Source organism: Pseudorca crassidens, chromosome 6, assembly GCF_039906515.1.
Source record: "Pseudorca crassidens isolate mPseCra1 chromosome 6, mPseCra1.hap1, whole genome shotgun sequence".
NCBI lineage: Eukaryota > Metazoa > Chordata > Mammalia > Artiodactyla > Delphinidae > Pseudorca > Pseudorca crassidens.
Genome location: NC_090301.1, coordinates 91040905 through 91112993, shown reverse-complemented (window position 1 = coordinate 91112993; position 72089 = coordinate 91040905). Strand labels below are relative to the sequence as shown.

General features: G+C 39.0%; 1 long non-coding RNA gene across 1 annotated transcript; it reads right to left on the bottom strand.

Annotated features, from left to right (window-relative positions):
- Nucleotides 1-26235: 26235 nt before the first annotated feature.
- LOC137225890 (uncharacterized) lies at nt 26236-46335 on the bottom strand. The gene is made up of 3 exons (XR_010944075.1): nt 46229-46335; nt 45668-45759; nt 26236-26349 (listed from the first exon to the last, which is right to left on the bottom strand). It is a non-coding gene; the product is annotated as an uncharacterized lncRNA (long non-coding RNA).
- Between the last annotated feature and the right edge of the window lie 25754 nt (nt 46336-72089).

The following is a 72089-nucleotide window of genomic DNA, read 5'->3' as shown; positions in this document are numbered from 1 at the left end:
TTTATTAAAAGCTGTTTAGAGCTCATAACCATTCTGACTTTCTCAAAACACATTTTCCTTATAGGCCAGTGCTAAACCGTGCATATGAAATGAGCTCAGCTTAATGTTGTTAAAAGAATTTGGTCTCCAGAGCTGCCTCTCCTCTTAATAATATGTAATCATACTCCATCTATTTACTTTTCATTTAACTTGCCCCATGCAGGCAATGAATCCAGTTTAATTAAATGTGCCTTTAAATAGTCAAATGGCACTCATCTGCACCTAGCAAGCCTCCCTTTCATCCTATCAGGACCCCCTCAAGATATAAAAACCCAATAAAGATGCCATGTAATATGTGTCTGATAACGCAAAGGAAGTCTGACACTTGCTCCGTAATTTAGTGAAACCTGCAGTAGCTTTTGCACACACTGTCATAGCTGAATGGAGCCAGCATGGGGCCTCTTGGGTTCTGGAGGGCAGTATCTGGATCAATCCTCATAAACAGCACATTTGGAGATGAGCTGGTGATCCTCTGGACTGGAGCCATGCCCAAAGAGAGGCCCACTGAGATGCCAGACAGCTGCCTGTGGAGGGTCTCAGAGGGCCTCTGAAGAGGGCATGGCCCAGGCCTCTGGTCATATTCCTGGCAACACTGGGTGGCTGGGCTGCAGTTTCTCCTACTGTGAGATTTGGTAAAAGAGCAAAAAAAAGCCAGTCTTGGAAATTGAGAGCGGAGAAGCAGGTGGTATTTTCCAGTCAAGAAAGGATAATATTAGAGCATTGTTAAAATGATGATCCTAAAAGAGTCGTGTACCAAAATGTTCACTGCAGCTCTATTTACAATAGCCCGGAGATGGAAACAACCTAAGTGTCCATCATCGGATGAATGGATAAAGAAGATGTGGCACATATATACAATGGAATATTACTCAGCCATAAAAAGAAATGAAATTGAGCTATTTGTAATGAGGTGGATAGACCTAGAGTCTGTCATATGGAGTGAAGTAAGTCAGAAAGAGAAAGACAAATACCGTATGCTAACACATATATATGGAATTTAAGAAAAAAAATGTCATGAAGAACCTAGGGGTAAGACAGTAATAAAGACACAGACCTACTAAAGAATGGACTTGAGGATATGGGGAGGGGGAAGGGTAAGCTGTGACAAAGCGAGAGAGAGGCATGGACATATATACACTACCAAATGTAAGGTAGATAGCTAGTGGGAAGCAGCCTCGTAGCACAGGGAGATCAGCTCGGTGCTTTGTGACCACCTAGAGCGGTGGGATAGGGAGGGTGGGAGGGAGGGAGATGCAAGAGGGAAGAGATATGGGAACATATGTATATGTATTACTGATTCACTTTGTTATAAAGCAGAAACTAACACACCACTGTAAAGCAATTATACTCCAATAAAGATGTAAAAAAAAAAAAAAATGATGATCCCAATCCCTGAGTCCCTTAGTTAAAGAATGGACTCTATTCAACCTAGTGCCTCAATTTTCATGCATTTAACACGTTATTTATTCAGTGACGGCCAATTGTGAGCCCCGTTACTGACCAGGGACACAACAGCAAACGAAACACAAGTCTCTGCTTTCTTCAAGCTTACTTTTTTTTTTTTTTTTGCTGTACGTGGGCCTCTCATTGTTGTGGCCTCTCCTGTTGCGGAGCACAGGCTCCGGACGCGCAGGCTCAGTAGCCATGGCTCACGGGCCCAGCCGCTCCGCGGCATGTGGGATTTTCCCGGACCGGGGCACGAACCCGTGTCCCCTGCATCGGCAGGCAGACTCTCAACCACTGCACCACCAGGGAGGCCTCAAGCTTACATTTTAGTTGGGGGAGACAGAATAAACAAAAAGAAGCAGACAACAAGCAAATAAACATATGGTGTCGGGTGGTGAGAAGAAAGGAAACAGATCATGTTAAAGGGAAGCCAGGTTAAAGGGGTGGGGAGTTGCAGGGTTGGGTGGACATGGTGTCAGAGAGAACCTCTTTTGTTAGATACTATTTTGCAGGATCAGAGGTAACACATTCTTGTGGCTTATGTATGCTGGGCTAAGTCCAGTGCTGGGGACTTTCACATAGGACACTGGAGATCTGGCTATAATTGATGACACTCCTTTGGTTCACTCAGTAGATTAGGTTGACTGGGCGGGGTCCCTTTATTTGTATCCTTCCTCAACAGAATGCAGAAGAGGACTTGCCCCAATTATTCTCCCCAGCATTTATTAGTGTCATATTATACTGTTCTCTATGAGTTCTACTATATATAAGTCTTGCCTGCCTAGTGAGGAGATAAGCTCCTTAAAGGTGGGGACTCAGCCTTTTAGTTATTTATTTTCCACTCAGCAGGGAATGCCTGTGTAACACAGGGTAACCCAAACTTCCAAAATGTGCCACGATTTTTTTAAATTTACATTTTAGTACTTTATGCTTTTCAAAAAATTAACACGTATATCATTCCAACAACCCTGCGTGGTAGAGAAGCTATGCAATGTTTAGAAATGTGGTCTTGGGCAAATTCATTCACTCATTCATTCCATAAACATGATTTCAGGGCCAGGATCAATTTCCCTGGAATTCAACTAAAAATTCCTTTCTCATCTAAAGATTAATGACATTAATGTTCATTTGCATGAAAGCTGTGATAGGATATAATATAGGTTACATTACTACCATAATACACATAATAGGTGCCCTAAGAAAGGCCATTCGTGAGCACTGCTGTGTGTAGGCAGAGACTGAGGATGGAGGAGAGATGTAAGATATCATGCAAAAGAAACAGCTACAGACCAGATCGTGATGGACTTTATAACCTAACTGTGCTGAAGACTGCTTGAAGTGTTCTAAGCCAGAAGGGGCACGATCATACTAGAGAGTGTGTAGTGGACAGATGGAAAGGAGACCAGAGCAGAGGTAGAAGGACCATTTAGATGACTGTCGCAGTGCTGCAGGTGGGAAGTGATGGTGGTTTAGGTATGACAAAGGATGAAGAGAAGGCAGCAGACACAAGGTATGGTGTGACAGCAGCATGGACAGGACTTGGTGGGGAACAGAACATAGGAAATAAGGGAAAGGGAAGAGACAGTTTTCTGAGTTAGGCAATGACACCATTTTCTGAGGGAAGTAACTCTCAAGGATAATAAGTTTGGCCTTTAGTTTTTCATACATCATATTGAGATTCTTAATGATTCTTAGTGAAGCTCAGAAGATAATGCTGGGCAGGAAAATAAGTTTGAGACCAGTAATAATAGATGGTATTTATAAAGCCATGGGAGGAAATGAGATCACCGGGAAAGCAAGTGCAGCATGAGAAGAGAGGTCTCTGAAGAATTCCACAGCTTAAGGGCTGCCTAAGAGTCAGCTGGGATGCGACCGAGGACCAGGGACCCAGAAGGAAAATCACAAAAGCCATGAGGAATGATCCAAGAGGAAGGGAGTTACCTATTCTATCAAAACCTGCTGTGAGGTAACGTTAGATGAGGATTTAGCAAAGGAGGTCGCTGAAGACCTTAATAAGAACAAGTGTAGAAGTCAAAGAAGCAGACCAGTTTGGAAGGACCATGAGAATAAAGTGGAAATAATAAGATGGGACATTTTCAGGAAATAATCATTGAGACCTACTACATGCCAGGTTCTGTTCTAGATGCTGGAGCTAGAGTAGTAAATGTAAATCAAAAACAAAATAACATGCCTGAAGGCACTTTTGTTATAGAGGAGAGACAGACAAGAAGCATACAAATAATTAAATATGCAATATGTCAGGTGGAAAGAATAAAGTGTTATTAAGGGGGAGAGGAACTACTGAGTGGAGGCGGCCGTGGTTTTATCTAGGGAAGTTCTCTCTCCAGGGTAATACTGCAGCCCAGACCTACAGGAAGTAAGAGAGAGAGCATGTGTCATGAGAATTTCTATGCGAGCACATTCCAGGCAGAAGGAGCATCACATACAAAACACCTGAGGCAGCTGCACACAGGGCATTATTTTTTACCAGGTTGGCAAAGGTCAACTTTACTTCTCATATACATTCTCTTTCGAAGAATATCTTCCTGCTTTATAATCTTAATACACAGTGTTAAATATTCCAAGGTCTCTTCAAAATAAAGGAGGGTCATTACGTGGTTTGGTGGGTAGGAGAGAGAAGCCTGCTCTAAGTGCCCTTTTTCATTATTATTACAAAGAAAAAAAAATCCCCTTTATTGAGGACCTTGGGATAAATGCCTTTATGTTCTTAAAAGCAGAAACATTTATTTTTTTCAGTTATACATGCCTCTATTCTTTTTCAAATTCTTTTCCCCATTAGGATGTTACAGAATACTGAGCACAGCACAGGGCATTTTTGAGAAATAACAGCAAAGCCGGGTTGGCTGAAGGAAGTACATAAAGCGAAAAAGGGTTGGAGGTGAGGTCAGTGTGGGGACGGGGCGGGGGCTGGAGCAGATCGTGTCAGGCCTTGAAAGTCTGTTTTCAAGACTCAGGCTTTTCCTCTGAGATGGGAAGCCCCTGGGGGTTTCTCAGCAGAGGCCACTGCAGGAGGCAAGGTAGAGGAAGCAGGGGGAGCACACAGCTGGCCACTGGAGTGGACAGGTGAGGGATGAGAGCAGCTTGGGCCAGGTGCTAGTGGTCGACATGATGAGAAAAGGCAGATTTATGGAAATATTCTGAAGCTACAACGGATTTAATTTGCTATTAAATTGGATGCTACAGATGAGTGAAAGAGAGACGTTAAGGATGCCCAGGAAGATGATTTAAGAAGTTAACGGTGAAGACCAGTGGAAAATATTGGGCAGTGCCTGCATGGGGTTGGGGATCAAGCTGGTGGTTCAAGAATATGTCTGAATGCTAAGGAGAAGAATCCGCTAAGGAAGAATACTTCAAATTTAAGAGAAAAAAGATATAACTGATATGGAGAGGTCTCTGGGAAGGCGAGAGAAGACCTGGATATCTGGAGCCTTAATATCTGTAAAGGATATTTTTTCCTTAAAGTAAGACGGAAAAGAGGAGGATGGGTTTTATGTAGGAAAATTAATCTGGATGAAATGGAGGTCCCATCTCATCGTTTCTGTTTTGTGGTATGAGGCAGTCTTCGATAGTTAGTGAAACTGAGTAGAGGGGAACTTTAGGTGTTATGAAGAAGTTCAGTGAAGAATATACAAATGATTTTTTTTTTTTTTTTTTTTTGCGTTACCCGGGCCTTTCACTGCTGTGACCTCTCCCATTGTGGAGCACAGGCTCCAGACGTGCAGGCTCAGCGGCCATGGCTCACGGGCCCAGCCGCTCCGTGGCATGTGGGATCCTCTCAGACCGGGGCACGAACCCACGTCCCCTGCATCGGCAGGCGGACTCTCAACCACTGCGCCACCAGGGAAGCCCTACAAACGATATTTTAAAGCATGGAGTAAACTCTGCGTAATAGTAGCATAGTCAAGTTAGAACGTTAAGCACTTTTGAAAGCTCAGTTGAAATTTACAGATCATAGATTTATAATCACACTTTCACACAGGCATGTGGAAATGGGTGGCTGAAGTTAAATGGAGGCGAAGGCCATTTGAAAGGAAGAGTTAATTCAAGGAAATGAGAGACCCGTGGGCTGAACAAATTGTAGACATTGTCTTTGAAGTTTCTGGAAGAGGGGTCAAAGTTGAGGTGGATGTTAAGAGAGTGAACAAGGGATACAATATTCAGCGAGTGAGAGGCGATGTCTCAGTGTTGGTAAAGGATCAGTAGGATGATATAGAAGGAGTCTGTCCTTCTCAAAGGCGTATGGAATGGCTTGGAATTAGCCCCAAGGAGAAAGGGAGACAACCCCACCTACTATTCCTATTACTAGATAAACCCTCCTTTTCAGTGGGCTACAGGAAATGGGGTTTGGATAAAACAAAGGGATAGAGGGACCTCTGTAAGATAGGCTGAGGATTAGGGGAATTTGCCCATGCGGTCATGTTTCCAGAGGACCGGTGGAAGGGTTTGGGGAAAGGGGGTGTGCAAAGGAAGCCTCCGTGTTGGGGAGTGAAGTGGGTGTGACAGCTGAGTGTGATTGGTGACCGGCGATGCTTATACTTCAGCATATGATGGCATGAGTCTCCTGCTGACAGAGGACAGTGTTCATTAGGCCTGAAAGGATCTGTCTGTGGCCGGGAGGTAAGGCCCAGACAGCTCCTCCCTTACTTCCCAGCTTGCTGATTTTGGAAGCTTCGGTGAGTGTAATTATGTCTGGCAGCAATGGGAGAGCTCAAAACAGGTGGTTCTTTACTGGGGGCGCATTTTGTGGTTTTTTTGTGGTATGCGGGCCTCTCACTGTTGTGGCCTCTCCCGCTGAGGAGCACAGGCTCCGGACGCGCAGGATCAGCGGCCATGGCTCACGGGGCCAGCCGCTCCGTGGCATGTGGGATCTTCCCGGACCGGGGCAGGAACCCGTGTCCCCTGCATCGACAGGCGGACTCTCAACCCCTGAGCCACGAGGGAAGCCCTGGGGGCGCGTTTGTCTCTTGGTCACAGCTAGAGCTGCAGCTTCTTCTTCCCAGTCCAGTTGGGAATGATCACGGAAAATGAGGCCCTCAGATAAAAACTATCACGAAATCACTCTAACTTCAAGAAATATTGTCAGGCTAACAGCACAGAGGCTGCTATAAGCAGTAAAGTGGCAAAAAGGAGCTTCTTCTCTTTGGAACTGCTTTCTGCCACAGAGGTCACAGCCTAGGCCCTCTTGATGATGACGGATGTTCCGGTAACTTGTAATGTACCCTTCTCTGCAGTCTCCTGCTGCTGCCACATTCCCTCCCCTTGCTCGTCAAGAGCATCTTAGGAAAACTCACGAGGAACAGAACATAGCTCCGTAGGAAAATCTGTTCTCCTGAAAACAGCTGCATTTCGTACTTCCCGGATCAAAGATCATAAGAAAGACGAAACTGTTCATCCCCGGGAGAGGCAGACTGATGTATGCATCTTAACCAGGGTTGCCCGCTCCAGTGACGGCAAGAGGGAAAGCGCCTCCCCGACCCTCTCCACCCTGGACAGTCCAGTGCCAGCAATACAGCAGCCTCTAGGCAGGACAGGGAACGCTCAGCATAAGATCGACATATTCTCTACCTCAGCTGCCAGCTCCCCACAGGCCCATTTAACGGGAGCCCTACAGAATGTGCAACATTTAGATTCAGACTTAACAGCAGCGGGGAAAGATGAGAAACGAAACGAAAAGGAAACTTTTCATCCCCTTGCATTCACAGACTGAAATATCGTCTAAGTTTTGAATTTGGAATGACTGGTGTAGTAGTCAAGGGAGAGAGGGTGAATGCCTGGAAGCGGGGCCTTTGGGTTGTTCCCGGAGTTAAAGGGTGAACGGGACAGAAAAGAACAGCTTTCAGATGCATTTGCAAGATCGGTATGGAGACCACGTATGCTTTCTTGGAATCAGGTTCTAGAAATCCAGTTCTACAGATTTTGAACTTACTCTCTATACTGCACACACTTTTCTAAACTGAGTCTCAGAGACAGAAGGAGTGACCAGGAAATAGAGGATGAAGTGAATTAAGGTGCAATATTGACCGGAGGACCTTAAGCCGAACAACAGTTCACTCAAATATTCCTCACTTTCAATAAAGAAAATGAAGTGAGAGAAGGCAGGTGATTACTGGTCTACTATCACCTCATTAATGCCTCATTAAGACAGATTTTAGTGGGCCATAAACTTACTATAATGTAGGGCTATATTTTTTAAAAGGCAACATAAATCAATGAAGGGTTAAAAGTCCAACAAGTCCCATCATATTCTTGGACTGAGCATTTTAAAGACATTTCTCACTTATGCTTATGAATGCAGCGCACTGGCTCCGGCTTTAGTCTGCCAGAGTTCAAATGCTGACCTCAACACTTACCATGTGACTTTAGGCAAGTTTCTGAAGCTACATTTCAATTGCCTCCTCTGTAAAATGGGACTACTGAGAACAGTGGTCCCAGAGAGGTACCATGGTGATTACATGGAGAATGTGAGTTAAGTGAATGGCACACAGTAAGTGCTTAAAAAATCGTTTAAGTCATTGTTAGGAAGAACGAGATAAAGTGAACCTTAGTCACTGAGGTGATGTAGGTGTGTGGGTACAATGTAAGCCAGGACAGAAGGTGATAGGGCCCTGTGGAAATATAAGTGGCCAAGGTGAAGTGTGGGCTCTGGGATATATGCCACTCTCACTCAGAACAGAAATGAAAATGAGATTCCTTGCTCAAAAATCGGAAAAAAAGTACCATCAAAAGTACCGAAATGAAAGGTAGTTACCTTTCTTCTGCGTATGTCCTTTGCTCAAGTATATGCTCCACTGTCCCATGAGGCTTCATTTACCAAACACACATTCAAAGATTAAATGATTAAGTTTCAAGACAGCAACAGTAGAGCATTAGACTACAGTAGAGCATTAAACTATAGTAGAGCATTAAACTAAGTGTGGGGTTCTTCTGAGGGCCTGCTCTCACTGTTCCGTAATAAGCAGTGAATGGCTGGAAATGGAGACCATTAATTAGAATGAATTAACTGGGACTTTTCAGATTTATCTGAATGAGAGTCTCAGATGTCTTTCCATTGGTCAAACCACGGGCGTGCTTTCCATTTAGGTGACTACAGCTAGGTTATCAACCAGTCTCACTTTGTTATGGTGTGCAAAACGTAAGCACACACAGAGGTTGCCAGAGAAAACGATATATCAGGTTGGTTAGTAAACTTCCCCCAAATGAAGCTACCAAATACAGCCTTAAAACTAGATATAACTTCTCAAGAAGCACCCTGGGTCTAAACTGTGCCCCAAATGGGATTAATAGGATTAACTCCTAGGATTTGTCTGCCTAAGCCACATGGACTCCTGACTGGTAATTTGGGAACTTTATTAACTAATGGATTTCAAAAGGAAGGCTTTAGGGGGATGGCTAGTGATAATTTGGTCAAAAGAGACAATTAATCTTGGACAACGTTATCTACTGGGTGGGGTTGTTTCAGTTATTTCAGTTATCCCACGGCCCACCTCATAATCAGTAGGGCAGAGAAAACAAGTCCACGGCAGACTAAATGGCCAAGAACAGATGAAGAGTGAGCTAATAGCATAGTAATTAGGAACAGAGCCAAAACAGGACGCACAGATGCCCAGTGTTAAAAGAGAGGCAAAGAGAAGTGTTCATATTCTGAAAAATGGACTAGCTGCAATAGATTTTTCATCAGCAAATATTTTTACACTGGGATTGGGGAGGAAGGTCAGAAAGAAAAGATCAGGCTCATAGCTGGGTTTGCTGATGGGTGGGGTAAAATATTTGCAAAGTCCCCCTCCCCTTTCAAATAACAATTAACATTGGAATTCTGTTGTTTTCCAACATGCTTGTTAAAATTTACAAAGTAATCATTTTGAAAATGAGAGCTAGAAACAAAGTCTGCCTGATGCCTAGGGGAAAAGTAAAGGATGCAGTCTTTGAGTATTTCTTAGATAGTTTTTCATCAGGGCCAGGTGGTACCAAAAGAGATCTGATTCCAGTCCCACTTCTGCTGTTTACTCTGTGTGACCTTTATTAGGTCTCACTTCCTCAAGGGCCTTCGGGGTACTTTTTTTTTTTTTTTGCGGTACGCAGGCACCTCACTGCTGTGACCTCTCCCGTTGCGGAGCACAGGCTCCGGATGCACAGGCTCAGTGGCCATGGCTCACGGGCCCAGCCGCTCCGCGGCATGTGGGATCTTCCCGGACCGGGGCACGAACCTGTGTCCCCTGCATCGGCAGGCGGACTCTCAACCACTGCGCCACCAGGGAAGCCCTGGGGTACTTCTTTGTCAGATGAAATGACTAGACAATTTCCAAGTTTCTTCTACAAACCTTCTGTAATCCTTCCCTCAAAAGGTCTTAGCAAGGCAGCAGAAGAATAAATAGCAAATAGAACTTACTCTGAAGAAAAGCTGTTATCTGTGATCACGTTAAATCATTTATACTTGTATTTTATACTGTCATACATTTTCCATCCAGCTTCCCAGTCTTCCCCATGTCTTTTCCAACTATAGCAGTAAAAACATAATTTTGGTTTCAAGTACTGTAATTCAGCCTATAAGTTTGATGACAATTTATTTCTCCAAATTAAAATAAAACCAGATCAAACTCCCAGAGAAACTTTAGAAAAGAGTTGCCCACCCTCTTCTTTGACTTCCATGTCCAAAGAAGGAGAGGCTGGTTTTTTAATCAGTCTGCTGCAGCTTCTGACCCCATGGTTTTTTACTACCAGAAAGTGTCACTGAAGAATCTGGCTGATAATGTCCAGCACTGCAGGTTTTCACTCGACTAGCTTCCAGCAATGATTTTTCAAGGGAAGAAGAGATTGAAAGTGACTCTATTTTTTTCTTTTTTTGCGGTACGTGGGCCTCTCACTGTCGTGGCCTCTCCCATTGCGAAGCACAGGCTCCGGACGCGCAGGCTCAGCGGCCGTGGCTCACGGGCCCAGCCGCTCCGCGGCATGTGGGATCTTCCCGGACCGGGGCATGAACCCGTATCCCCTGCGTCGGCAGGCGGACTCTCAACCACTGCACCACCAGGGAAGCCCGAAAGTGACTATTTTTTGGTGCTGAATTCAACCCACACATACCCTATTTGGTTCCTGAAGTCAGCTGTCTCAGTTTACTGTCACTCTTTCTCTGAAGGATCAGGAAAGTTTCCTTTTTTCCCTGTGAAATACAGGGGGTTATTCTGGATATACCTCTCCTCTGTATCATGAGGTTTTACTTTACCTTTCCCAAGGGTGGTTACCTGTATTGTTTTTAGGGAACCCCTACACCTAAGAAGTTTTCAAAGTGGTTCCAGAAGGCCCTTATAAAAATAAATGAGTCACTTAAAAACAAAAAACTAAAAATAGAGCTACCATGTGATCCAGCAATCCCACTCCTGGGCATATGTCCGGAAAAGACAAAAACTCTAATTCAAAAAGATACATGCACCCCAATGTTCACTATTTACAATAGCCAAGATGTGGAAGCAGCCTAAGTGTCCATCGACAGATGAATGGATAAAGATGTGGTACATGTATACACAATGGAATACCACCCAGCTATAAAAAAAACAATGAAATATTGCAATCTGCAGTAACATGGATGGACCTAGAGCATATCATAGTAAGTTAAGTCAGAGAAAGACAAATATTATGTCATATAATACAGATGATCTAGTTACAAAACAGAAACAGACGCATAGACATTGCAAACAAACTTATGGTTACCAAAGGGGAAAGGGAGTGGGGAGGGATAAGTTAGGGGAGGGATAAGTTAGGAGTATGGCATTAACAGATACACACTACCATATATAAAATACATAAGCAACAAGGATTGACTGTATAACACAGGGAACAATATCCAATATCTTGTAATAGCCTATAGTGGAAAGTAATATGAAAATAATAATATATATATAACAATCACTTTGCTGTACACGTGCAACTAACATAATATTGTAAATCAACTCTACATCAATAAAAATAAATGAATTAAAATTTTAAAAAATTTAAAATGAGTTATATGAAGGGATAACTCAGTGTCCTATTAAAATACTTTATCCTCTATGCCTAATTAACAAAAGGCAGGGGTATGAGACAAAATAAGAATTAATATTCAGCTCGATCCAACAAATATTTGCTGAAATTCTGCTTTATATAAGCAACTTACCTATGTATGGGAGAACCCAAGATGAAGCCAATTCCGGCTTCTAGAAAGGTCACAAAGGAGGTGATGGCAGTGGCAAAAGACAATATATGACTCAAATAAAAGTCTTTGAAACTGTGATGAGTTATAAAAGAAGAGCAAAGCACGGTTGTGTTTGAGGGGAGAGAGGTGTTGGGATGGGGTTCTTTAGGAATGTCTGGATTTCACTTTGACTTGGAGGCTGGGTAGAACCTCAACAGCGAGAGAAGTAAAGGAAAAATGAATAATCATAATAATAGCTAATATTGAAAAGAAAAATAAAACCTTTCCATTCCTTTAAAAAAGAAAGAAAAAAAAAACCTTATAAGATACTTACTGGTATCAATCATTATTCAATCAAGTCTTTAAAGGGTCTCATTCCTCCTCCAAGGCTCTTGGTAGTATACTAGACATTTGTCATGTTTTCTGGCTGTCTGATACTTTCCCAACACCACCCCAAGGGAGAAGCCAGAAAACTGGCTTTGCCAGCTGCCTTGCCACTGGAATTCAGGCATATGACCTGGACTCTACCAACTGGATGCACCTTTGCAAAACTGGTAGAAAGTAAGCAGTGGCAAAAACAAGAACTGCACAGAATTCAGTCCTGTTGTTGTCGCCACTGTTGTTGTTCTGCAAGATTTAAGAAGGTGTCCATCATTTGGGATCTGTGGTGGCTGCAGGAGATGTGAAATTGCTTTGTACAGAAGAGGCATCATGCAGGCAGCAACAGTGGCTGCAGGAGCAGAGGTCCTGATGCACTAGTGACTGGTACCCATTTTGTCATCTAGTGTACAGTTTCCTCCCCGGACCAGTGTTACAATGTGGCTTTAAAGCACTGCCGTGAACATAATAGTCTCCAGCCTGCTTTCAATGGTTCTGTGATCCGCTAAATATCTTTTAAATAAATTCCTTGTCTGCTCAATCTTCCTGAGCTAGCTTCTGTTGCTTAGAACTATAATCCTCATCTGGTACCCAATTTCCTTTCCTTTCTGATAAGCTCAGTTTTCTCCGTCTTGTTACATATCCAGTGATGTTTTCAACCCTCAACTGATGGTGTGGCAGCTGACACGGATGGGTGCCTCAGGCAGCTGTTGTCCCAACGTGCGACCGAGTCTGCAACTGAATATTAGAGGGAGCAACTCCAGGAGGGCAGCCAGGGGGTGGTGAGAGAGGATAGATCATGGCGTGGCAGAAAAATGGGGACAGAAGGCACTAAAATGAAGGTGTGACTCTGCGGCTGAAAAATATGGGGCTCCAATTCACAATCTGCCTTGGACTAGTGTTGAGTACAGCCGCAGTAACATTTAAATTGTCAGCTGGTCCCATCTCCAAATTCCCATGGCACAGAGCACAGGTCTTTATTATAACATGTCACATGCTATGCTACAATTATTATTGATTCACTTGTCTGTTTCTACCCCAAGACTGAAGCCAGGACCATGACACTGTTTTTTGTGTACCTAGTACATGTTGTTGGACTGCATGGGAAACCCAATAAAATGCGTCTCTCATTCTCATTCCTCAAATTCTGTACAGAGTGGTAGATGAGGTAACATAGTAATAGCAAACACTGCTATAGCATTTCCCTAAGCACCTGCCAGTAACTCGTTCCATCTCTAACAATCCTGCAAAAGTAGGTAGAGGTGTTATCTCATTTTACACATGGGGAAACTGAGAAATAGATTAACTAGTTAGAGAAAGATCATCTAGCTTATACAATAGAAGTCTTTCCAGTGTCTACAACAAGGCAATGAGAGTTAAAACATTAACTTGCCATTATACAGCTGAAAGAGATCGTAGTTTAAGTGAAAAGCAACGGTGTACTTCATAATACATAATCTCAAATAGCATAAGAAAACTATAGGTCTCCCCAAAGGAAGCCTCAAGCACAAAGTTAGCACAAGGCCAAGAGCAGGCAAGAGTACACGTTCTCTGAAGGCAGAGAGAGCGCAAAAAAAGACAGCAAGGGACTGAGAATCCCCGGTCCCTCTCCCTGTCACACCAATCTGATAATTCATTCTATCTGCCTTAGCGAGGAAAAAATAAGATAGGAGGAGAGAAGCCAAGAGGTTACTGATTGATGTCTCTTCCCTTGGAAACAGGAAACAGGAACCAAGGTAAAGGATGCTTTCCAATCAACATTCCCAAGACTGTGGTTCTCTTAACTCCTTTGGCTTAACCCTAAATATATGGTCAACACCAGAATGATTATCTCATTGGAGGAGGAGAGTGGCAGCCCATTAGGGTGGTTTGATTCTATCTTCATAAAGCTCTCCCCCATACCCATCACTCCTTCATTAAGGACCCTCCTGAGGTTGCAGATGACAGTGTAGATTGTTCCCCACTGAAATGGGTCATTAATTAAACTAATTCTAAAACCACGGCAGCCAGGTGAAATTTGTCTGCCTATTTTCGCCCAGTTCTAGATTATGTTCAAGTACACTGCCTAATATAACTCACTGGGAAACTTAAAGTTAATTCAATAGTAAAATTCCCAATACCTGAATATAAACTCCCTTTCAGGATCAAATTCCTTGAGAGAAAATAAACCCATAGATTAGAGTCCCTTGAAAGTTCAAGTTCAAATACATCGAAGTTGAAAGTAATTAAAGTCCAAAATCAGATATTGTTCTTGGGTATGAAAAGCCCAAAGAAAGTGAAGTTTTTTTGTATTCTGTATTAGTTGAAGGTGCTCTCTCAGTGATCAAATGGAGCTGGGTTCCTTTAGAAGCCACAGCCTGTGTTGTCCATCACTAGAATACAGGCAGTTCCTTTGGACCTCAAGAGTTGAATTAGTTCCACATAAAATCTTGAATGTACCTCACTCTTTAAAGAGTTCAAAGGTATAGTAGAATACAAGATATTATTTCAGAACTGCTGCAAACCTAGCAAACATAGAAACAAAGGTAATTTTCAGTCCTCAAGTCCTCATCTCAGGCAAAGAAACCCAGAATTTAGGGCTGCCAAAGGATATAGCAAAGATTTGATGGTGTTTGAAAGAAGTGCGGAAATTTTTTATTTTCGCTCCAGAGAATGTCAATTAGGCCGTGCCTGTTTAAGAAGACCAAGATCTTTAAATTTAAACTCAGTTGGGAGATCTTTTTAAAGAAAGCTTCTTTGGGCATGGTGCCTTCATCGTATCTGAGAGGATTCTGCCTGGGGTTCTGTCACCCAGAAAGTGTCATGTGAGATAGTGTACCTTCGGGGGTTTCGAAATTTGCAACGTAGCAGTCCAATCAACAAGTCTTTTTTGAGGTATCAATCTTCCCCATTCAGTGTATTTAAATTTTACTAATTTCCATTTCTCCCTTAATCCCTGAGTCCCTGGCACCCCAGTTTTCTACTGAGTAGAGCTTGTTCTAGAAGCACATTTTTACGGTAAGAATTCTGGTAGGCATTCTTACTCCTATGCCTCAGTGTCTATTAACAAAGTCCCTTGTTATGGAATTGATTAGGCCTAGGAAATTGCCTCCTAGAGAGCCTCTCACTTTCTTTACCTGGGTTTTAGCGGGAGCGGTACTCTGGAGCTGAAGCCTTTATCGCTTCTGAAACTTGTACGTAGGGGTCCTGTGAGGACCCAAATCTCTGACACGTGCTCTTCCAATACAGAAACACGCAGGAAGAGCTTAGTTATTAACTAGTCCTGAATCACTCTGAAGCCAGTTTGTATGTTTGGGAGGGGGTGAGGGTAGTGATACTCCAGGCTTTCGAAAAGCCTCAGGAATACAGAATCCCTTCCGTAGTCCTGAATATGGAATGTAATTTGGGGGTAGCAAATGCAGATCAACCTAACGTTTTACTGCTAGAGTCTTCCCAGTGCTCTGTACGCAGATCCCAGCCACCTTAAGGTTTAGACGTGGCAAATGTTCTATCCACGAATGACTAAAATGATCTTGCAACACCAGGCCAAGGTCATGTTGAGTAGCTTAAGATTCAGCCAACACAGCCCATGGTCTACGTCCCCACTGTTGAACTAAGAACCCTGGCAGGACTGGCTACAGAATTTGTAAGGCCAAGTAAAAAACTAGAAATGTGGGCCCCTCATTCAAAACTTCAGAATTTCAAGACAGTGACAGCAAAGCATTAAGCCCAGCGTGGGCCCTTCAAGTAGAGGACCCTGTATGACTGCACTGGTCGTACACCCATGACCCCAGCCCTGCACTGTAGTGGCCCAAATGCTGCTGTAGACCTAGCACCCCTTTGCCTGACTTCAGCCAACTTTATTACTAATAAAGCTGATGGAATACTTCATGTAAGTGTGAGGCAAATTTGGTTTCATAAAACTAGGGCTTTGTATTAGATAGATTGACAGCTCCTGTCATAAACATGGAGGGGAAACCACGGATTCATCCCATTAGAACAGAACAGTTACTGTTACGCTGAACACACGACCAAGAGCTGACCAGACAGATTCCCAAGAGAAAGAGGATAAAAGGGGGCTGAGTCACTCCAGGTTCCTCTTTGAAACTCTTCCATAAGGTAGGTCACTGCCCACCTCTACTACATAACTGGGGAGGATGTGTGTGGTGGTGCAGGGTGGGGGGGAGTTAGAGACATCAAGTGATGTCTCTTCTCATAGACCCGTGAAGCTGGGGAAGGGAGATGCCTACCTCAGCCCCCGAGACCCCTAGCCAACAATTACCACAATGTCTGGTGTGCAGAGGTATTTCATAAATATTTGTTTAAAGAACAAACGTCCATGACTCCTGCACATATAACTTGGCCTATGTTAGAATTCCAGGGAGACCTCTTTATTCCCCACAGAACCAACTTCGCCTCCTAGCAGCATAGTAACAGACAGCAACACAATTCACCATATATGTTACCAAGTCCTTCCTCTCACTCTTGCATGAATTTTCCTCTCTTGGCTTGCTGGACAGCAGCTGCTTCTAAACCCTGTTCTCAGTCAATGTGCAGGATAAAGTGCTGGACAGAGAATGAAGGAAACTCAGCGTGAGTCTAGGTTTGCGTCTGATTTGCCCTTGAATTTGGACTATCGGCTAACCTCTTAGCTTTCTGCTTCAAAGTGAGGGGGTTGAATCAGATACATAGCTTTCGACATTTCACCCTTCCCCAGCAGTCCCTCTATCTAAAGCCCAGGATCTCCAATGAAAAAGAAAAGCAGCTCTCTTTATCTGCAAAAGATATATGTTTACAGCATTCTGTATTAGGTTGAATATTTAAAATAGATCCTCAGAGACCTATTAAAAATGTTTGCTATTAGATAAAGGAGAAAGAGGATTTACTGTGATAATACATGACAAGATAATTCCTCATGCCGCAAAAGGTCATGGATAAGTTACCCCTGGTAAGTAATATTTTTAATATATAGCACATCATGCTTAATGGAGGTTGAATGAAGATTAGTTTTTGGTAATTGTTATAAAATCCCACCAATCCCCATAGACAACCTCTGCATCCCAACAGCAGCATTCGTACCACTGATGGAGACTAAGTACATAGAGGGATGATGCTCTACTGTCCCAGAGTCCTGAGTGGTGGGATTATGATGGAGAGAGGCCACTCCCATATTGCTGTTAGGACTCTTCCCTGAACTCAGGGCTCGCTCAGGGTAAAATTATGAGCTAGGTGAGGTTTTATCTTTGGAACTGTATCACATGTCCCATGAATAATTCTTCTTGACCACTTTTCATGTGACAGTACTTTCTTCATCTATGAGTATAAGGAACTGATAATACTGTCCCTAGAACAGCATGGTGCACTCCAGTGCACGATTTACAACAAGGGAATGGGAAGTGAATGTAGCATGTTCTTTGAGCTTTGCATCTTATATATCACAAGAATTCTGCCTGCTTGTTACTTTGTAAAAGCCTGGTAGCAGAAAAGAGCCTACCTCTTACATTCAAATGAGAAAGGGAAGGATGTAACAAGTAATTGTGTCTGTTATTGGTCTTGGTGTAACAGAGGATAGGTCCCCAAAGAGGGGAGAAGCATTGTCCACAAGCTTGACGGCAGAAGAATCTCTTTTTGTTTCCTCTCCCTGAAACAGAAGAGACCTTGAATCTGTACTCTGGCATTTGAAAAATTAAAGGCAAAAGAACTCATTCACACCAAGCTGAGAAACCAATGTGGGTAATATTTAATTATTAATGTCATTTTGAGCAGAAAATAAAAGGAGTTTACTGAAAACCTTTCTGTCTAAAGTTTCCCTTATATTTTCTGAATTCTCCTTATTGTCTTATAAGAAGAAGCAATTAATTCGGAGCCTGAGAAGGAGTTGGGAATCTCCCATAATATCTGCACAAAAAATTCCCTAAAATAGAAACACACCTACAATTTCTCCCTGGGATGGTTTTGTTACTGGATTTCTCATCTACAGTGGCTTCCTCCACCCTGTCACAGAGTCACAAAATAGGCCAAGGATTCAATAACCTTAATACTAAACTTGTTAGACTTGACAACATTTATCACGTTTTTCTACATCAGTTGATGGGAGCAAAGTTACATCCCAGGTAACTAGACCCAAGATATTCAGGCAAACAGACAAATGATTCAGGCAAATGCTTCTATGTCTACACGCTCTCTCTAATTCATCTTTCCCTGCCACCCGGCTCTGCCCCGTCCTGGTTACAAACCCTGGTTCCTCTATGTTTTGTTCCCAGTCTCAGCTTGGGCATTTAGCTGATTTTTAGTGTGTCTTAACTTAAAAAAATTAATTCCAGCTCTTCTTGTGAGTTCAGTCTCTTCCCTCCTTCTCTCAAGATCTTTTTCAGAAATCCTTTTCTAATCTCTCTCACCTAAGACCAAGCTACTCCTTACCTACTCTGATGTTCAAAGCAGTCGGTAGCTCTGTATTTAAAATAATGTCTTAGGCAATCCCATACATAATGCAAAGCAATGGGGCAAACGTGGGGATAAATCAGGTATTCTGCTAATACATGGAGGTGTGGCATCCTCGGAAGGCCAGAATCTCTGCTATATCTTCTTAACCCTGACCCTCTGCCACTGTTCCTCTTAAAGTGTCCAGCATATTCAGGCTTTCCACCTGCTTTACTCAAGGAGGATAGAGATCCGATAACACTGAACACACTACATGGCCGTGGCAGAGCCTTCCTATCAGAAGTCTTTGCTTTGTTAGAAAATGATTTAGTAAGAAATGCTGGAGACGGTGTGGAAAAACGGAAACCTTCCTATGCTGTCGGTGGGAATGTAAGTTGGTACAGCCACTGTGGAAAACAGTATGGAGGTTCCTCAAAAAACTAAAAATAGAATTACCACATGATCCAGCACTCCCACTCCTGGGCATATATCCAGACAAAACTTTAATCAAAAAAGATACATGCACCCCTGTGTTCACAGCAGTACTATTCACAGTAGCCAAGATGTGTAAACAACCTAAATGTCCATCAACAGATGAATGGATAAGGAAGATGTGGTATATATATACAATGGGATACTACTCAGTCATAAAAAAGAATGAAATAATGCCATTTGCAGCAACATGAATGCAACTAGAGATTATCATGCTAAGTGAAGTAAGTCAGAAAGAGAAAGACAAGTATCATGATATCACTTATATGTGGAATCTAAAATATGACACAAATGAACCTAGCTATGAAACAGACTCACGGACGTAGAGAACAGACTTGTGGTTGCCAAGAGGGAGGGGCTGGGGAAGGGATGGAGTGGGAGGTTGAGGTTAGCAGAAGTAAGCTACTATACATGGAATGGATTAACAACAAGGTCCTACTGTATATAGCACAGAGAACTATATTCAGTATCCTATGATAAATCAAAATGGAAAAGAATATAAAAAAAGAATGCATATGTATTTATAACTGAATCACTTTGCACTCTGCTGAATCACAGCAGAAATTAACACAACGTTGTAAATCAACTATACTTCAATAAAAAATTTTTTTAAAATGAATACTGAGGGCTTCCCTGGTGGCGCAGTGGTTGAGAGTCCGCCTGCCGATGCAGGGAATACGGGGTCGTGCCCCGGTCCGGGAAGATCCCACATGCCATGGAGCGGCTGGGCCCATGAGCCATGGCCGCTGAGCCTGTGCGTCCCGAGCCTGTGCTCCGCAACGGGAGGGGCCACAACAGTGAGAGGCCCGCGTACCGCAAAAAAAAAGAATACTGAAAAAAAAAAAGATTTAGGAAGCTATGCTTAATTAAAAAGGAGTAAGTCCTTAACAGAATAATGCAGATAAAATATCATTGGGGAAGGCAACTTATTTCCTTTACTTATCAAATCAAATCTGCTTTATTATGAAGCCACCTGATGGTCACCTGGGCTCCCTTTACAGGGAAGCATTCAAGAAACTAGCAGAGGGTGCAGGATGGAGTAGACGTTTTGAAGGATACATTTGTCAGCCTTTTTATCCTATTTGAAGCCTTTCCCATTTCTGGGTCTTTTAAAATCAAAACTCCAGGGTAAGTTATCAGTACAATGCAGAACTAAGCAGCCTCAAGTGGAAGCCCGGGTAGTGAATTTTGGAGGCAGTGGCAAAACGCTGTAAAGTGGTGACAAGATTCAAAGACGAGAAATAGTTTGGAAAGTGGGTTGTATTGTTTGGTTTTGAGATTAAAGAAATATTCTCGTTGACAATCTCACTTATTTTTTTTTCTTCCTTTTCTGTTTCTTTAACAAAGGAGTAATGGCTAACAGCTTATTTGATCTTGGATTCAAGTGGTCTTGATCAGCTAGATGGATTGGCAACTTTAGCAAAGGGAAAGAGAGGAAGTTCCTTATCTGTTTATTGCTGCCTACATGCTGAGTGTTCTGGGAATGGAAAAGCCCATCGCCAGGTTGCATGGTCTACTGAAAGAAATCTGGCCTGTTGTATATAAGGAGTAGCTGATCTTCAGGTAATGACATCACACTGCAGGCCGGAAGTCAGGAAGCAGCAGCACATATGGGATGGAGGATAAGTAAATTCCGAATTAGACACACAGGATCAGCGGCCATGGCTCACAGGCCCAGCCGCTCCGCGGCATGTGGGATCCTCCCGGACCGGGGCACGAACCCGTGTCCCCTGCATCGGCAGGTAGACTCTCAACCACTGCGCCACCAGGGAAGCTCTACATATGATTTTTAATAAGGGAATGATGATGAATCTCTTAGAAGCCTGTTGTGCAACTCTAGAATTCCATTCCATTGCCTGTACCACTGCCATGGTACAAGGCTTTACCATCTTTCTCCGGACCTATAGCTACTTTAACGCTGTCCCCAACTCCAGAGTCCTTACCTTCATGTCCATGCTGTCACCAGAAGGATGTACATGAAACGCAAACCTGATTATGATGCTCTGCTGCTTAACTTCCTCAATGGCCTGTTGTCACCTACACCCAAACTCCTTTGGAAGGACTCGGCCAACCTCACCTCCCACAAATATCCAACACGAAGATTCTATCAATGTGCTCATCCTCCCATGTGTACATTCTGTTATCTTAAACTTGAGTGTCTTTAAATTTTTTTTTAAATTCTGAACTGTAGACTTACAGAAAAAATGGAAAAGCAGTGCAGAGACTTTCCATATATCCTTCACTCCCCCTAATGTCTTACATAACAGCAGTCCATTTATCGAGTAAAAGAAATTCACATTGGGACAATATTATTAACAAAGCTAACAGCCTTGCTCAAATTTCACCAGTTTTTTCACTACCTTTGTTCCTGTTCCATATCCTAACCAGGATCCCACCTTGCATTCAGTTCTTACTTCTCCTTAGTCTCCTACAGCCTGTAACAGTTCCTCAGTCTTTCCTTATCTTTCATGACCTTGACACCTTCGAAGGGCATTGATCAGTTGTTTTGCTGAATGTCCCTCAGTTTTCTTTTGTCTGATGTCTTCTCATGATTGGACTGAAGTTATGCCTTTTGGGCAAGAACAATACAGAAGTGCTGTGTTCTCCTCAGTGCATCGTATCACTGGGTTCATAACGCTTATGGCTTTTCACTGATGATGCTGATCTCTAGCTACTGGAAGGTGGTTTCTGCTGAATTTTTCTACTGTAAAATTACTCTCTTTGTCTTTGTAGTTAATACATACCTTGGGGGAGATACTTTGAGACTGTGTAAATTTTGTTTATGCAAAAGCTTTTGCCCACTAATTTTAGCATCCAACAGTGAGTCTTATGTGCAGCAATTATCACTGGTGCGTGATCTGTTTCTCTTCTGTTTCTCTTTGCCTTAAGTATCTATCCCGCTTTTTCCCCTTGGCCAATTTCTATTCATCCTGCACGTCCTAACTCAAGAGAGTTATTCCTCTGGGATGCCTTTCCTGACTGCCCCAGCCGGATGAAGAATTTCTTTCTCCACACTTCCTTAGCAGCTAGCTCATACCTAGCTTAACAATACGCACCACCATGTTTATTGTTTTTCTGTTTTTGTTTTTCTGTGAGTCACCCTGCATGAACTTCTTGAGGGAGGCCTGACTGTCTCAGCCTTTGTTTCCTACCAAGGCCTCACAGAGTGTCTGTTCTATAATAGCCATTCAATATATGTTTGCAGAATAAATGAATGAATGAATGAATACATCTATTATATTCTTTCCAAATTCATTTCCAGGCTGAATACTTTAGAGTTTCTGTTGGTATAGTTAAAGAATAATGCTCATTTCTAAATACATGATTCTGATTTTCTGCCAAAATCTTACCCCTTTGGGAAATTTACTTCAGCATGTTCCTGGCATCAGCCGTATTTAATCCTCTAAAAAACAAACTAAAATCCTACTTGCTGCTTTTTTTTTCCTTCCTCCTCTCATCATACAATGGCCTACCTTTTCCTCCTCTGCTTGTGATTCAGTTTGCAAGTAAATTTTCAGAGGCAGAAGAAAAGAAACTGCTCCTTAATTCCTTTTGCTAAGCTTCTGTGTGTCTCCTACTCTGATTCTAACGTGAGCTTCCTTAATCCTTGGTGATACTTTTCCTCCTGTGTGTTTGCTTTATTCTGTTAATTCACGGGAGCCTTTCTAAAACTGCCTTTATTCGCCTGAGAAGCAAAACAAACAGTGAAAATTGACTCTTTGGCTAGCAATTCTCATTATTATTATTACATAATCAGTGATTTGAATCATTAATGCAGGAGACCAGGCATGCATGTGGAAGAACAGCCTTCCTGGTCATATGCCCACAGGCATGTCAGTAGTAACTCCAGTGTCATCTAATTACAGATGCTAAAAGGAACTTGTCCTCCACCATCATCATCATTATCATCACCATCATCATCACCTTCATCATTGAAACCTATACCACATTGCGTGAAGTCTGCACAAAACCACACCTACCATTCCAAATACCTAACATCACTCCTTTGAACCTTCTTAGCAATTTGAACCCTCATAATACTTCATTTTGGTAGCAGCTTTAGACTGTATTGTTGCCATTTGGAGTTGTTATCCTTCTTGATTTCCTTTTCCCTACTGACTCTAGACCAGGAATTTCATAAAGGCTGAAAATTGAGGATTATACTCTCTTTATCATTATTGACTACTGCTATGCTGAGAACATAATAGGAGCTCAATAACTATTTGTGGAGTTAAAGTGTTTATCTTCCATCTAAAACAGAAAACAAACTGAAATGTTGGGGAACAGCATGCAAGGAACAATTACAGAAATCTTAACTTGTTTTTTTTCATTGACAGAATATTATTGTTGAGCACATTTTAAGTAGAACAAGGCTGCCAGAAGTTCTGAGAAGTTAGAGAAAGAAATCAACAATTGACATTTTAACAAGAAACAGAGACTCTAGAAGAAGACCTGAAAATACCAAAGATTCATTTGGACTTGATTTATGTAATACTTTTCTAATAGTGGGTGACATTCAACAAAAGAAACAGTCTAAATGTCATTCGTTTTTGTCTCCACAGCCACATTAATTTTAAAAATCGACCTCCTCTTAATACCCACTGACAATGTTTTAGTTCTGATCCTCATTATTTTTCATCTGCATAATTGCAATGCCTTTAAATGATTTTCCTGGTCCAGTTTCTTTCCCTTCGATTCATAAAAAATGGCTCCCCATTGATCGTAACACCAAGTTCTAATTCCTTTTCATGGTAGAGTAGATGCTTCAATTGTGGCCACCAAATTTTTTTTCTTTTTTTTAAATTTCTCCCTTACCATTCTCCTCATATGAGTTGTAATCTAGCCACACTGAACTTCACAAATCTCCAGGCAAAAGCGGTACACCATGCTTTTTAGCTTTCCACACATTTCCTCATGCTGTTTCTACAACCTGAAATGCCCATCACTTCGATCTGATCTTCCAAGGACAAGGTAAAAAAATATTATTCCCTCAGTGAGATATTCTTTAAGTTTACAAGGCAGAACTGATCTGTCTCCATCCTTTGCCAGAGAACTTAGTTTGTACCTTTATTACAACATTTGCCATGTGTTAGAATTCTTTATTTACCAAACTGAAGTTCTCAAAGTCCATCATCTCCACATCACCAATATCTAGAGAGAGACTTAGGTGACTGGGCTTCTATAACAAACTTTGACATCTCTGTGGTCTATCATGATGACAGCTTCAAGTTCACTCATGACAGACCAGTGTGGTGGGGGGAGGGGAGGAGTTTCTGTTCCACACAGTCACTCAGGGACCCAGCCTCCTTATAGCTCATGTTGCCACCATCTTCAAGATGTAGGCAGCAAGTGGGCGATTGCGTGTGGGAGATTTTTATAGGTGAAACCTGGAAGTGGTATACACAATATTAGATCACATTCTATTGCTGTAACTTGGTCACAGACCCTACCCAACTTCAAGGGGCCTGGGAAAGGTAATTTAGCTGTGTGCCCAGAGAAAAGAAGAGAAACTTGGATATTAGCACACCATCCTCTGCCATCATGAGCAGTAAACATGGGTGCAAAATGGATACAATGAAAGACTGCTTTCTAATTTGAAGCCATTGTAGTGGATTAGAAGGAACAATGGAAACACTTTTCAAATAAGAAAGTCTTGGTTTTAGTCTATAGCAATGCAAGCCACTCACCAGCTCTATGGCCATTGCAAATATTTAAAGCTCTCTGAGCTTCAAGTTCCTCATTGGTAAGTGGATTTGCTGTGGGGATTAACTGAGGTAATACACAAGAGCACCTGACACATACAAGGAGCTATTTAATAATTATCCCTTTTTTGGTCAAACTAATATTTTTTAGAATCTTCAATGGCCTAGTGCAGTGTGCTAAGTATCAGGAAAAGAAAGGTCTATTAAAAACATTCCTTACCTTTAGGGAACTCACAGACCAGTTGTGAGAACATAATTATAGACAAGCAAATAGACATTTACGATACACTGTGATAGGCAGGCTCTTCATAATAGAAGATATCGAAACACCCAATAAACATATGAAAAAAGGCTCACACCGCTACTCACCAGAAAAATGCAAATTAAAACCCAAAAGAGTTGTCATTACATACCAGGATGAGTAAAAATAAAATATGAACAATACTAAGTGTTAGTAAGTATATGGAGCAACTGTGAATTTCTTACTTAGCGGGATGAGTGTAAATTGGTCCAGTCACATAGAAAAATGTTTTAAGGTACTTACTAAATCTCAACATACACATACCCCATAACCTAGCGACCTCACTCCTGTACATATGCCCAACAGAAATGAGTGTATCTACTATAATGGACAAGAACATTCATAGTATCCTTATTCACAAAAGCCCTAAACTGGAAAGAAACCAAATGGTCTGGTAAGAAGCCTAAGAGAACTTTCTGTAGTGATAGAAATGTTCTATACCTTCATATAGATGCAGATTATACAGGTTATATGGATCTGTTAAAAGTGATAGAACTGTACACTTAAAATTTGTACATTCAATGTATGTAAATTATGCCTTAATCATAATAACAATAATAAAACAATAAAGTCTAAAGCAGTTACAAGAGTCTCTTATCATACCTCAGTTTTAGTTGCTTCTGAGGATGACTCCTATATCTTTTAAGATATGCCACAGCCCCTTATGCATCCAAAGATATTATATTAATGACACAGATTATCTCAATAATTCTCTCCACATTGTTAAAATGATTATTATTAAAAAGTCATCCTCAGTTTTAGATTCTACACAGTCTAGCTCTGGAATAACCATTGTAAGTTCTGAGTGCTACCTAGACTATATTTTAAGGCAGACCACTCAAACACACCCTCCATTTTGGGTAAGAATCCAGACAACCATTTGAATTTCTTATATATACATATAAACAAGTCTTTCTCATAAAAAAGATAATCTTTCTCACTTTGGTGATAAAAAATATCAAGTAGGAAAGAAAATATTTTGTTGCAAATCTGACTTGAAATAAGAGGCAATAAAACCAATGTTCTCGGAGTCCTCTATTGTATTGTCTTTTAAAAACTATATTCTATTCTATAATTATATATAACATGTAAATATAGTAAAAAAATATTTGGAAATATAATAAAATAAAAGGACAAAATCATCACCCAAACTTCCAATCCCCAAAACAACCACTTCACATTTGAGATTATCTTTGCTGATAGATAGATGCTCTCTTCTTAAAGCTATTTAGATTTTAAAAATTAGAAAGAAATAAATATTGGCAAATATGTCAAAATCACTCACAATTCCACCACTCAAATAAGGTAAACATCATACCTGACATCATAGAAAAACTGCTTATTTCCTTAATCATCCAGGTCTTGGAATAGAAGAATGGAATACGGAGCATCTTCCCAGCTGGCTCCATCTGCAATATAAATAATTACAATTTTTCTTTGACATTAGGTTATTTTCCAATTTTCGTTTCTTTATTCTGAGTTTTCATCTTCTGCTGTTTCCGTATTTTTTGCTTCATATATTTACAATCATATTTTAATGAGAACTGAAGAAGCCATCATGCATATTGCTAGCCACTTGCCCTTTGAAATCAGAAATCTAATAGTTGTAGGATGAGGAAGCCCCATGAATTAGACGGCGAGTAATATCCAGTATCAAACATCACAAGAGTTTCTGTAAAGACTGAGTTACTAAGGAAACTAGAGATGAATTTTGGAAAAAGACTTCTAAAGGCAAAGAAAAACATGGAGAAGGGTTTCCCTGGTGGCGCAGTGGTTGAGAGTCTGCCTGCCGCTGCAGGGGACACGGGTTAGTGTCCCGGTCCGGGAAGATCCCACATGCCGCGGAGCGGCTGGGCCCGTGAGCCATAGCCGCTGAGCCTGCGCGTCCGGAGCCTGTGCTCCGCAACGGGAGAGGCCACAACAGTGAGAGGCCCGCGTACCGCAAAAAAAAAAAAAAAAGTACATGAGGAAATGGAAAAGATTCTGTCTTCTGAACGCGAAACGATGACTAAATATTTACTGTGTATTTTGATCCAGTTGCTCTTCCACAGCCTTAGGACGCCCCACAGAGGGAAGTGGTGCTCCGGAAGGATGTGCTCTGTCTCTAGTCCCAGCAGCCACAGCAACAAAGCACACATTGTGTGTGCCTCTATCTGGCGTGTGACATACTTTCCTCGTTCTAAATTTAGTGGTCACGTTTTTGCTAAAATGAATGTGAAGTTTGTGAAGGGATATGAGGCACGCTGAGGTTCTTTAAAAGCAGTCATTGTGCCCCCATTTCATTGCTGCATTCTTTACAAAGGTAAAGACATGGTGGCATCCTAAGCGTTCGTCAGTGGATGAATAGATAAAGAACACATAATATATATATATGAGTATTATCCAGCATTATAAAAAAGAAGGAAATCTTGCTATTTGCAACAAATGAGTGGACCTTAAGGGCTCCGTAAGTGAAAAACACTGTACGATCTTACATGCACGTAGAATCTAAACAAAAACAAAGTGAGCTTACAGACATAAAGAACAGATTCTGTGGTTGCCCGAAGCAGGCGGCAGCAGTAAGGGGTGGGCAAAGTGGGTGAAGGAGGTCAAAAGGTAAAAACTCCAATTTGTAAAATAAATAAGACATGAGGATGTAACGTACAGCATGGTGACTATAGTTAATAATACTGTATTATGTATTTAAAAGTTGCTGAGAATAAGAACCTACTATATAGCACAGGGAACTCTATTCAATACTCTGTAATGACCTATATGTGAATAGCATCTGAAAAAAGAGTGCATATATATTAACTGACTCACTTTGCTGTACAGCAGAAACACAACATTGTAAATCGACTACACTCCAATAAAAAAGAATTAATTACAAAAAACACTGCTGAGAGAGTAGATCTTACAAGTGCTCATCCCAAGAAAAAAACATTGTAACTATGTATGGTGATGGCTGTTAACTATACCTTTTGTGGTGATCATTTTGCAATATATACAAATATCAAATCATTATGTTTTATACCCGAAACTAATATAGTGCTATATGTCAATTACATCTCAATTTCAGAAAACAAAATTAGGGCTTCCCTGGTGGCGCAGTGGTTGAGAGTCCACCTGCCGATGCAGGGGACACGGGTTCGTGCCCCAGTCTGGGAAGATCCCACATGCCGCGGAGCGGCTGGGCCCGTGAGCCATGGCTGCTGAGCCTGTGCGTCCGGAGCCTGTGCTCTGCAATGGGTGAGGCCACAGCAGTGAGAGGCCCGTGTACTGAAAAAAAAAAATTTAAAAATCATTGTAGAGTGCCGTGAATCAGCAAAGAAATCAAGAAACACATGCATCTTAGCCTAGGCCTCCACTGGCTTGAAGACAGTATTCATGTATATTAGAGACTTGGTAACTCTCTGCCTGAAGAAAAGAAGTCTGGAAGACCAAGACTGGAAATGTAGAAGAGGGAATGTTTCCCAATGTGCACTTTTAGAGTCAGAGCTAGAACTGATGAGTGGAAGGTACTGGGAGACAGGTTTAGTTTAATACGTGGAATCATTTTCTAAAAAATATTATTGTTTTCATGCCAATAGTTCTTCTAGGTATGTTTATACATTATTAACTCTGTGTCTTTGTATGTCTCAATGAATGTAATCTTTATAGAAATCTATTTTCCACATCACAGATCTGAAGCACAGGGATGTGATGAAATGTACTTAGCTTCCCAGTAAGGAGATAGTAGAAATGGTATTTGAACACACAATCTGGCTCTATAGGCTATAGGCTTAACCACAAGGATGTGATACTTCTCTGATGCTTTGAACTGTAATGGGATTCCCTGTTAGCAAGTGATTTTCTTTTTTTTAATTGTTGAACTTGTATAAATAAAAAAATAACTATCCCCTATCTGGTACATAGCAGAGGATATTTCTGCCTTAGTTAGAAGTTGTACTACATCATCGATGTCTCTTTTAACTCTTAGATTCTATCATCAAACAATCTGGATTTTATAGGCTGTCTTCATCTATTGAACTATGGGTATTATTGTACTGCTACTCACTTGAGTTTGCCTATAATATAAACGATGATGCAGCAAATCAAGTTTAAACCTGCTGCTGGGATCCAAATTTATAAAGAATATAGACGGATTCCATAATATGGAAAATGATATGGCAGCTCCAGTCTTTACAATGGCTCTAGTCTATCCAAGTTGTCATGTATAATCAGAGAAACAACATTAGGGAAACCTAAAATCGTATTTATAACTAAATTACTTTGTATAATGGAGTCTGGTACCATCAAACACAATTTGACCAACAATGGAGCAATTTAAAAAGTGTAAGTGGAATAGATTTGCCAATTAGATATAGCACTTAATAAATGTGGATAACTGATCCTGAGGAACCAATAAGTATCTGGAGAACTCAATAATCACTTTAAAAAGTAATCAAGCCATGTAATTCCATCTGAGTTATCATATCATGAAGAAAATTGTCTGAATCAAGAGAAAGAACATAGAGATTTCAATTTGTCTTTGATATTACTTAATTAAGTTGGTTACCATGTTGCTATAAATATCGTACCATTTTCTATAGCCTGTTGATTATCATCATTTTGAAATGTAATCCAGGATTAGGTAAGAGATATATGAATAATTTATAGCTTTTTCTTTGAATATAATACAATTTAAGAAAATAACTGCAAATCAGATGGGGAAGTTAAACTTCTTTGCTGTTCTATATTAGGAGTATGGGAGGAGATGATGTGAGTTTGCATGGTCTTTTGTTAGTAACCTTCATCGTTACTCAAGAAATCCATCCATAATCCCCACCACAATGACGTTCCTTCTGTAAGGAACGCTACACCAGTGTAAACTAATTAAAACTAAAACTGTCTATGAAAGTAGGAATTTATGGCGAATACTTAACAAAGTGTCAAGCAGTGCTAGTAATATGTCTTGGGGCTGATTCTAGAGTGAAGGGGGGCCACACTTTCAATCCAAATGATTCACAAAGTTCACATAGAATTCAACTTACGAAAACTCATTGATTTTTTGTATTCCTTCACATTTATCTTCTCTAAACTCAGAATTACCTCACAATTCCCCCCCCAAGCCCCCGCAGCCAGGGCAAATATTTGTATGCTACTACCACCTTTGAGAGAACTGAATACAAAAATAGGGGTCCTGAAAGAATCCATAGGGACTCATCAGAAAATTATTAAGAGATCCTGTGTGCCAAGGTTTATCTTGAAATCATATCTACTCAAGATTTCTTAAGTCCTTAAATATCAACCTGAAAACAGAAAAATCAGTTTACAGACAATAATATAATAGTTATTGTCTTTTCTTTTTGATCTTTTAACAAGTAGCATTTTGCAATATGCAAAAGATACAAAGTGGTTTTATAAAAGCTGAAAATAGGCAAAGTTAGGCACATAAACACTGGGAAAAATAAATTATCATACACATATATGACCATATCTTTCCAAATCTGCAGCTGTTAGTTTTTAGGATTTTTTTATTTTTCTGAAGTACATGCTGTGGAACACTAGTCCTTGGAGATGCTACAGTATAAAAGAAATTTTGTGTTAAAATAGGTTCGGAAAGGACAGCAACATATACACCTCTCCTTTACATAAGTATGCATATTAAAGTTCAGAGGAAACCTGTCCAGAAAGTGTTTATTACAGCATCTGCAAAATTTATTTGACCACAAACCACGCTCCTTTTTTCTTTCACATCTATTGTCATTCTGTAGAACAAGATTAAGAAGGTTTTTAGTTAAAATAATCATTTTCATCAGTTGTTACTAATTTAATTATATTTGGATAAGTAAGCAGTTCTATTCCAAGGTGGCGTGTTATATTGGAGAATTGGAAAATTTCAAATTTAGCTTCTAGAAGTGATGTTAGGCTAGGTTATTTGAAGAATTTCTCCTTCAAAAACTAACTAAAAACGCTGCATAAAATATTTTTATATGCATAGAAGAGACATAAGGGAACACCAAACTTGCCTCTGACCTATATGTACATATCTCCTAAATTGAGTTTGATAGCTTTGGGGGACAAGTGGGAGAAAGCTTAAAGCCCAGGTCTGGCAGTAGTTGGGGAGCCTTAGAGGAAACTCACCTTCCTTAGGGAGTGGTGGGAGAGTTTTCCCTAAATTCAACCCTGTTGACTCTTGAACAATGTGAGGATTAGGGACTTAGATCCTTGGAGCAGTCGAAAGTCCACCTACGACTTGACAATCCTCCCACTGTACTCGTGGCGCTGCATCCAGGGGTTCAACCAACAATGAATCATGTAGTACCACAGTACATATTTATTGGAGAAACTCCATGTATAAGTGAACCCAAGCAGTTCAAACCCATATTGTCCAAGGGTCAACTGTACAAGAGAAGGGGACCTCATGGGTCAATTCCAGGACCTCAGTTTCTGTCCCTGAAAGCTTAGAGGGTGAAGGAGACTGACAGCCGACTTAGGTCTCTGAAATCTGGTGGACTGAAGCTATCCCTGATGAGCTGCTCTACAAAGAGAGCACAGTTAGTACAGCATTTTGTGCAGGATCCCAGTTTATCAGGGTCTTGATGCCTGTGTATTTACCAAGATCCATACCTGAGACTCCTGGGAAAGAAAGAACATGACTGCCTGGAAGAATGGGGTGACCAACATAAAGATAATGGACCAGCTTGTTCCCAGGAGCTGAGAAAGGGATACCAGTGTTAAGTCAGAGGAAAGACATTTATGTACTTGCATCAAGGGAAGACAAGCGAGACATCCCAAGATGGGGGTGAGATGTGTCTATAAAAGCAGACAAAAACATCCCTTGAGAGAAAGGTCACCTTTAAATTTCTCTGAAGGCCAGAGAGTGCTAAGACCAAACAGCTCATGACAGCATCAATGACTCTTGTTTATTTTGATATCAACCCTGGAAGAACTAGAGTCTGCCTAGTGCATGAGGGAGGAAAAATCGAGGTACTAGGCTAGGACCTGTAGAAGCAGACACTCCCTCTCCCACCACTGATACAGGCAGCCTGCCCAAAGCAGACCCGAGCTGATTGAGGGATGAAGCATTAACCTTATATGGACCTGGATGTTTAGACTATTTGAAATCTTGAATTGAGACCATTTTGTGGCTTGAAATGACTTGAGAACTGTTCATTTCCTAGGAGGAAGCAGAGAATCATAATTACTACTCTTATTTTCATCCAAGGGGCTGGGGCAGAATTACCTACTGTGATAGTTAATTTTATGTGTCAACTTGGCTAGGCTCTGGTGCCCAGTTATTTGGCCAAACACCAGTCTGGATGTTGCTGTGAAGGTATTTTTTGATGGGACTAACATTGAAATCAGTGGACTTTGAGTAAAGCAGACTCTCCTTCATCAGGTGGGTGGGCCCCATCCAATCAGTTAAAGGCCTTAAGAGCAAAGACAGGTTATCTGAAGAAGGAATTTGGCTCCAATGTTCCAACACAGAAATACTGCCTGTATTTTGAGCCTGTCTGGCCTGCCTAAAGGATTTCAGACTCAGGAGTCTTACCTGAATTCCAGCCTGCTGGCTTGTTCTCGATCTTGGACTTGCCAGGCTGCACAATCATGTGAGTCAGTGCCTTAAAATAAATCCACCTCCCCACCTTCCCCTCCTCCTCCAACTCTTCCTTCTCTCTCTATATATATTTTCCCCTTTTTTTCCTTCACATTCAGAGGGGTTTAAATGGACAGTGGGAGGAAAAAAAATTAGGCTGCTTTACGATCATACTCTTCATCTTTGAAAATATTTCCATTTTAATATCTTTTTACCCTAAAAAGTGCTTTTGACTATGTGAGTACATTTGGAATCTAGGGGCCATTAGTTTTTGTCTGAAATTTCATGTTTGTTACTCCCCCTGGTTCCTTGTTCTCTCTCTGAAATGAGTCCTGGTCACCAACTCTGCATGTGTTCTTAGCACTCACACATTCACTGACTCATTCGGAGGTCACCTGACACCTGATTCTTTGGAGCTGCCTGGCTCTGAGTTCAGTCTATGTTGGCTCAGGGGAAATAATCTCAGTCGCCTACTATTTAGATTCTTGGTTTTAGTTCACTGGGTGTGTGTGTCTGTGTGTGTGTGTTTGCTTCCAAGATAAAGTTTAATTTTGACCTGCCTCCCAGGGGCGATATGAAGCAGAACTAACCTTGGTAAAATACACATTCCAACAGGGATCATTCTGTAGGTTTACACACGCAAACTTTTTTACAGCCTGGTTGCCAAAAGAATAATGAAGCATGCAGAGCTCAGATACATTCAAAGCCAATTGCATATTAAACTAGGTTAAGTATTCTGTGATTTGAAGTTATTACAGCCAAAGGTCTTGGCTCCCCATAATTTTAGGGAAGAGAGAGAAGTTAGAGGGTAATTTTACAAACACTTGAGCTTCTGTTGGAGATGGAACATAATTTCCATTCTGGTTTCTGCCTCTGACTCTTGGTCTCTGGCAGGGAATGGTCTACTGTTCTTCCCGCACAGTGCCTAGCGCAGTGCGACGTTCAAGGTAGTGTAAGTAACAGCTTTCTGATTGGCAGTTCATTATCACGATGGATATTCTCAGATGGGAAGAATTATATACTCCTAGAGCCAAAGGAAACCTTAAAAGAGACCACAGAGTTTAGTCTCTGACTTTCGAATTACAAGGCTCTTCAGACGGCAGCTCTTTACTTATTTCATAAAATATCTGCACAAGTGGAGTCTCATTCCTGTTCCTTGGTGGTTTATTCCAGCATGTCATTCTTTTATTATTCAACAGACAATGTATTTATACCTACAGTTCTGGGCTCTGTGAAATAACATGATGATCAAAACAGAATCTCTGATCTCACGAAGTTACAGAGTAGTGAAACACTAGAGAATCAAGTGAAAAGGAGCCTTCGAGATCATCCCATCTTCTCCGACTCCTTCATTTCATAGGTCAGGAAACTTGACTCAGAAAAGTTCAATATTTGCTCAAGATCTAAAAAGGGGAATTTCTAGTTTCAATTGTTCTTTGTAGTATAAGAAAATGCATTAATTTTCCTACATGGGCATTGTTCCTGTGACCTTACATAATTCATTATTTCTAATAGTTTTTTCGTGTGTAGGTTCATTAGAATTTATATGATAACGTCATATGCAAATAAAGATAGTTTTACCTATTCCTTCCCAATCTAAAAACGTTTTATTTTCTCCCCCTTGCCATACTGCCCTGGCTAGAGCCTCCAGTACAATGTTGAATGGAAGTGGCAAGGATAGACATCTTGTCTTACTCCTGATCTTAAGGGCAAAGTTCTCAAAAATTTTCCATTCTAGTAAGTATTTTTTCATTCTTTTTGTATTATATTTCCATAATATGTTTATTGCATCTTACATGTTCTCTGCTAAATATCTCACTTCATTAACTCTGAGATGAAATTTTATTTCACATTTTAAGATTTCAAAAATTAAAATGTTTCTCCTAATTGTTGGCATCTGACAATTAGTTGGCAATTTTTTATCAATTGCACAATAAATAATGGTATGACACAAAATGATTGTGTCTTAGATTAGATGAAATATGATCTTCCATTCTCTGATGTTTTTCCTGAAATAAATGACAAATAGGAATTATAGTGGATTAAAAAACGAGAAGAAGGTTGCTAGGCTTCTTTTTAGACCTCCAAATAAAAATTTAAAACATTTAACAAAAAAAAGTCAAAGTCTTCAGTCTTTCACCCTAGTCTTCCGTGTTAGCTGTAGGTTTTTGGGGTAGATACCCTTTATCAGATTGAGGTAATTGTTTTTTTTTTTTTTTAATTTTATTTATTTATTTATTTTTGGCTGTGTTGGGTCTTCGTTTCTGTGCGTGGGCTTTCTCTAGCTGTGGCAAGCAGAGGCCACTCTTCATCTTGGTGCGCGGGCGTCTCACTATCGTGGCCTCTCTTGTTGCAGAGCACAGGCTCCAGACGCGCAGGTTCAGTAGTTGTGGCTCACGGGCCTAGTTGCTCCGCGGCATGTGGGATCTTCCCAGACCAGGGCTCGAACCTGTGTCCCCTGCATTAGCGGGCAGACTCTCAACCACTGCACCACCAGGGAAGCCCGAGGTAATTCTCTTATATTCCTAGTTTCCTCAGGTTTCTATAAAGTTTGCATGTTAGATTTTATCAAATTCATTTTCTGCATCTATAATTCTCCTTTTTTTGTTATTGTTAACATGGCCACATAACACTTATTTTTTTTGAATGTTAAACTAACTTTGCGCTCCTGAGATAAACCCACTTGGTCCTGATGTGATGATTTTTATACACTAGAATTGTTTGAAAGTTTAATATCTAGCATCTCTGGGGGTACGACTGATTGACCCAGTTCTATCTCAGGTATTCTGATAGCATTTTCTGCCGATGTCCTCGGTTCTTCTGATAACTGGGCACCCCTTGGCTCTTGCTGACTGCAGGCCCTTCTGAGTCTCTATAATGTTGATCATATTGCCTACGGTACAGGCAGCCTGTTTCTTTTTTTCTTCTTTGTTATTCTTTATTTTAGATATTTAAAACATTACACATAGAAAACCTATATTCTCACAACTCAGAATCATCAACTATTAATTTTGTCATATTTATTTCAAGCACTTAAAAATTTTTTTATTGGATTATAGTTGATTTACAATGTTGTGTTAGTTTCAGGTGTACAGCAAAGTGATTCAGTCATACACATGCATACAGTCATTCTTTTTCACATTCTTTACCCATATAGGTTATTACAGAATACTGAGTAGAGCTCCCTGCGTAGGCAGCCTGTTTCCTGACTTCAGTGTGAATATCTGCCAGCCTCTCAACTCAGATTTCACACCAAAGGAAACCAATTATCCAGAACTGGAAGACTTTCTTCTTACTTATACATTTAACAGTGCAAGTTCTATTTCTATATACTCCTTCATCAATTCTATACAATCCCATAACCAGAGTAGACATCTCCTGTTTGATACTTATCTTTCCAGACTTTTGTCAATTTTTAAACATATCTATCTAGCCATTTATCCATCTATCCATCCATCTTTCTATTTATAGTAGCACATATTTGAAGTTATTCTTTGAAATCAGATGGAAAATACACTGTTTAGCAAATTGTTTATTTGTATAATTATTTTTAGTGTAAAATATGCTTTGATTACCTTTCCAAGTGAGCTCATAACTTGTTGTTTGTTTTTAGTCTCTCCAATATATCCACTGCCTAGCAGTAATTGCCTGGGTACCTCAATATTTATTTAGCCCATGTTCTTACTTGTATCAATAGTTTGTTCCTTTTGATTGTCAAGCATTATTTCATTCTACGAATGTACAACAAATGGCTTATCCATTCAGCAGATGATAGACATTTGGGTTCTTTGCATGTTTTGGCGAATATGAATCAAGTTGAAATGAACATTCACATATGTCTCTTTTTGGTGGACATATATTTATGTTTCACTTAGGTAATTGTCTTGGCAAATAATTACTCAGCTGTAGAGTAAGTGTATATTAACTTTATAATAAATTGTTAAGCATTTCACCAAAGCAATTATACTACTGTATCCAAGTAATCCATGAGAGTTCTTGTTACTCTACATTTTCATCAGTACTTGGTATTGTCAATCTCTTAAATTTTACCCATTTTAGTGGGTGCGGAGTATGTTACTGTGACTTTAATTTATTGATACATCCCCCTGAGGACTCACTATTTTATGGCCATAGACTGTGAATGTATACTGTTTAGAATTTTATCTGAGGGAATTATTGGACACCTTTGGTTTCTTTTTTTTCAAAAAAGATTTTCATTTGCTTCTGCCAGTTAGCTTGGGGCCCTAATGACTTCAACCGCTTTTAATTTTCCACTTGACGCCTCTCAGATGAAACAGGTAGTGTGAATTTAAGCCATAAAATGATGTGAGCAAATAAAACATCTCAGGGAAGATGTTGTTCTTTTTCCATTAGTACCAATGTCAACTCAGGCACGTTTTCTTGCCGTCTGTTTCTGTGAGGTAAGTTGATTTCTTGATCCCAAGAGATCCATTTAGATTTTCAGCTTTATACAGAGGCCTATTGCATTCCCCACCTTTCATAAGTCTTAGGCACCAAATGCCTTCTTCGGTATCTTGTGTGACCATCAAAACAGAAGCTCAGGGTAACTACTATTTAACAGCTTCCCTTGGAGCAAAAGCTACGTTCAATACTACCAAATTCTATTTTCAGTCTTTTTTGAAGTCTTTCTTCTGATCATTTTTTTAAAACCAGGTTATTCATTTAAAAGCAAACTTTTAGAAAAAATGCTTTAAACAAGATAATCAATCTGATCTACCATGTTGCCATAAATGGAAATCTTTTCCCATTTATTAAAGTATATATTGATATCCCTCACTATAATTTGAGTATTTCTTCAATATATAATTTCTGTACATTAAATGCTGATCTTTTGTCAATGCATTTCAACTACTTTTTTGCTTTAATAATGTATACTTTTCTTTATTATAAATATTTTATATATATTTTATATATATATATTTTTTATATGTAGGAAACCTATTGGTATTTTTGGAAATTAGTGATTAGATCTTGATGTTATATGTAATGAACTGTATAATCTGTATATAAACTGTATAATCTTAAAATATTCTTATTTTCTCACAAGCATTTACACTTCTCATTTCTTTGTGTCATCTAATCACTTTGGATAGAATTTCTAGATTATTGTGATGACTTTAGTGGGAATGACTCCACTACGGTATCATAAGGCATGATGCTACTATTACCATTTACTTCTACTTTGAAAGTTTAAAATTATGGTAGGATGTTAACATTTGATAAACACAGTTTTGGCTTCAATTGAGGTACTCAGTATTTTATTGTATCCTTTGAACTAGTAATAGTGCTTTCTTGTATTTGCTTGTATTGAAACGTTCTACTATTAAAACAATTTGGACAAGGACTCTTTTTATACATGTCCTACTTTTATAGTCTCTAAAATTTTCATAAGCATTTATAAAATTATAAATTTCACAAGCATTTATATCATTGTCCTTTCTACTATTATTACTTTAATGTTAGATTATTTTTATCATAATAATTAAAAATATTTCTTCTATCTCTACCAAATTTTACTATCACATAATTCAGTTGTGGAATTAGTATCACCTGAAGGTCTAAAAATTTTAAATGTAAACTTTTCTGAACCCAACATTATGGCAAGAGGCACAGGGAGTGGGCACGTTTCTTCCATGGCTGCTGCTGTGCTAATGTTTTCAAATTTATCTCACTTGTCAAAAATACAAGCTTTGTTGTACCTACGTGAGACGATGTAATCATTTCATGATGTATGTAAGTCAAGTCATTATGTTGTACACCTTAAACTTATACATGTGCTGTATGTCAGTTACAGCTCAATAAAACTGGAAATAAATAAATAAAATAAAATTTTAAATACAGGCTTTGCATTTGGGTGTAAAATGAATCTGTTAGAATGACTAATTTCTTTTTCTCAAATAGACCTCTACTAGGAAATCCAAGACAAAATATTTTAAACCTTTCTCTTAAGGAAGTAAATTTATACCACACCTATCGTGGAGAGTTACAAATAAAATGAACTGACAGATATCAAGGTAATCATTACAGTATTAGTATGAACATTACAACAGGGGTGATGTATTAGTTCCCAAGGGCTGCCGTAACAAATCACTACAAAATTAGTGGCTTGAAAAGAAAAAAACCAATAATTCTCTCACAGTCCTGGAGCTCAGAAGTCCAAAGTTAAGGTATTGACAAGGTTGTGCTCCCTCTGAAAGCTGTAGGAGAAAAACCTTCCCTGTTCCTACAGTTTCTTGTAAGGACACTTGTCATTGAATTTAGGGCAGATAAGCCAGGATGATCTCGCCTCAGAATCTTCAATTTCACTGCACCTGTAAAGACCCTTTTTCCAACTAAGGTCACATAGACAGGTTCTGGGTGTCACAATGAGAACACATCTTTCAGGGGGACTCCATTCAACCCTACACTACAGGTGACAACATTAAATTTCCTACAATCATCATTTTCAAAAAAAATACAATTTATTCTAACAAGAAGGAAAAGGATTACAGTAATGACAGCCCCTCAGTTAAGGATCACATACTAAAGTCATGGCAATAAATTACTTTGAGTTAAAGAGCAGAATATCAAGGCCTTGCTCTTATAAAAAACTAAGCTACACAGGAACTCAATCTTTTATTGCCAAGATACGGACTATGTAGAAATATAACTTAAGTGGAATGTTCCCTTTTCTTTTTCAAACACACACTCATTTTTCTCTGTGATTACTGTTGATTTTATGTGTTTATTATATTTATAATAAAAAATAAAGACTATCCTAGACCTCATATTCTATGAAGCAACTAGGTTAGCTATTTCTTTTCCTTCCTAAGGTTTTTTACTGAATAAAATTGTGACTTCTGTCCTATGGTTTCAATTAATATTTTAATCACGCTTGAGCAAAATTTTAAGGTTTTACATTTTCTATTTCCACATAAGATCGTTTTTGGTAATTTAAATTCTACTAGACAGCTCCTCTATTTGATCCACACATTCAAGCTTACTTGTAAAAAAAAAAAAAAAAATAGTAATCTGTGATTCCTTTATTTTCCTCTGTATTTGTGGATATTTTCCCATTATTTCTATGGTGAGGTATTTGTGTTGTTTTTTTCTTTCTTTTTTGCTTTGAATTGGTTAGCCAATAATTCATCTAATTCATTACTCTTCACAAACAACCAGTTTGTTAATTGATGTTATTATTATTGTCTTTTTCTTAACTATTTATTCCTGATTTTGCTTTAATTAGTCTTATTCTCTGAGTTTATTTGGTTTTTCGTTCTAATTAAATTAAATTTAAATAGCTCTGTGTGGCTAGTGGCTACTATTGTTGCCGGTGCAGCTTAGATGAAAGCAACATTGCTGAGCCATTGATGGCTTGAATCTGGGGGCCTCCAGGGAGTAAGGGCATAATAAACAAATCCATGGTGTTGGAAGGAATGATGATGGTTATTCTGTTGTGGATCCGTAGTGACTAGAAGGTGGCAGGAAGTTTCTGGTGTTTTGTAATTTTTGTTTCTTGATAGGTATACTGTTACATGAATGTTTACTTTGTGAAAACTCAATCAGCTGTGCCTAATAAACTGTTCACTTTTCAATAAAAATTATATTTAAATAGAAAGAATATACCACGACTAAGTGGAAATATTTTTCGGCATGCAAGAGTAGTTCAGTATTAGTAATACACTGTCTGATTTTGATACCTGGCATTTGACAAGCTGCCACGCCCATCTTTGACAAAAACATATAGTAAATAGTAAATGATGGATCCTTTCTTAATATGTACCTCATTTTGAAAGCCAACTAATAGGGAAATAGTAAAGACAGTCCCCCTAAATAACAAGTCAAATTTACCCGTTATCTGCACTACTATGTAATAATGCAGTGAAGATATTAGCTAATGTAATTAGACAAAATATTTGGAAATTTGAATTGCAATAGAAGAGTAAAAATTCTCTATTATGACTGAATATCTGGAAAAGTCCTAAGAGTCAAAGGAAAACCACTGCAAATAATAAGTGAATTTAGGAAGATGGCAATATATTAAACATTGAAAAATTGGAAACTTCATATATGTAAATAAAAGTTCGAAGATACAAAGGAAGAGAAAATTCCATTAAAATGGAAAAAGATAAAATAAATAATTTAAGCATAAATATACAAAAGTAGACTCGAACAAATTGTAAGACCGACTAAAATCCAAAGTCTTACCATATGCTGTGTTGTGAGAATAGGAAAACAGGCACTCATACATTTCAACAGCTATGGAGTAGAATTTGACAACATTTAGTAAAATTTCACATGCATTCACCCTTTCACCCAGCAATCGTACCTCTAGAAAACCATCCCCAAAGAACTGGTAAATGTATTAAATGACCTATGTGTATAGGTCACCATCTTTTCATAATCCCCCAAAGAGTCTTATTTTCTAACAAAACTAGAATTCTTTCTTGGAGTCAGATCCTTTCTGTGAGTTCATACTAAGCATATTACCTCAATTTGGTATCAGAGGTCCTTAAACAATTTCACCAACTGAAACGAGCCCATATAACACTACAGTCCGTAAGGTGTAGATTGCTCTGTTCAGGTCCAGATATAGATCCGTAATAGTACCTGCAGGAGCTTTTTAACTTGTTTTTTTATGAAACAACAAAAAGGATCTATTAGAAATGACTGATAATTCATAATGGAAATAAAATTAAATTACCTTACTATGAAAAAATTGTAGATGTTCAAGGTTCTTATACTAATTTTAATTTTCCTATCCTTAAGGAAATGGTAGCAACTTTTAGCTTACAGAGCTCTCTGCTCCTGTGTGCTCTATAATCCTCATCTTTTTTTTTTTTTTCCATTTTAACATCTGCTGATTTACTTCTTTGCGTACCATGCTGTCCTTATGCTAGGCTGCTGTTACTTGGACACTAATTCTTTGTGTCAGAGCCCTATGACTATTTCAAATAGTCTCTCTGTGTGACTGCTCAGTTTACTTAGAATATCCAGAGTATTTCTACAAAGGTTTGCCATCTCCAAAGCTCTGCAAAATGCCTGCTGCTAATAATGTGAGAAGTTGTTAAATTATCTTCCAGCTGATGCACCAGCACGCGATAGACTGAGAATTCTCCAGCAAGGTACTCAACGAAAGCGAGTCAAGAAATCCAGAGAATGAGTTTCACATCTTTTAAAACCTATCACCCACTCTTAGAGGATACTAACACTGGAGAGTGATATGGAAGGGAAAGATTTGAGGTTTCTCGGGTGTAGGGTGGTCAGAATTAGCAAGTGAAAATACAGGTTACTCAGTTACCTTTGAATTTCAGATAAAAAACAAATAACTTTTTCATAGAACTATGTCTGAAATACTTCATGGGACATACCTGTACTAAAACAGTATTTGTTGTTTATCTGAAATTCAAATGTAACTGGGCATCCTGTATTTTATCTGGCAATTCCACTTGGGAGAGAGCACGCCCTGTGCTTTAAGTTCTGCCACCTACCCACCCAAAGGGAAGGGAGGTACCACCTACCGTATTTCAAGTTTAAAAAGCAGAGCTTCTGCAGGGCCAAATGGAAAACTTGTTAGAAGAATGGCAGACAGAGTAGACTGGTTGACAAGTGCCCAGGAGATCTAGGGGTCCAGAGAAACCAGAAAGCTGCTTTGGCAGCAAAGCAGTAGTTGTTTCGAGATCTGTCTCCACCCCCAGAACTTAACAAGCTAAAGGACAAGAGAGTATTTCTGTGAACTTGATGTGGGCCAAATGGGGGAGAAACAGACCAGAGTGTTTTTGATTTTTATCCAAGGGATTCACTTGGGAGGTCAATGGGAATCCAACAGAGCAAGTCTTAGAGGGGCTGGGCCAAGGAGGACCGAGACCAAAGGGAAAGAAAGCACTGCCAAGTGACTGAAAGCCCCAGTCAGAGAGGGGTCACTCAGGTGCCCCCCAACAAACCGAGAGAAGCACCCGCAAGACAAAGAGGCTAAAACAAATATGTAAATACTTTGCTCTTTGTTTCTTTTTTAAATTGTTGGTGTTATTTTTTTATTGTGGTAAAATATATGTAACAAAATTTATCATTTTAACCATTTTTAAATGTACGGGTCAGTGATATAAATACATTCATATTGCTGTGTGACCATCACCACCACCATCCATCTCCAGAGCTCCTTCCATCTTGCAAAACTGAAACTCTACACCCATTAAATCATAACTCCCCATTTCTCTTTTCCTCCAATTCCTGGAAACCACTGTTCCTTTCTTTTCAACGTGTAATACTTCACAAATCTGCACGCCATGCTTGTGTGGGGCCCGTGCTAACCTGCTCCGTGCTGCTCCAATTTCAGTATATGTGCTGCCCAAGCGAGAACTGTTGTTTTTAACTTCTTCTTTTTATCTTTTGACCCCCTTCCCCCATATCTCTCACCCCCAACCTCACCTGGGGGCAACCACCAATCTGTTCTCTGTATATGGGAGCTTGGTATTTAGTTTTGTTTTGTTTTTTAATTTAAGAGAGGTCATATCGTATTGGTTTTTCTCTGTCTGACTTGTTTCACTTAGCGTAATAATGCCCTTGAGGTCCATCCATGTGGTCTCAAATGGCAACATTTTACTCTTTTTATGGCTGAATAATATTCCTGTATATGTGTGTGTGTGTGTGTGTGTGTGTGTGTGTGTGTGTGTGTGTGTGTGTGTGTGTGTGTGTGTGTGTGTGTGTGTGTGTATACCACCTCTTCTTTATCCATTCATCCACTGATGGACACTTACATTGCTTCCATGTGTTGGCGATTATAAATAATGCTGCAGTGAACATAGGGATGCCTATATTTTTTTGAACTAGTGTCTTCATTTTCTTTGGATAAATACATAGTAATGGAATTGATGGATCATGTCATAGTTCTATTTTTAATTTGGGGGGGACTGCCATACTGTTTTCCATCGTGGCTGTATCAATTTAGATTCCCACCAACAGTGCAGGAGGGTTACCTTTTCTCCACATCCTTGCCAATACTTGCTATTTACTGTCTTTTTGATGCCATTCATTGTGATTTTGATTTGCATTTCCCTGATGATTAGTGGTGTTAAGCATCTTTTCATGTACCTGTTGGCCATCTGTATGTCTTCTTGGTGTGTGTGGGGGAGGTGTCTATTCAGGTCCTGTGCCCATTTTTTAATGGGGTTGCTGCATTTTTTGATATTGAGCTGTATGAGTTCTTTGATACTTTGGATATTAACCACTTCTCAGATACATCATTTGCAAATTAATGAATTGTGACTGTGTCTAATACTTCTACTATTAAAGAGTGATCAGAAAAGGCATGAGGCTTTCCAGAGTCTTCCAGTTGCACAGGTTAAATCTTACCCAACTGCATAAAGTGTCAATGGAACATTACAGTCAATAAAAGTATTCTGATTACACACTATGAGTTGTGTTTGCTCAAAATACCAGTTATTACTGTTACTGTTCTTAATCTATAATTAGCTTTTGTTAATGTTTTCCTGACTACGCAGCTTTGTTCTTTCATCAGAGTGCCCACTGTTTTGCATTATATGGTACTCCAAGATGATGTCGTGGGGAGAACTTATCCGACTCTGTTTTTGATGGGGAGGTTAGAAAACTTCCTGATTTGGCTTTGAGCCTAAAATTGTTCTACTTTCTTCCCACTTACTTCTGACAAAGACTTATTCCTTGATCTAGCCAGGCTCCTCTGAGCCCACTCCTCCACTAGGCCTCAAACTTGGCCTTGAACAAACATGTAAATAAACACAAACACTTGAACAAATACTAACTTAATTTCTAACAGCTCGTGACTGTATCCCTAGGATGATCCCTAGCCTTCCTTGAAATGCCTACCTGAGAAAACTCAAGGCTACTAAACTAATTTACTTTTTGTTCCAGACAACACCTGAAGATAGGGTTCCTGTCTCCCAGTCTCTGTGGTGGGTGGGAGCCCAACTTCAATAAGCACCAGGTAGCAAACCCAGATGGGCTTCTTATGGACCAACCCCTCCCAGCATTTTGTAATTTTTCACTTCTAAACTTCACTGACTGCATGCCCACCCCCTTACTCCCTCATCTCCCCTTTAAAATGCTCGGTCACAGGACTTCCCTGGTGGTCCAGTAGTAAAGAATCTGCCTTACAATAAAGGGGACGCGTGTTCGATCCCTGGTTGGGGAACTAAGATGCCGCAGGGCAACTATGCCCACACACCACAACTACTGAGCTTGTGCGCCACAACTAGAGAGAAGCCCGCATGCCTCAACGAAGATCCTGCAGGCGGCAACTAAGACCACGATGGAGCCAAAAATAATAAATTAAATAAATAAATAAATAAACAATATATCTTAAAAAAAATGCTCAGTCACCTCTGTACAAATCAAAGTTGAATTTTGTTCCTGCTGGATCCTTTCTCCTATTGCAAAACTATGTTACTGATTAAAATCTGTCCTTACCACTATAACTAGTGTCCAGCTTTGCTTATCTTTGACACTATCCAACACCAAAAAATATTTTTTCTATTTCCAACAGAACAGAATAGAATTTTACAGTTTGACGCAGCCTGTTCCAAACAAGTGTGATTGAAAAACTCTTCTGGAGAAATGTCACTAAATTTTATAGAGAAAAAAAAAAAATCCCTTGTAAAAATGTTTGTTTAACTATTAAGTAAGCTCTAAACCTTGTTTGTAAATTGAGAAATTTCTCAGGGGATTTTAGTGATCTAATGGACTTCGTGAATCAAATTTCCAAAGGGAGGATTTAAAATGCAGCATTTTCTTAACATATGTGACCATGGAATGCTTTGTTTTTAGAGCACCAATCCCAGGACATTCCAGAACTAATGTTCTAAGAAAAATATTTTTTTGAAAATCCTGGCTTAAGCATTTCGAACCCACCATCTACTATATCTAATTACACTTACATCTTATTTCTGTGACCTATGGAAACATCAGATGATGGCCAGTTTTTCTCAAAGTGTAGACTTTTTACCATCTTATCAGAACCATCTCAGTATATTTGTTAAAAATGCAAATTACTGGGCCATGCCCCAGACTTGCTGAATTGGTATACCTTGCAAGTCTAATGGGAGGGGGGACCTGGAATCAGAATTTTGATACTGTCCAAAGTTGGATTCTTACCTACACTAAAGCCCGAGAACTCAGATGAGGAATCTTACCTGTGGCTGCCCTTTCAGGATCCATTGCTGAAATCATTCCCCAAAGTTTGCAGGGTTTTTTGGAGTCTACATTTTCCTTTCCAAGCAATAAGCTGAAGGAAGAAGCAGAAAGCTACTTAGGCTCTTTCTACAGAGAAAGAAAAAAATGAATTAAAAAAGTTCAGTGATTAACTTTTCCCACTCAGCAGGTGCTAACTTTCCATTGTGCTCTTAAAGAGGTAGCATTCCTTCCACCCAAGTTATATTTCCAGGGGTGTTTGCTGGCTGTGTGTTACTTGAAAATTAAAGTGATTCTCTCCAGCCACTTCTCAAAAATTTGTAACAATTACAAACTGACTCTGTAAGCTGTACTAGTAAAAAGTTATTTCTATAAGAATATTTGTAAAAAAAAAAAAATCTCATTTGATCATGCTTTTGAAATCTAGATTTAAATTTATTTTATTCAATTTCTCCAGATTTAGAGAAAAAGCAATCAAACCATTTTAATTTTTAAAATCTAGAGTAAACATTCTGATTCCTTCAATCTTTTCAAGTAAGATGGAAGTGTTTCTCTTTTAATACCTCTTCCTCTTCTTCCTCTTCTCCTTCTTCTCTACCTCCTCTTTCTCCTTCCCCTTCCTTTCATTTCTTCTCCTTCTTTTTTGAAGCCTCTCAAGTTTAATTTTCTGTTCAAAACAGAAAACGAGATATGCATTGTTAACTATGCATACTGTAATGAGGCCTGCTTAAATGTCCTTTGAAATCTTTTATTTCTATACTTTGCAAAATGTTCTCCTCATTAGGGATGTAGGCTATTCAAGAAAATGACTCTTGAGGCTCTAGAACAGAGGCACTTAGGGGCTGAGGCTGAATGAACAATCAATTTGAGGAGAATGGTTTTATGTGTAGCTCTGGGACTTTTAATATCTGTTAAAAGAAGAAGGATTTCCCTGGTGGTGCAGTGGTTAAGAATCCACCTGCCAATGCAGGGGACACGGGTTCGAGCCCTGGTCTGGGAAGATCCCACATGCCGCGGAGCAACTAAGCCCGTGTGCCACGACTACTGAAGCCTGTGTGCCTACAGCCCGTGCTCCAGAACAAGAGAAGCCAACTCAATGAGAAGCCTGCGCACTACAATGAAGAGTAGCCCCCGCTCGCCGCAACTAGAGGAAGCCCGCAGGCAGCAACAAAGACCCAATGCAGCCACCCCAAAGTTAACTAATTTAAAAGAAAAAAAAAAGAAAAAAAAATTAAGATGAGTGGAGAAGGGCCATCTTCTTTAAGAAAAGGAAAAGAAAAAGAAAAGCTAAGCATGGAATATAATTCAGCGGTTCTCAAACTCCAGTGTGCATCAAAATCCCCTGAAAAGCTTGATAACACAGATTGCTGGGGCCGCCCCCAAGGTTTTAAGCAGGTCTGGGGTGGGGCCTGAGGACTGACAGTTCTAATACGTTTCCAGGTAATGCTGTGGGTCCGGAGACCATATACTCTACTTCCAAACACACACATGCTTTCTATCTCTTCTAATCTACCTGGAAGGAAAGAACATCTTTAAGTGAAAGAAGATAAAACCCAAGGGGAAGCATGGAATCAGCATCTTGCAAAAGTTGGCAGTCACACACATAATTTCTAGGAGGTATTATTTATGGTGGCTTATTAAGTGCCAAGTAGCTGGTCCCAATGTAGGACACAGTCTACCAGGATGCATTTTTTTAAATTATAAGTAGGATGCTATAACAAAGTAATAGTTAAGGATTGGTGAGGAAAGTAACAGAGGTTATTTAAAAGTTGCTCTAAAATATGATTTTAAATGAATTGGTAACATGTTCTTAATCTTAAATAATTGTCTATATTAATAAGGAATGGGAAATACATGTTAGAAGATCTGTTGAATAAAAATACTTACCTGAATTTTATTTCATGTCTTGCAGGACAGTCTCAGGATTAATTTTTTAGAGGATATATCCTATAAATTTTATGACTTATAACTCTAAGCCCCAAATTACTAAGCAATAATAAACATCAACAAACTATTCAAAAATGTTTTATTACAAGATAATCTATATTTCTTCTAAAATCTTCCCAAAAATTCAGTGTAAAGTGATAAAGCCCCCTTATTCCCCTCAACCCAAATGCTATGCTCTTTCCCAATGATAACTACTGAAGCAGTTTTCTGTCAGAAAGGGCTTATCTTACTGACTTCCTCAGTTTGTGGCCAATATAGCACCCTTCTCTTTTCATCTTGTATGTAGGTCTAAGCATTTGAATTATTCATCTTTGAGTCTGAAAAATTTATCTAGGACTTTCAAACGAAAAGAGTTAAATTCTGAACAGTAAAGTATAATGAAAAAGCCTTCAGGATAATTTAAATACATCATTAGCTGGCTAATATGACAAGAAATTCCAATCAACCTTTATCAGTTGCATCTCTCTTCAATGACCCTTCAACCCACTTTCCTTTAAACTACTTTGAGCTGCAGAACTACTTTGCAAATTCTCCTGAGGAATGTAAATGACTTGCATTTTCAGTCACCCCCTGACAATTTTCATTCACTATTTAACAGGTAATTATCTGACCATCCAGAGTTACATATAACTCTCCAGGAGAATGGAGTGTCCTTTGAGTTCAGTGAAGAGGTGAGAGTCCATATGCCAATAATAGCCACAATTTTAGTCCTGTAACTTCTCTTTTCTCCTTCAAGTCTCTTCACCCAACTTTTTCTCCTGATCTTCTGAGTGTGACAAATCTATTAATAACACATCTCCCAAGAAATGGTAAATCATAAATTGTTTAAGAAATGGATTAAATACTGTGTATCTCACTGTTATTACTTAATAAAATTATATATGCTGCACCTTATAACAGTAGAATAAATTTCTTATGCTCTGAAGGATAGCATATTCAGGGTATAAATTACTTTCTAGAAATTTAAGTCAATTAACCAAACATTTACTATGCACCTTTACTTTTCCAGCTCTGTTTTAGAAGCAAGCACCCTACAGAGGTAATAAGATGGAGATCTTAAATGCATTCAATTAAAAGGGAAAATGAGAATATTAATAGCACAATGGTGACAAGATTATAATTGTCATGATGATAGTCTAACAGAGGTTTGGACAATGTACATGGGAGAACAGAGGAGGGGGTAGCGGAAAGAAATAATTTCTGAATAGCTTCCTTGTGTTCGATTTAGCTATGGTCAGCCACCACTAAATCTATACATTTTGGCTTATTCTTTCACTTGAAAGTTTTTCGGATGTTGGAATAAGAATGAAAGAAGAAAAACATGTCAAGTAATCACTAACTTAATTCATCTTCAGTTATATATAGTTATATACATACAGATATATAATCTCTTGACTCCTCAAAAGAGTTCTATAGAATATGTATCATTTCTCTCAACTCCTGTATTTTCTCTATGCCCTCACTTGTCCTATTTTTTCTTCTCTGATTTATTTAAGTGATAAGGATTATAACCTTGCTCTTGTATCCCTATGATACATACATACCTGTAAACCTATAATAGGAAAGAATCTGGGAACCTAGAGAGAGATTAGTAGATGACAGAGTAATAAGGATATACAAGAAAAGAAATTATGTGGAAGGAAGCCTGCTCATTTCTGTTCTTTGTGGTTGTACTTCCAGGAGTCATCTGTTTCTCCCTTCTTTCTTAGGCCATGAATCAGTCAGTCAGTCAATGCTAATCTCCTCTTTTTCTGGTGTGTATACACACATAAACACACACCACCACCATCACTCCTACCATCACTTCAACACCACCTATAGCCGCCCCCATAGATTGAATCACTACACCTATATAAAACTGTTAAGAAATGTTTTCTGCAAAATTTGAGTTCTAAAACTGGAATGCAGGGACTTCCCTGGTGGTCCAGTGGTTAAGACTTTGCCTTCCAACACAGGGGCTGCGGGTTCGGTCCCTGGTCAGGGAGCTAAGATCCCACATGCCTTTCGGCCAAAAAACCAAACCATAAAACAGAAGCAATATTGTAACAAATTCAATAAAGACTTTAAAAATAGTCCACATCAAAAAAAAATCTTAGGGCTTCCCTGGTGGCGCAGTGGTTGAGAGTCCACCTGCCGATGCAGGGGACGTGGGTTCGTGCCCCGGTCTTGGGGGGGGGGGTCCCGCGGGCCACGGAGAGGCAGGGCCCATGGGCCGTGGCCGCTGGGCCTGCGTGTCCGGAGCCTGTGCTCTGCGGCAGGAGAGGCCACAGCAGTGAGAGGCCCGCGTACCGCAAAAAAAAAAAAAAAAAAAAAAATCTTAAAAAAGAAATAAAATTGGAATGTAATTACAAATCTTCCTCAATTTACAATGGGATTATATCCTGATAAACCAATCGTTAAGTTGAAAATATCGTAAATCAAAAAAGGCATTTAAGGGACTTCCCTGGTGGCGCAGTGGTTAAGAATCCACCTGCCAATGCAGGGGACACAGGTTTGAGCCCTGCCAGGAAGATCCCACATGCCGTGGAGCAACTAAGCCCGTGTGCCACAACTACTGAGCCTGCGCTCTAGAGCCCGCAAGCCACAACTACTGAAGCCCGTGCGCTAGCTCCCATGCTCCGAAACAAGAGAAGCCACCACAATGAGAAGCCCACGCAGCGCAACAAAGAGTAGCCACTGCTCACCACAACTAGAGAAAGCCCACGCACAGCAACAAAGACCCAATGTAGCCAAAAATAAAAATAAATAAGATAAATAAATTTTTTTAAATGCATTTAATACACCTACCCTACCAAACATGATAGTTTAGCCTCATCTATCTTAAACTTGCTTGTAACACTTATATTAGCCTACAGTTGGGCAAAATCAACTAACATAAAGCCTATTTTATAACAAAGTGTTGAATATGTTATGAAATTTATTGAATACTGTACTGAAAGTGAGAAACAGGAAGGCTGTCTGGAAACAGAATGGTCATAAGTGTATAGGTTGTTTACCCTCCTGATGTTGCGGCTGACTGAGAGCTGCAACCTCGGCATCAGGTCAGAGTATCATACCACATACCCCTGGCCCAGAAAATATTAAAATTCAAAAATCTGCAGTATGATTTCTACTGAATGCATATTGCTTTTGTACCATCATAAAGCAGAAAAATCTTAAGTTGAACCGTCATAAATTGGAGACCATCTATCTGTATTTGGTCTAAGAAATACAGAGACTCTTTTATGTGAGCATGAAATAAAAATAGTTGAACCTGAATGGAATTATATAATTTCCCCTTAATCTACACAAATATAACAGAGATGTCTAACTTTTTAAAACTCCCCTTAATCCTTGAATTTAGTTGGTCATATTTCGTGTGTTAACCCAGTTCCTTATTTTTCATCAGATTACTTTTGCCATCCAAGTGTTTAAATTCTCATTCTACTTTTTACCTTCCTTTTCTCCACAGAGACTGAAATATACTTTTTCTTGCTCTTTGGGGGTATTCTGAATAAGTTAAATTTAACTCCCCATCACCATTCCATGATTTGCCTGATGAAAATAAATTACCATCAATTCTCTTTTATTCTTATCATTTTGTTGTGTTGTTATTTTTTAAGCCTCCCTGTACTAACCGTATAAAATATATGGAGGGCTTTTTATCAATGTGACTGTCATCAGAGATATTGGGAAATTCTACAAGAAATGACAAATGGACAGACTACTGGGGGAAAAAAGATGTTTCTACTTTTAACTCCTACAGCTCATCTGTTGTGATCTAATTAGGTATCTGAGAATTTGAGGTACAATGTCACAATTTAAATGACAAAGGAGATGTGGTTTTATAAGTCTCTAAAAGCCCTACAAATTCTTCCCCAAACTGTTTCCTAGTTGATACAGCCAACTATACTTCATTAATGTATTGCATCCTGATGTTAATGGGACAGTTGATTAGATGCCCTATTCCCAAACAGGGTTGCATTATGCCTTAGGTACTTTGTTCTGTGGGTCCCTCACTCTAACAAAAAACAAACAAAAGAACTACAACAACAACAACAAATATATATATATATATATATATACACACACATATACATGTGCATAAATATATAACATATATACATATTAAACACATATGTAAAACTAATACATATTTAACATATTTTAAAAAGTATATTTTACAGGTTTTTTGATATAAAGATGGACATAATCCAGTCTGTGTTAAAAATTTAAACATTTTCTTTCAGCTCTCAGTTTATTTTTTCTTCTGACTTTAAAAAAACATAAAATATTTTTGTAGGCCTCCCCAAATCTAGTGGGCCCTTGGCCCTGTGTCTGCTGTGCCCTCTGGACAAGTCAGCCCTGCTCCCCAAAATCTTCATGGCTCCCTCCTCGTGTCCTCAAGTGTTTGCTCACTGACCACCCTAACTAAAATTACACCTTCTCCTTGTCCCTACACTTCCAATCTTTCCTATGTTGCTTTGTATACTTTTCATATAACATGTCACCTTTTGATATATTCTACACTAAGATTGACTTGTTACTTATGTTTGTTTCCCCCAATTAGAATGTGAGCTCCATGAGGTCACTGATGTATCCCCACATCCCTGAGCAGTGCATGGTATTGAGAAAGGACTTGAAATTCTCTCTTGAATGAAATAGGAAGGAAATACGTCTTTGACTATTTTTATTCTTTGTGTTTTTTTAAATTCTATTTTATTTTTTTGATGGTTCCAGAAACTAAGGGGTAGGTTGGAGGAATGTTTTCACATACCAGCAGATGCATGTGTAATATGGGGTGATTTTACAGAATGCATTAAAAATGAGCTTTGTGCTTTAAAGAATCAAAAAATAATAAAAATTTTTGTATCAGTTATCAGTCTTGCTGCATCTCTCGAAGGTCCTCTTTATTTATATTTTAACCTTTCTCTGAAAAGTCACAGTTATATTTGAATGTACCAGGTCCTTTTCAGAACGTAAGCACAGTTTTAGGCAAATCCAAGCCATAATCACATCACAATCTTTAGAAAGCAGAAGCAAGAACGAATATCCTCACTTAATGTTATATCAATGAGAGGGAGGAAAAAGAAAAGGAAAGCTACAGTTTTTCAGACCTATCATGTGCTGGGAGCTGTTAGGCTCTTTATACATAATCTCTTGAATCCTCAGAACAGTTCTATGAAATAGGTACTAGTATTCCTAACTTAAAAACAGGGAAGTGCATTCAGATTCTTATCTACGTTAACAGAATTTGCCTGAGAGCACACGACCTGCGAAGATGAACTAGGATTTAAACCAATATTTACTGGGCTTTACAGCTTGAGCACTATCAATTACATTTTGTCACAAAGAGCCTTGTAAGTCCTGTTAGAAAAAAAACTAGGATCCTGGGGTCAATGAGAGGCTACAAAGGGACTGCTAAGTCTGGAACATCATTATATATGATAGGGACTTGTATCACTCATTCCTTTAATGAAGAATAACATAGCAAACGGTTACGGGCTAATGTGATAACTTGATTGGGTATTGTCAGTGACTTTGTTTATTTTATTTTAAAAAGTCTCTATTCACTGATTTTACCATAAAAGTCTCTGTCCACCGATTTTACCATCAAACTTCCTTTATCATTCCTATTGATGAGATACGGCCAAAATTGGGTATGACTGATACTGGCTTCAACTTATTGAGACAAATCTACTGCTATAAATTTATTTCTCTTAAAAGCATTTGTATCACCAACCCCTGTTTAAATAACCAGTCATCATGTAAAGAAGGAAACTGGGTTATCTAAAATCATCATGTCTTACTTGGTTACAATTATTTCCATTAGGGCCAACTTGAAAGCCAAAAGGCAAAACTTGTTCAGAGAAAACATCAACACGACGTAAAAACTTTCCATACTCTTGAGGGTAATTGTTTCTGCAAAACTCCCAATGTAAAAAAAAAAAAAAAAAAAACCAGATCACTCATTTCAATCAACATTAAGAAAATAAGCAAATTCTGTTTTCTTCAGATATAAGCATAATGGTATATATAAAATAAGTACTGTGGAGTTGAGTACACATTTCTTGTCTCTATCAATCAGACAGCAAAAATTTATTGGTTGTCTATTGTACATAAGGATCTGTGTTTTACGGCACTCAGAATTATATCAAGATATAAAATATTATTAGATACTAGTCTTGACCTAGAAAACTGTTTGCCCTTGAGTTGGAATAACAAGACAAAAGGTATGGCTTACAGAGGTCAATCACCATATGGTAAATCCATGTTGTCTGACGCCCAAGACTACCCCATTCTTCATGGTACCAACTCCTGGACAATCTCACAAGCCAGCAACCAGAAGTTTTATGTCTGGCTCAATAGGGAACATCCCGTGTGATAGTCAGCTTACCAGTTTAGTGACACTGTGACAGCTGAATGATAGCAAGGTATTTAACTCTCTGAGCTTCAGTATACTCATACAATAGAGATCATTTCTATCATAGAGGGTTGCTGTTAGGATCACAGAAGATGTATTTAAAATGCCTGGCATAATAACAGGTGTGAGGTGATTATCTCATTGTGGTTTTTCTTTGCATTTCCCTAACAATTGGTAAGGTATTAATGCATACCCTTTAGAATAGCTATTATCAAAATGGCAAGAAATAACAAGCATTGGAAAAGGGAACCCTTTTACATCGTTGATGGGAATATAAATTGGTGCAGCCTCTATGGAAAATAGTATGGTGATTCCTTAAAAAAATTAAGAATAGAGCTACCATATTATCCAGCTATTCCACTTCTGGGTATTTATCTGAAGAATATGAAAACACTAATTTGAAAAGATATATGTACTCCTTTCATCACAGCATTGTTTGCAATAGCCAAGATATAGAAACAACCTAAATGTCCATTGATGGATGAGTAGATAAAGAAGATGTGTTTTATATATAGAGACAATGGAATACTACTCAGCCATAAAAAGATGGAATCTTGCCATTTGTGATGACATGGATGGACCTTGAGGGTATTATGTTAAGTGAAACAAGTCACATGAAGAAAGACAAGTACTATATGATTTTACTCATATGTGGAATATTAAAAAAAAAAGTAAATGAACAAACCAAACAAAAACAAACACATAGATACAGAGAACAGAGTAGTGGTTACCAGAAAGAAAGAGGTAGGGGGAGGGCAAACGGGGTCAACTGTATGGTGACAGATAAAAACTAAACTTTTGGTGATGAACACACTGTACTGTTCACAGAAGCTGAAATACCATTTTGCACACATGAAACTTTTACAATGTTATAAACCAATGTTACATCAATAAAACTAACTTAATTAATTAATTTAAAAAGTGTCTGGCATATTATTAGTACTTAAAGAGCAGTAGTAGATTTTAGCTCTAAAAAGGGTATGTCTAGAAAAACAACAATAGAGAAGAAAAAAATGAAAAAAAACATTTCCCTGTATTTTGGTAGTGTGCACACAGCTTCAAATGTGCCATAGGGGAAAACCAAAGGTAAATGTTTTCATAGAGCTTTGGCAGTCAGAAAAGAAGATATTCAACATTAATTTGATACATGATACGGAACATATTAATTGGTGGATGATTCCATTTGGTTATACAAGGCTTCCTCTTCGCATAAGACATTTTAAAACAAAAAAAGACCTCTGCATTCTACTTAAAGTTTTTTGTATTTCTTTCATAACATGCCATCATGCCACCAATTTATGTTTCCTTTATAGCAATCTTCTTACTTAATCACTCCTTAACTGTCATTCTTTCCTCCTAGACCACAAGCTCCATGAGACCGGGGTTATGTTCCTCTTTTCTGTCACTACATCTTCAGTGTCAAGCAGAGTTCCTGGTATGAAGTACTAGGCTCAATAAATGTCAGTTGATTAAATTATTGAACTAATGGTGGTTTGTGAAGGGAGAGGGAATTTTTTTTTTTTTTTTTTTTTTTGCGGTACACAGGCCTCTCACTGTTGTGGCCTCTCCCATTGCGGAGCACAGGCTCTGGACACGCAGGCTCAGCGGCCATGGCTCACGGGCCCAGCCGCTCCGCGGCATGTGGGATCTTCCTGGACCGAGGCACGCACCCGTGTCCCCTGCATCGGCAGGCGGACTCTCCAACCACTGCGCCACCAGGGAAGCCTGGGAATTCATTTTTATTGAATATGTTCCAGGCATTTTATCCCATTTAATCTTTGAAAAAAGTTTTGAAGTAGTTTTCTTATCCCCATTTTATAGTTCAGAAAATTGAGGCTCAGAGAGGTTAATTAACGTGTCCAAGGTCATATGGCATCAAGAGAATTTAATCCCAAGTCTTGATTCAAAACCTGTCATTTCCCCTCTACCAATCAAACTAAGGCCTTGCTTGTTTTTGATGAATCAAGTTGGGCTTTACTATCTGAGGGAAATTAGCAATTATCTGTGTCTGCTGAGAAGTTGTACTTTCTGAAAATTTTCAACATTAAGTGAGGAAGTAATAAAATTTGTCTTTACAGATATTCCTGCAATGGACATGATAGAACGAAAGAATGTCATGATAGTCTGTTTAACCCTCCCCACCCTGCTCCAACATCCAAAGTTAGCTATTCTGGAAAAACAACTCGACTTCAAAGACAGCTGGCGGGAAGGCATAACAAATATGCAAAATACTCCAGGAGAAAAATGACAGAAAGGAAGGAACACAACATGAAATAAACAAAATCCTAGCCTAGAAGAAAATATCCAAAGGAACAGAAGAAAATTCCTCCCACGAATTTCAATCTATAGATCATCTTACTATGGATGGGGGTCCAGTTTAAAAAAACAAACAACATGAGATTATTAAGGGGGATTGCAGTCAGAAAGAACAAATACTGATGTAGAAAAATTCATTAAAAGAGAAACAGCAAGGAACAAAATAGATAGCAATAAAAGTGAAAATAAACAAGCTCCTCTTTTAAGTATTCTTTTTTTTTTTTTTTTGTGGTACGCGGGCCTCTCACTGCTGTGGCCTCTCCCGTTGAGGAGCACAGGCTATGGACGCGCAGGCTCAGCGGCCATGGCTCACGGGCCCAGCCACTCCACGGCATGCAGGATGTTCCCGGACCGGGGCACGAACCCGTGTCTCCTGCATCGGCAGGCGGACTCTCAACCACTGTGCCACCAGGGAAGCCCTAAGTATTCTTTTTTATTCATTGCTTTTCTTATTCTCAGAGGCTTATTCCATCATCTTAACTTTAAAATAATTTAATCTAGTTCTCCAAACAAAACGCATTAAGATTCACAGTGGAACTGCATTCCACTTAATATTACCTTATTTTGTATTTGTTTATATTTAATAATTTCCCTTATATAGGCTCTATTAAATGTATTTCTAAACAATGAAAGGGCTAGCAATTATTATTGAGCTGCCCATTTTTCCATTTCTGAGTACTAGTAATAAAGAGAAAAGCTACCGAATTTTCTATATTTATGATATATTAGTAAAATCATGTTTTTAAATCCTTATTTTATACCATATTAATGTGAATTTAAAGCATAATAAGTATCATTTCTCATTCATAAGATTGATAAAAGCCTTAAGTACTGATAACATTCAGCTCTAGAGAGTATTTAAGGAAACAGGCACTATTATATATTGTTGGAAGTATTATGAATTACTCAAGATTGCTCTGGCTTTAGTTACCGAAATTAAAAATTAAATTAGGGGATGCTACTCTTATTGTTGTGTTGAAAGTCCAAGCCAGTTCAATAAAGCAAGAAAAAAGTGGCATAAAAGTTGAAAAGAAAAAAATAATCTTCATTTATAGACAGTACTTTTTACATAGAAAATCTTAAAGAATTTACAAAAATATACTAAAACTAGTAACTATATTCAGCAAGGTCACATGACATACAGAATACACAGACTATTAACTAGCAATTAAGCACTGAAAATGAAATTTGAATTGTTAAATGGCAATACTACCCAAAGCCATCTATAGATTTAATGCAATCCCTACCCATGACATTTTTCACAGAACTAGAACAAATAATCCTAAAATTTATATGGAACCATAAAAGAGCCAGGATTGCCAAAGCAATCCTGAGGAAAAAGAACAAAGCAGGAGGTATAACCCTCCCACACTTCAGATAATACTACAAAGCTACAATAATCAAAATGGCATGATACTGGCACAAAAACAGACATATGGATCAGTGGAACAGAGTAGACAGCCCAGAAATAAACCCACACACCTATGGTCAATTAATCTTTCTTTCCCCCACCATTATATATGATATATATATATTTTTTGGCCTCTCCACATGGCTTGTGGGATCTTAGTTCCCGACCCAGGATTGAACACACTCCCTCGGCCGTGAGAGTGTGGAGTCCTAACCACTGGACCACCAGGGATTTTCCCCCATTAATCTTCAACAAAGGAGGCAAGAATATACAATAGGAAAAAATATACAATAGGAAAAAGATAGTCTCTTCAGCAAGTGGTGCTGGGAAAGTTGGACAGCCACATATAAATCAATGAAGTTAGAACACACCCTCTCACCATACACAAAAATAAACTCAAAATGGCTTAAAGACTTAAACATAAGACATGACACCATAAAACTCCTAGAAGAGATGATAGGCAAAACAGTCTTTGACATAAACAGTACCAATGTCTTCTTAGGTCAGTCTCCCAAGGCAATAGAAATAAAGATAAACACATGGGACCTGATCAGACTCACAAGCTTTTGCACAGCAAAGGACACCATAACCAAAACAAAAAGACAACCTATAGAATGGGAGAAAATATTTGCAAATGATGTGATCGATAAGGGCTTAATTTCCAAAATATACAAATAGCTCATACAACTCAATAACAAGAAAACAAACCCAATCAAAAAATAGGCAGAAGATCTAAACAGATATTTCCCCAAAGAAGACATACAGTTGGCCAATAAGCACATGAAAAGATGCTCAACATCATTGGATGTTGAGAAATGCAAATCAAAACTACAATGAGGTACCACTTCACACCAGTCAGAATGGCCATCATCAAAAAATCTACAAACAATAAATACTGGAGAGGGTGTGGAGAAAACAGAACTCTCCCACACTGTTGGTGAGAACGTAAGTTGGTGCAGCCACTGTGGAAAACAGTATGGAGGCTCCTCAGAAAGCTAAAAATAGAATTACCATATGATCTAGCAATCCCACCCCTGTGCCTATATCTGGACAAAACTATAATTCAAAAAGATATGTGCACCATGTTCATAGCAGCACTATTCACAACAGCCAAGACATGGAAGCAACCTAAATGCCCATCGACAGATGAATGGATAAAGAAGATGTGGTACCTATATACAATGGAATATTACTCAGCCATAAAAAAGAATGAAATAATGCCATTTGCAGCAACAAAGATGCAACTAGAGATTATCATACTAAGTGAAGTAAGTCGGAAAGAAACATACCATATATGATATCACTTATATGTGGAATCTAAAATGTGACACAAATGAACCTAGCTACGAAACAGAAACAGACTCATGGACATAGAGAACAGACTGGTGGTTGCCAAGGGGGAGGGGGTTGGGGGAGGGATGGAGTGGGAGGCTGGGGTTAGCAGATGTAAGATTTTATATATAGAATGGATACACAACAAGGTCCTACTGTATAGCACAGGGAACTATATTCAATATCCTATGATAAACCATAATGGAAAAGGATATTTAAAAAACGTATATATATATACATATATATGTATAATTGAATCACTTTGCTGTACAGCAGAAATTAACACAACACTGTAAATCAACTATACTTCAATTTAAAAAATAAATAAGTAAATAAAGGAAAATTTAAAACTTTTTTACTAGGATAAAAATGTTTCAAATGTCAAAGAATGAATCTAACGTGTGACTGCAAGAACTCTACACAGAAAACTACCAAATATTGCCTAGGAAAGTGTAATAGACTTAAATAAATGAAGAGATTCGGCCCCTTGTGAACCGGAAAATTCACTATTTTTAAGGTGTCCATTCTCCCCAAATTGATCCATAGATTCAAATGTGGTCCTAGTCAAAACTCAGCAGGCTATTTATAGAAACACACAAATTGATTATGAAATTCATATGGAAATACAAAGGACCTGGAATAGACAAAATAACTCGAAAAAGAGTAACAAAGTTGGAGACCTTACATTAGCTGATTCTGAGACTCATTATAAACCTAAGCTGATCAAGCTAGGGCGGTATTGTGGTAAAGGCCAACAAATAATGGAACTAGAGAGTTCACAGGTATACCGACACATACATAATCAACTGACATTTGACAAAAGCATAAAGATAACTCAATGTGCAAAGGAGAGGCTTTTCAGTAAATGGTCTTGAACAACTTGGTATTGATATGGAAAAAAAAATAATAAACCTCGACCCTTACCTCACATGATACACAAAATTTACTTGAAGTGGATCGTAGAAGCAAACATAAAGATACTCTAAAACATCTGGAGGAGAACACAGGAACAGTCTTCATGGCCTTGTGATAGGTGAAGATTTCTTAAATTGGACATAAGAAGCATGCAACAGAAAAGAAAACCTGAAGTCCCCAAATTTGGACATTATCAAAATTAAACATTTTTTTGAAAGCCACCATTACAAAAATAAATACCTAAGCCACAAACTGGGAGAAAATAATTGCAATATGTGTATGTAACAAAGGACTTATATCCAGAATATATAAAGGATACACACACATACACAATGCCGGGGGCTGGGGGAGGATTAAATCAAAAGAGCATAATAGAGCTTTCTAGAATAATGTAATGTAAATGTCCTATATCTTGATTTGGGTGGTATTGTTATATGGTCGTAAAAACTGTCAAAATGTAAAAAACTGAAACTTACAATCTATATACTTTAGATCTGTGCCTTTATTGCATAAGTTATACCTTAATTAAAAATGACAAAAATAACAGGAAAAAAAGCAAACTTGTGTTCCATCTGCACATAAATTTGGAATGTAAGGTTTCTTACTGTCATTTTCCCCTTTGATAGAGAGCTTAGAACTGCGTGATACAGAAATAAGCTTTGCATGCTATCTCAGAGTTGTCTGCAAGGCTCAAACTTTTTTGATTGATCATTTTATTTGCCCCGACTGTGCTTTACTCTCGGTTTCACATTCTGTTAGTTGACCTTGGATTGTAGCAAAGCTCCCAGGTTGAATTAAGTTGAGACATTTTGAAAACTATTACGGCAGAAATTATGAGGTCTTGATAATTACACTGTTGTAATTTTTTATTAAACAAACTCTAATGAATAGTTGAGCTTAATCTGCAAACACTGTTGGCTTTACAATTCTCTGCTCACAGGACTCGAGAAATTTCTTTTATCTGACCTCTTGGACAGGGGTTAAGAGAGGAGAATTGGGAAGGTTTGAACCAAATCTACTCCTGAATGAGGGTAGTAGGTGGACTTCAGAGGAAGCTAAATAGCTAGACTCTGTTTAATCCATTCCTTGGCTCCCTGATTTCTTCAAAACAACAATTACATTACTTTGGGGGAAAAGTTTGTGGCTATAAACTACAAAGCTGGATTTACTTTCTTCTCTTCAAAAAGATGGACCGTTCTGTAAATCATGATTCAATCTACAGAATTCCAAAGTGAAGTCGTTTGTCACTTCATTTCTGGAATCCCATAGATTGTCATCTGGAGGAACATTGAGAGCAGTAAAAGTGGCTCCTCCTGATTTAGAAACGTAGAGCCTCTAAAATTTATTTCTTGTAACCAGTGTTTCATCCCATTGGCATTCCACTCAGTTGCAGTGTCCCGCCGAGCAGTGACTTAGCACAGCCCTGGAGCTGGATTAGATCATACGTTTAGATTCATCACAGCACAACAATTCTTATGTACTTTTCCCAAATGAAACATTGGGGAAAATCAGTTCAGAAATGAACTGGATAAATCTCTTGAATTGAGATGGATGCCCCAGATCTCAAATTATCCCGATAACAAATACCTTGTATTCAGCAGTTTGAAACCAGGGGTTTCTAAGAGAGTTGATGGATTGAAGATATTGCTATAGGACTGAATTGTCAGTTTATGCTGGATGACAAATATTCATGATCAATAAAATTGTTTAGGAACACTTTGATGTAAAGAGCAAAAAATCCCAGGATTCTACAATTCCTAACTCTTCAGATGCTCCTGGTAATTGAGATGCATTCTGTAGTGTGTATCCAACAAAACCCATCTGGACCTTATGTCTGGCTCTTTCTTGGCAGTTGTAGGTGTTACAGCTCCCCTCTAATAGGGCTAAACAGACATTAACACTAACAAAATAGAAATGCTTTACAACATCACACTGAGTTCACCAAATCTCCTTTCCTAAGTGAGTATCTGACACAAGAAAATGCACATAGGATTCTCTCGATATGACTGAATAAGTAACTGAAGCAATTAATTCACACTAGATAATTTAGTAGTTCATTGGATACTACATTTTATGATTTTCTCATGATTTCTTATACATTGATTTCATTTGCCAAGGAGGGTTTTAATCTCCTAGAGGCCAATTTTTTTTCATCCATATTTTTTTTGTGGATAGTATAATGCTATGACCATGCTAGGTGCTTAGGAGATGATGGCTGATTAATTACACATTGTTGTCAACATCAAAACATCTTTGAGTAGTTTTACAGCTTGCTTAATCCTTTAGTTGAGCTGCATCGCTAAACATTTAGTTTCTCCTGAACTTAAACTGTGTCATTACTGTTTTTAAATATTCCTTTATCTCTGGTAATGGACTTCCACCATCCCTATTCCTCCCTCTTGAACTTTCTGTCCTGCATTTTAATGTGTTTGTCTGGTTTATTCCTAAGCCTTATTCCTGGGTTTCTCTCTCCCACAACCCAGCCTCTCCCTCACCCACCTTGCAGAACAGAGAGGTAAATTTTATTTCAGTTCAGAGAACCTTTCATCACACACCATCAATATGCCAGGCACTGTGCAAAGCACAGGTGACCCAAAGAAGACACAGCTCCTCTACTCAGAGATTCTGTGTTCTGGCAGAAGACAAACACGATTTTCACAGAGAAATTATAGAAGCCTGTGCAGGCTATTATAAGAACACAGGCTACCTACTCCAGCCTAGTGCAAGGATACGTTCTATGGCAGGAAACCTGGAGCAGCATGTGAGTTCAGCAGCTCTGCAAGAGGAAGGCTAATGGAGTCTCTTCCTCAAAGCTAGAGAGACAGTTCGGATCTACAAACGTGCAGAGGTGAGGGGTAATGACGGGTGCACAGGCCAGAGGAAAAGGACTGAAATATTCGTAGGCCAGAGGAAAAGGTCTGAAAAAGTTGGCAAAGTGAGGAGGAGAATCAGAAGCAGATATAAGATGTACAAATTGAGTCACAGGCAAGATCGTGGAGCAAAAAAATGGAATGTTTACACGTTAGAGAAGTTACTGGGCAAGTTCAAGGTACAGAGACTATGGCCATTGCTGGCTTTCCAAGATATGAGTGGAAAGGCCAGGTGAGCAGAAAGAACAATGGATAAAATTAGGGTTAGGGTTAGGGTTCTAGGGCTGGGAACTATCTTTAAGAATAGGACTTTGTAACTTTACAGACAGGGTCCTTTCCACTACATAGTATTTGTATTTTTATGCATACATTCATGCTTAGAATACCAGTGGAATAAATTGCCTACGATTTTATTTTAGGGCAAGTTTATACATTTACAATAAATCCTTTGTGTTTTTTTCTGAAAAACTAAGTTCGTTACTTGACTCCCGTACCTGATATTGTCAAAGACAGAAAGAACAGGTAAAGACAATAGAGTTTAGAGGCTAAGGGCAAGGGCTTGGATTTGCCTTCCTCGGCATCAGTTAACTTTTTTTTTTTTTTTGCTAGTTTCTTTAAATGTAAATGGGGCCAATAATAGTCTCGTGTGGAGCTGTCATCAAAACTAAGTGCGTTTATGTATGTAAAGCTCTAAGAACAGTGGCTCGTTGGAACTAGTCAATGCATGTTCACCATTACTATGATTGCTATTTTCTGTAATGCATGGACACAGGTGACAAGTACAACCGAGAGATTTTGGCATGCAGAGAATGAGACAAAATAGACCATTTCTCTTCAAGAGAGTGATGGTCATGAAGCTTATTTCTTATAGGTGTGTTACCTGTAAGATAAGAGGACAAAATCTAACCAAATAGTTGTTTATATGAAGAACTACCTCAAATAACACAGTAAATTTGGAAAATGAACCAAGGAAATTTATTTTATTGCCTACTATATCGAAATTTATGGGTAATCACATCAGAATTTATATATATATATATATATATATATATATATATATATCATGTTATTTTTGTCCCATGAAGAGTTAGAGAATTTGATAACTCTTCCTTAAGTTGAGGCTCTTTTGAACTAAATTCTAAAGAAAGATCAACAAAGGGAGGCCTAATGAAATCTCTTAGATCCTATGATGGAAGCAATGTGGAATTTTATAGGCAGGGTCATAGTAAACAACTTGTTTTACTGAGCTGAATTCAAAAGAGAAGAATCTTGAGTGAAGAGAATGTTAACAAAAAGCACAAGAAATGTCGCAGCTCTGAAAAGGTAAAGTGATCCTTTTAATAGACACGAATAGAGCATAATTTATGCAACTCTGCGAGTACTGGATCAAGGTGGGGAGGAGTGAGGTAGCTCTAGCACAGAATGACTTTTGACACATGCCATGCATTATTTACCAGAAAATTCTACCGCATGCATGAATATGACAGGCATAGTCACTCAATTAACTGAAGCCTATTGGTCACTACATATAGTGAAATTTGCTTCAGATGTTTCCTGGTAGATGTGGAGACAAAAAGACAGTAGAAAACTCAAATAGCTGCCTCCGAACAGAGGAAGTCGCCTGAGTAGAGGTGAGAGTGGGGGTAGGTGGAGAGCGAGAGGTTGAGCTCAAAGTTCTCAAGAACGTGAATCCAAAATTGGAAGGCCTTGGACCACTCTCACCACTCAGATAACAGTCTATTTCTTAGCAACCTTATATCACTACTTATGGCTTTTCTTGCCCTACTGATAAAATAAAGGGCTATCTCATCTGTCTCTACCACAGAAAAATTCAGCAATGATAAAAGGAGAGGAGAGAAGGGAAATGCTTTGAGACTTTAAGAAGAAAGAATTCTAGTAAAAGCCTAAGGTGTAATTATTTTTTTGCTTTCTAAGAATGATTTCTTCTCCTTACCTTTTCTGCTCTGGCTTTAGTTCAGACCCATCAACCTTATGGTTTTCTATAAGGACGAGTCAGTGCTTTGTTCTCACCTTGTGAGGCCTCTGGAAGTGGTCTCCATGTCCCCGTCTAAGAAATCAATTTGATTCTCTCCCTTTTCCTGCCGCCTCATGTCTCCCTCCCTGGGACAGCCTACTATACAAACGAAATATGAAACAAGCCTACAGTTTTTACAGTGACAGAGCCAAAGCCTTTTCTGTTATCATTCGTGTGGCCCATAGGGAAATATCAGAATGGGGATTGATTTGGGCCAAGAGATAGTCCACAGAGGTGGTTGAGTTTAATAAATCTCTGCTATAAAAGACTCATAGTTAAGTTCCAGCAAGTCTCAGAGCTCATTCCACCAGGGCTATCTAATCTCTTCCCTCCTCAGTTACAAATTAAATTTCCCTTTGTCACTATTTCTTTGGAGTCTGTTTCAAATGAGATAGAAGATGAAGGCGCTCTACCAGTCCATTCCCTGCATTACAGAAAGCTGAATTTCTTAAGCTAATTACTTTGATATGTGCTCCGGGGGAAGCCATGGTTTGGTAATAAATACTGCTTAGCCTGGGTGATGCTACTTTTCGAGGACCATGGAAGTTTTATCATTGTTTACTCTTCCCAGACTTTTCAAGAGAATTCATTTTGCTCATGGGGTTCAAGGAAGAAGAGATACAAAATTAGGTTAAGCAGCTCTTATTGGCAAATCCAAACTGTAGTTGGTTCTAATATAATACAATTGACTGATGGTTCTGAAAATAATCTGTGAACAATTGTATATCTATAGCTATATTTGTCTACCTATCTACTCACACATATATATGTACACATACATATACCTGTAAAATCATATGTAAGTATGCATTTCATATTATATATAAGTATATAAATATTCACAAATATATACATGTACATATATATAAGATTAATAACATGATAAATTATCCTATAACATTAAACTCTTTTACCCTTGGTTTTCACAATTTGAAAAAACAAGTTTAGACTAGATAACCATTCCAGGTCTTAAATTTTATAATCAATAACTTCAGGCCAAAAGTTCATTATACAGTGGTTGAGTAAGCTCTCCAACAAACAAATTTGGAGGACACCAAACAGCATAGCAACTCCATCACAAACATTTTCTCTGGAACCTGGAAAGAACATTAAACAGGCCAATCTGAATCGAGCTTCTGACCTCTCCCACTGCTCCTTGTTTGTTTTGTGTTGTTCTAATTAGCTGTGTAAACACCAGGTGGATTATGATTTATTAGAAGGACAGAATCCAATCTTTTTTATTTGTGAATCCAAAAGTGGGAACTTGCACATAGCTGGCATTCAACAGAACTGTGTGTCCAAACTGTTCAACAGCTTAGAAAAGTCCTCAATCATCATTACTTTAGCTTTTATTAACAGCATTGTCACCGGACAACTTCCAACACCTACACTTACCAACATCCCTCCATATGAGCAGTGCTCTTCTTTTCCACCATGTTAGTAATGTGCTGCATGGGGCAGCAGCCCCAGTCTTCTCAAATCAGCTACTGGAATGGATTGATATTTATGGTATACTAACAATGCTCCTGAGGCCGTAGACCTTGTACGTATGCATAATTCAGGCGCATTCAGCATTTTAAACTCTACCTGGGGTTTACTTTTAAAAGTCACATTGATTTTGATTTAAAATAAGCAGAATAAGCAGAACCAAGCTGCTAGCTTGTTTTTATTCACAATATTTCATTCTTTACCACCAGTTAAGATGGTGAGGACGACAAAGCCCTTGCTAAGCCGTGAGCCCACAGTCTTAATAAAGGCCTCCCTGATAGCTGTGTTCTCAGAGTAATCCATTGGGTTGGAAGTTGAGCCAGACATCTTTTGAATTTCTTTACAATTTGAAAATAAATCGATGTTCTTTCACAGGATTAGCAACTTAGCCCCCCTCACTAATCTGGAAACTCCATCCCAGTGACCAGCCTGACACTCTCAGTGGGTATTAAAACACCTTGAATAATTGCCAGGCAGCACTGTCAGAAAACAGAGAGGCCAGGAACACAATGTCTTCTCCTTCGGTCCCCTAGATTGTTCTTCTCAGAAGCTGGGATGCAGATAAAGATATTGGTATGTTCTGTTCTCACTTTAGAAATATCCTAAAAAGAAACAAAAAGACCTAGGACGGGAGGAGGAAACTGCTCCAAGCATTGCCTAAATATGTCTTTGTTTTGAGCCCATGTCTTCATCTGTGGAAATGAGGATGATCTCAAAAATCCATTTCAACTTCAGTGTTCTTTTTGCACTTGGTTCTTAATTGAGGTAGCAAAGGAGTGGACTGGAGTCAACTCTTAGAAGGGACTTCCTGGGAAATGTTTTTTCAAATGATAAGGAGAAGGCAAGTATTAGATCCACATTTCAGCCCGCAAAGGAAAGCTTGCCAAGGGTAGTTTTACCTTAACCTAATTGCTCTAATTCAGAGCTCTCTGGTTTGCTGAAGGGATCTCCATGTTTAACAAGGACTATGGTGGGGAGTAGCTCTGCTTGGGACTGAGACATATGTAAAGATTCCAAATATCATTAGAGCCTGGCTATTTTCTAGCTTTATTGGTAGTGATGCATGTGTCTGTGCAGTGGCTGGTGCACACACACCTTGTGCTATCCCTAGGTGTTGCCACCCACAAGGGACAGTAAAGGGGGAGTTTTTGTTCTGATTACCATCTATTGCTCAACACTCTTGAACCCAGGTCTACTAGCACCTTTAGATGACATTTTAACTCAACATATCCTGAATAAAACTCCTTTTCTTTCTTCCCACACTCGCTTCTTCCTGTGTGTACCAGTCACATTCAATTGTATTGCTGGCCAATCAGATGCACAAAGTAGAATTCAAGAGATCACCCTTGACACGTTGCCCTCCTTCAGCCCCTGCATCCCATCCTTCAAGTTCCTTCAATTTTCCTCCCTACATGTCTCTCAAATCTGTCACCTTCTTTCCATCTCTGTAGATACCACTCTCACACACCCACTATCAGGTCTCACTTGGATGACTCTTGTGCCCCCCTGGCACCCCACCAGGTTCATTCTTCACTCTGCTTCTAGACTGAGCTTTTTAACAATAAAACTACTCTGATAAAAAGTCATTAAAGACCTTTCATTAATCCCAGGATAAGGAAGACAATGTCTACCGTGGCCCACAAGGTCCTGCATGGTTTGGTCTAGGCCAAGCTCTCCAGATTCACCTGACAACACTCTCCTAGAGCCTCTGCTGCAGTGTCCCAGCCACAATGGGACAATTAAGCTTCTTAGTCATTCCTTGCTCCCTTTTGCTTAAGAGCCTCAACCCATGGTTGCCTCCTTGCCACAATTTTCTCTCCCTCGTCTTTGCCTGGTTAATTTCCACTTATTTTTCATAAGTGGAACTCCAATGTCACTTCCATGGGGAAGCCTTCTGTTATGGACTGAATGTTTGTGTGTCCCTAAAATTCATATTTGAAGCTCTAACCTTCAACATGTCAGTAGTCAGAGGTGGGGCCTTTGGGAGGTAGTTTGGTTTAGATGAGGACATAAAGGTGAAGCCCCCATGATGGGATTTGTGTTTTTATAAGAAGAAGAAAAGACACCTGAACCTCCTCTCTCAGCCTTGTGGGGACACAGCCAGAAGGTGGCCACCTGCAAGCCAGGAAGAGAGCTCTCACCAGGAACCAGATGTGCTGCCTCCTTGATTTTGGACTTCCCGGCCTCCAGAACTGTGAGAAATAAATGTCTGCTCTTTAAGCCACCCAGACTATGGGCATTTTGTTACAGCAGACTGAGTTGACTCAGAGCTTCCTTGAGCCCCCAAGTTGGACTAGATGTCCCTCCTCTGTTGTCTCACGGCTTTTAGTGGATTTTCTTCATAACACCTACCACAGTTGATACTGTGTGTGACTACTCAATCAGTGGTTCCTTTCTGCAAGGCCAAGGCCTGAGGCTGTGCTTGTTCACTGTCACAATGTCTAGCACAATGACCTGTTCACAGTCAATAAATACCTGTTGAATGAATTTAACATTCTAGGTAAATCAGCTGATTCGTTAGATGTTTACAGTGAAAATTTCTGTTTCCATAGATAATTCTCAGTGATAGAAAATAAGCCTGCTCACAAACACTTTCAGCACATACAAGAGCCCATTACTGACTACTAGCACATTTTAAGAATCTTCTTTCAAGTAAATGGATGCCCTTTTATCTAAAAAGAGGAGATTTTTCCCCAAATATTCAAGTCAACAGTTCAATTTGGATACAGCCAAAATGCTTCCATAACCTCGGTTTTTCCTTTAATGACATAAAAACATGAAATTTTAAATTTTAACCCATAAGCATATCTCTAAAGTTATTCATGCTTCAAGAGTGAAGGGAGCTAGAAACCATGTCCTCCTGGGAAGTGGCTGAAGGACCTGAGGCGATAGGATCAATCAAAGGTATGGGGCAGTCTTCAAATGCTCATGATGCTCTGGGGTAGAAGAGGCAGTAGTTTTGTTTGACTGAAAGGCAAAACTAGGATGAAGGGGCAAAAATTATATTCATCTAGGTTTCAATCCAATAAAAAAGAGCTTTCTAACATAACGCAACGTATGCTCAGCAGTGAAAGGGGCCATGTCCTGAGTTAAGGAATATCAGAGATACTGAGAATATCAGAGAGAGATACTGAGAATAGATTCCTATGTCAGGCTCTGGGTTGTCTGCAGAAAGGCTCCTCCCTGGCTTGGGATTATAGAAGGGAACAGCCATCTAGGGCTCTGGCTAATACCTCAAAGGTTGTCCTCTTATAATTCCAAATTTGTTTACATAATCGAAAAAGTTCAGTTTTTATATGGATTGAATCCACATTTGTGGAGATAGCTAACTTTTGAATGTATTTGAAAAAAAATACAAGTTAAAAAGTCAAAAACAATTTTTTTCAATTCAACTTAAGGAACATTAGTGTATGGTAAAATGCATGACATGTTAGAAAAACTGGCTATTTTACAATTAATTGCCTATACTTCAGACAGGCACTATATTTCCTGTCTAGTTATTTTGCCAATATTTGATTATAGTGAAGCAATTTATAGACAGGTTAGCGTGCTGTTTTTAATGAGCTGGATGCTCTCTAACGGAATTGCTAAATTGGTGCTAAATTGTAGCGTGGGGACTTATTATTGTAAGATTCCATCTTCTTTTTTGCTAGTTTTCTTCTTCATAGAGAAGAGACTTGAATGGCTTCAGATAGAACAGTGAATAGTAATTGTTAGTTTTTGTAGAAATTACCCTATATATCGACTTAGTTTAACCTTTATCAGATATTTAGTCTGTGGAGGATGTAAAGAATCTTTTATTTTGTATTTTCTTAAATTGAAGTATAGTTCATTTACAATGTTTCAGGTGTACAGCAAAGTGATTCAGTTATATATATATGTATATATACATATATACACACACACACACATATATATTCTTTTTCAGATTCTTTTCCATTATAGGTTATATTATAAGATGCTGACTATAGTTCCCTATGCTAACTATATAGTAGGTCCTTGTTTATCAATTTTATATACAGTAGTGTGCATCTGTTAATCCCCAATTCCCAATTTAACCATCTGCCCTACTTTGTATTTTCATTGAGACTAAATTATCCTAACATTTTGAATTAAGCTTATGGCCTTTATCACACATGCCTTATCTTTTAGTTTGTGGTAGAACTAAGTTATAAACTCAAAATTAATAATAAGATCTATCACATTAAAAAAATTTCTACATCATATAAGTCTCTTCTGAACCCCCAGCTATCTGCTTGGGGGGATGTTCAAATTTAGTCGAGTTTGGGGTATCCCTCCCCACTTCAATGGGACAGAAAGGAACTTCATGCAGTCTACCTGAAGACCAAAGGAGGAACCTCTTCTGTAGCATACTGGATTGGCAAGGTGCTCCTTAACTCAGGAAACCCACCATGCCACTGAGAATTTGGGGCCTTTTACAGTGCTAGAAAATCAGGAAGTAGCCAGATCTTTAGTTCACAGTGGAGGCAGCCTTACCACTGCTCTCTCTGTTACCCAGTGCAGCCCTTAATGTGGATCATCCACTGCCCATGCTGCTTGGGACAGATTCAGAGATGCCCCTGAGGAAGTTCCAGTCCTCTGGCCATCTACTCATTTGCAGAGATCTTAGGCACTGGTTTTAAGGCCCTTGTACTCACTGACAGCCTCTACGTGCATGGTGAAGAAATCACCCACCTAGTCGATTCTCCAGTTGCAGAAACTATTCCAATACAGATCTCTTTCTTCAGGCTTAGGGAACTTTCAATACATATACCCCTCTCCACGCCTTTGGACCCCTCTTTCTCAAAGCTTTCTGCTCTCCTCACGTGATGAGGATTAAGACAGCATAAATGGTACCCTCGTTTTCCTGTGTATGGTTAGAGAATCCTATTTTTTAAATAATTTCCCTTATCACAGCTTTTGTTTACATTTTAATAATTCATCCTATTACATTTTTGTATATGTTTATGTCTCATTTATCCATTCATATATGCAAATTAGCCACTAGGTCAGGTACAGTGCTGTGCTTTACTCTACGCTCTTACTGGATTCTAATTTTCTTAAAAAACAAGGGTTGCCTCTAATGCATCAGTGCGTCAGCCCCCAAAGCCAGTACAGGAACTTGCATATTGTAGACTCAATAAATACTAATTGGATTAATTAATTATCTGTCCATGGGGATCCATGTCTCCTTTCTTCCAGGCATTAGTTTGACCCTACAGTACTGAATAGAGGGCTAGACTGTCAGTGTAACCAGGAAGGCATGACTGCCTGGGCCAGTGGGATGTGCATGTATGTGAGTGTGTATATGTATGTGTGTCTGTGTTCCAAGTGGTTAAGTGTATGAATGAGTATGCAAAAATCATTACTTATATTTAAAGGATATTAAATGAATTACTAGGCTCTCCATGTCCCTTCTGTCTTCCACTGACTTGAACTCAGTGAGTTACCCAAGTGTTAAATACATCTGTTGAATTAGGAAAACTTAGTCCAAAAGTTGTAGTGTCCTGGATAAGTGTTGAACCACTGTTCTGGATTAGAATAGGGGAGTTGGAAATTGGTTCTGTTTACCACCCATCCCCAAATTCAGATGGAAGGGACTTTCTCCCACCAAACTAATTAAAGGTCCTCAGCCTTAGCTCAGCTTTTCTTGTGCTCATTGCTCTTATGGGACGTTGTATGTGTGTGTAAGAGTTTATTCAGATGT